Genomic DNA, 72089 nt, shown 5'->3' with positions numbered 1-72089 from the left:
TAATCCAAAATATCTGGAGGGCATCACATTGCCTGATTTAGGGCATAGGTATATATACGATTGGACCTAATCAGTTGGTTCTTTGCTAATAGAAACCATGTTTTGTCTTGGGCCTGTGATGGATGCTGCAGAGCTCCCCAATATGTGCTGAGTAGTAAAGTGCACAATGACTGGTACTGCAAATGGTGAATTAAGAGGTGAACAAGCAGGGTGATGATATACAACAGTCCTTGTGCTAAAACCGAGAGAATAGTTATACATAGCATAATATGCAGTTTAATGAACTATCCAGTTATTTTTATGACAATTGCTTTTTAACCTGTCTTCTTGTAAGATTGGCTTCCACCGAGAAAAAGTTCTTTTCACTTCCAGCTACCCCTCATCTCTCATACATGAAAAATAATTCTTGCATGTTCCTGACCAGGGAGATGCCAAGCTGTGCCTGCATCCGTAGTTTGCACATCTTTGGGGTGAAGAAGATAGTAACATGCTATTCCATAGGAACATAAGAAGAGCCCTGCTCAGTCGAAAGCCCTGTCTAGTGCAGCATCCTGTTTTACACAGTGGTCTACCAGATCCCTATAAGAAGCTTGATGGGGAGAAACAGGATGTATTTCTTTCTTCATTACATTTACATCCTTCACGGAACTCAGGGCTGTGTATATGATTCTCCTCCTTCCCCCATTTTATCTTCACAAGAGCCTTGTGAGGTAGATCAGGTTGCAATAGTGACTGGCCCAAGACCACTCAATGAGCTTCATGGCTGAGTGAGGGTTTGAATCTGGGATTTCCAGTCCAAGTCTGATTCTCTAACCCAGGCACAGCCAACATTGTGCTTTCCAAATGTTGTTGGCCTGCAGTGCCAAACAATCACTGTCACCATGGCCAGTGGTAAAGGATGAAGGGAGTTTTAGTCTATTAACATCTGGAGGGCACTACATTGGCTAACTCTGCTCTAGCCACTGTACCATACTGGCTACTATATTTGCTACAGCATGAAGTACTTCCTGCTTTCCCTGTGTCTGACACCACTTAAACAGGTGACTTAAAAGTTACTTTCCTTGAGGTAAAATGGTGTTTAACTTTCGAATGCAAGGCAAAGACAGCTCATAATGCTTGCAAATCCCTTTCCTATTAAATCTTATTTAGTATTTTCCCCTGTATTTAATATTTTCTACTACAACATATACTGAGCATTTATTTGAAGTGATTGTGTTACCTTGCACTGCAACCTCACAAAACCTTGATTTATTAAAACCAGACTCAGTTTAATTAAATTCCCACATACACATTCAAATAAAGGTCCTCTCTGGGATCTGGTAGTAAAGAAGAGGCGAAAAGAAAGGACTCAAGATACTGCCTTACAATGCAAATTGTGTTTCCTTCATTCAGCTACTGTTTCCTCTTTCTGGCAGCAGGTCATGCTGTGCCCCTTAGAGCGATCTCCTACTCCCACAAAGAGCAGCCTACTCATACAGAGAAAGCATCTGCTTAGGCTTGTGTGATGGTTGCCCTTCCCTGTTAGAGAACCCTCAAACATCTACAGAACCTGACTATTATTGGAAGTCAGCAGAGTTACACAGCAGTTGCAACAAATGGTCCCAGGCTAGGGTCTGAATAATAATAATAATAATATAATAATAATAAATTTTATTTTGCAGCCGCCTATCTATCCGGGTTAGGGACACTCTAGGCGATGAACAACAAGAATAAAAACAATACATATAGATCAACATAATCAAATTTTAAGCTAAAAAACCATTCATTAATTCAATTGTAATATAAGTTAATCTGTCCCAATCTTGTAGGCCTGCCTGAACAGCCAGGTCTTCAAGGCTCGGCGATAGCTGGACAGGGAGGGAGCATGTCTGAGATCAAAAGGGAGGGAGTTCCAGAGGGTGGGGGCCACAACAGAGAATGCCCTCTCTCTGGTCCGTACCAGCCTAGCTGTTCTCACCGGTGGGACCGAGAGAAGGTCTTGCGAGGCTGATCTCGTCAGGCGGCACAATCGGTGATTCTGGAGGCGTTCCTTCAGATATACTGGGCCGAAACCATATAGGGTTTTAAAGGTCAACACCAACACCTTGAATTGGGCCCGGTAGACAACTGGTAGCCAGTGAAGATCTAATAACACTGGGGTGATATGATCCCAGCGACGGCTATGCGTAATCAAGCGTGCCGCCGCGTTCTGTACTAGCTATAATTTCTGGACCGTTTTCAAGGGTAACCCCACATAGAGCGCATTGCAGTAGTCTAAGCGAGAGGAGACCAGGGCATGTATCACCTGAGGGAGCAGGTGAACAGGAAGATAGGGACGCAGTCTCCGTATCAGATGTAATTGATACCAAGCTGCCCGGCTCACTGCTGTAATCTGAGCCTCCATGGACAGCTGGGAGTCAAGTATGACCCCAAGACTGCGGACCTGGTCCTTCAGGGGTAAACTTACCCCATCAAGCATCAGGTCAGTAATTCCTAACTTCCTTTTATCTCCCACAAGTAATATCTCAGTCTTGTCGGGGTTCAGCTTCAGCCTATTCTCTCCCATCCATCCACTTACGGATTCTAGGCACTTGGACATGGTATTCACAGCCAACTCCGGTGAGGACTTAAAGGAGAGATAGAGCTGAGTGTCATCTGCGTACTGATGGCACTGCAACCCAAAACTCCTGATGATTGCTCCCAGCGGTTTCACATAGATGTTGAATAGCATGGGAGAGAGGATAGAACCCTGTGGCACTCCACAATGAAGAGGCCAAGGGTCTGAAACCTCATCTCCCAATGCCACCCGTTGCTGCCTATCCGAGAGATAGGAACGGAACCACTGCAAGACAGTGCCTCCTATTCCTAATCCCTCTAGGCGGTTTAAAAGGATACCGTGGTCAACGGTATCGAAAGCCGCTGAGAGGTCCAGGAGGACAAGGAAGGTGTATTCACCCCTATCCAATGGCCTCCGCATATCATCTACCAGAGCGACCGAGGCTGTTTCCGTACCATGACCAGTCCTAAAACCCGATTGGTATGGATCTAAATACCAAGGAACATGAAGGCACATGAGGCCATCACCTTGCTGAAGCTAAGCAGGTCTGGGTCTGGTCAGTGCCTGGATGGGAAACCGCCTGGGAACCACGTGTATGCTGCCTTGGGTTCCATGGTGAAAGAAAGGTGGGGTATAAATGTAACAAACAAATCAATATGTTAAGCCCACTGGTAAAGGTGAGAAAGAAAAGTTAAGGTTTATTTACTTTTAGCATACATAGCTATCTCTCTGGGTGATTGCTCAGGATGGCACATCCTCACAACCTGGAGACAGAACAAAGGAAGGAATGCAGTCCTAGAAGACAGAGGAAGAGACTCAAACAATCAATTTACAAGAGAGCCAGTCAGAGGAACACAAACATTACTCTTTCTGTCTAGCCCCCACTGGTTCAGTTAACTAACTAGGCGTAAAACACGGATGGGTCATTGCTCTTACCTTATTTGCTATCTTCATTGATATGATTCTACACCTTACTGAGGAGAAACTTCCTACTGGTGTGGAAATCATATATCGAACAGATGGAAAGCCTTTTAATCTCAGTAGGCTGAAAGCAAAAAGTAAGGTAATGCCAACCTCTGTGGTAGAACTTCAATATGCCGATGATAAAGTAATCTCTGCTCATTCAGAGAAAAAAAGCTTCAAACTATCCTAAATGACTTTGTAGAAGCATATGGAAAGCTTGGGCTCTCACTTAATATTAAAAAACCCAAAGTGCTTCATCAACAGATGTGAACTAGTCCCTCTGTAGCACCATCAATCCAGCTTAATGGTGTGATGCTGGAGAACGTTGATCACTTCCCCTATCTTAGCAGCCATCTCTCTGAAAAAGCTGACATTGATGCTGAAATTCAACATCATCTGAGCTCTGCAAGTGCCGCATTCTCCCGAATGAAGCTTAAAGTGTTCGAGGATCGGGATATTAGCAGGGAAACGAAAGCCATTGTACTACCGACCTTACTGTACGCCTGTGAAACATGGACCATCTATAAAAGCCATTCCCAACTTCTTGAAAGATTCCACAAACACTGCCTCCGGAAAATGCTGCAAATTACTTGGGAAGACAGACAGACTAATGTTAGCACTTTGGAAGAAGCAAAGACTACCAGTGTTGAAACAATGATCCTTCAACATCAGCTTCGCTGGACTGGCCATGTTGTTCGAATGCCTTATTACCATCTTCCAAAGCAGCTACTTTATTCCCAGCGTAAGGATGGAAAACGGAATATGGGTGGACAGCAAAAGAGCTTTAAAGATGTTCTTACAGTGAATCTTAAAAAATGTAACATGAGCATCTAGAACTGGGAAGTCTTAGCCCATGAACATCCCAAATGGAGGTCGGCTATTATCAAAGGTGCTATGGACCATCTTCCATCTGGAAACCTATGTCCTCACTGTGGAAGGCTGTGAGGATCCAGAATTGGCCTCCACAGTCACTTACGGACCCACTGTTAAAGACATTATCTTGGAAGACAATCTTACTTGGCCACAAGTGATCACCAATGAATGAATGAACCAGCATTGTTGTATCCCGTTATTTATCCTACATCACCATTGTGGCATGTGCATACTGGAAAAGATTTGCTTTGCCAAACTACACCTGGGGTCCCTTCATTATCTATGTGCAGTTGGATCGCAATATGATTTCTGCATGCAGTAAACAAAGCAGGGAATCAGTTCATGTCACACCACATTCAACTGGACCTCACAGGGAGTTGTGTGTGTTGAACTACTCTTCTGGGCATGCAAAATCCCTGGGTGCCTCCAGATGTTCAGTGTTTTGCAGGAGAGATTCAAGCGCATGCTGGAACTTTAGATTTGTACATTAAAGTGGATTAAAGAGCTCTGTTGTCCTAGCAAACAAATCCACTTTTTTAAAAAAAGACTTTTTGAGGTTAGGGAAGTGTTGGGGGAAATGCATAGAAAAGTATGGGATAAACAAATGGTTAATAGGAAGATGTATAAACATCCCACAAGCAAATCAAATGAATGGAGGATGAATGCTCATTGCCTGTAACTGCCCATAAACAAATCAGAACGAATGCTCAATAAAGACCAGACTAGCTACCGTGGAGGGATGTTGGAGGAATCTGTTGAAAATGGAAAATCAAGCAGATTTCCTTCTGCCCACCTGTTTGACCCCTGTTGCAGAACACACTCTTGCTATGAATGCTTTTTGCCTTAGTTCTTAACTAACAATTTTTTAAAAAGCGTACACATATTATTTGTAAACAAATATGTGAATTGCTTTGCAATTTATATTATTAACATATTCATTGACATATAATTGCTGCTGTCCCAATGGACCTCAATACTTATCTTTTTCTGGAGTGTTGTTTGTTGACATTGTGTACGTAAAAGCTATTTCTTGCGAGAAGCAGTCTGTAGGCTCCAAGGCTGTAATTTTTTTTAAAAAAAAAATTAAATTGTGTTTTATATTTTTTTTGTGCGTTTTAAAATTTGTATATTTGTTTTTATTGTTTTTAATTGCTGTGAACTGCCCAGGGAGCTTCAGCTATGGAGCGGTATATAAATGTAATAAATAAATAAATAATCCTAATCATGTTTACTCAGAAGTAAGTACTATTGAATTCTGTGGGGCTTAGTCCTTAGTAACTGGGGTTTGGATTGCAGCCTTAATCTACTTTCTACTGTTTACGACAAACATTTTAAAAAATAAATTAGCTCGAGTATTATGTTTCGATGACCATTTTCTGTATATAATATGCATTTATGAATAACTAGGGAATCCACCCCTCTTCCTTCGCTTGCCAACACTGCCTGCCGTTGACAAACGCCTCCTTCCCCACAGTTCGCCAAAGCTCTCCCCCCCTTCTTCCCATTTGTCACCAAAGTTCTCCCCTCTCCCCACTGGTAGCCAAACCTGCTGCCCAACCTCTGCGCTACTGCTGCCGCCACTGCCCTCCTGCCCAGGCTGCAGCTGCATTGGCCAGGGGGGCTCCTACCTGCCTAGGCCCAGGTCCAGTCCACAGTCCTCCCCCTGTGACATGCGCAGCTGCCTCCTCATCTGCCGCCTGCATGGTCTCCTCTGTCACCATAGCCTGTGTGGCCTCCTACCTGTCCTGTAGGTTAGGCTGAGGCTACAGCTGCGAAGGCCTAGCCCCAGGACACTGCATAGCTTGCCAGCTTGCCCTGCCATCATGCTGTGGCATCATGATGGTGTGATGGCTTACATTTATATTTATTTGTTTGTTTGTTCGTTTGTTTATTAATTATCTGATTTATATCCCACCCTTCCTCCCAGCAGGAGCTCAGGGCAGCAGGATATATAGAAATGTTGCATTACAAAAAACACTTATATAATTGGCATTACATTGAGTGAAGGAGTAAAATTTTAATATGCCCACAGGAATTCATACAATCCAGGACACAAAGAGCAAAATATCAACAGGGAGCTAAATTGTCATTCCCTGATAACTGAGTGAGGGAAGTTAGTCAGGATTAAGTTTATATTGAATTGTGAAATCAAAATAGTGAGGTTGCAATCTGTTACGACACGTGTTCTTGGAAACCTGAGTGTGTGAACTTGCCACCCACATGTCCCATGAAACACACCTCCTTGAGAGGAGGGGGGTCTTTTGCTAGGGATAAAACAAGCTCTGTGCCCTGAAATGCGCTTAAATGGTGCATGTATAACCCAAGAAATGCAGGTCCAAACCAGACAAAAGCAAAGCTTTCTTTTATTGAGAGGGGGGACAATGGGATCATTCTGCTAGACATGAGGGAAGTCTGCCAAGGAAGAAGATAACAATTATTTCAGTTTCTCTTAGTTATTTTTGTTACTTCCAAAATGGCTTTGTTGTCCTTCGCACAATACCTCAGGAACGCATAGCCAGCCATACAAGGGGTGTGTACAAGGGTGGGAGTTCTCGTTCAGCAGGTTCCAGGGCTTTGCACCTAACAAATCCTAACCCCATTTATCTGGGAGTAAGCACAATTGAATTCAATTGGACTTACTTCTGAGTAGACATGATGTAGGACTGCAGCCATAGCTGTATTGTGATAGGCCATTAGCCACTTCATTAAGTTTGTCTTTAAAGTATCACAATATTCTTTGTTGTTTTTGTTGCAAAAGACTAATATGGCTACTCCTCTGGGAATTCATTAACTTTGAAAGGGAACACCATGGGAAGGTAATCGATTTGCAAAGATCTGTTGATGGCTAAGATATGCATGTCTGATGTGTATAAAAATTATGCATATTTCTGCATCAGCATACGACAAAATGGAAAAAAATCTTGTGCAAAATCAATTAATTGCAGCAGAACAGAAAATATAAGATGAAAGTGAAAATGAATGTCAGAACAGATTGAGGCACATTTGTACATCTCTACCATCATGTCAACTTTGTGCAAACAAATCTGGATGAATGCTGAATAAACAAGTTGTCTGGAGAAGCCCCCTGTTTCACATGAAGAGGTAGGCAGATAGTTCATGTTTCTGAGAGAAAAACTAATGGACTGTCAGAGATTCTAGGCAACTATTGGAACGTGTGCCATCATGGAGCTAGCTCGCAAATCTCATTCCCCAAACAAATGAGTGGTAGACCAAATGCTTGGCTTCTGCTCGTGGTTTGTTTAGAGAGAAACAAGCATAAGCCCAGGTTCAGATAACATGACAAGCTGGACCATGGCTTGTTTCCATGGCAGCAGCAGGAACAGAGGAGATGCAAAGTGCCTGTGATTTGAACCTGCTGCTCATTTGCATTCAACTGCAGTTTATTTTAGTTATGGATTAATGTGATTTGAAAACCAGCCTGCTCTGTTAAGGAATATGTATTTGCTTCTATCTACTTAGCCAACTTAAATTTATCTGTGCCCACCATCAAAGAACATGGTTTGTTCTTCTCACTTTTAAAAAAGTATTCTTAACTGGCCATATTTTGGGGAGAGAAAAAATAGCCAAAAGGTCCTGATGCAGAAAGCGCTACTGGTCTGAGCTCTTGCTGAAAATCTTTCTCTCTTTCTTCAAAATAAGAGCGCCCAGTTAAGAATGTATTTTTAACAGACTTGAAAGGTGAGCTATCTCATTGATTTCAGTCACAACAAGTTGGTGGAACAGTGATAGACAGTATTTTAATCAAGAGTTCAAAGCCACAGCTACTCTTGTCATATTTTATATACATTCTGAATCAAAGTGCTACCTCTTTTCTCCCCCTCTTCAGAGAATTTTCACTCATGTTGCTAAGCTCAAGTGAGTTCCTGCATTTGTAAAACCTTACCTTGGATGATTAATCCCTAAATATTAACCTTAGGAGTGAAGCAGAAATTCATGTTGAAAAAATGCCAGCGTAAAGGGATTTCAATAATGCTTTGCAGTAAGAGGCAAGTGCATACCATATATGGAGTTGTATAAAGGCTGTATCTTTATTATTTCCCCCAAAGGGTGCATTTGGGTTAATTAAACAAATTCAAATGCCTATAACCAGGAGACCTAGAAAGTTTGCTTTCCAGAAGCCTCCTCTCCTCAGGCGCTGCTTGTTGCTACTCCTTTTAAAGGGGAAAGAGAAGGAAAAGAGAACTGTTGCCTCATTCATTGATCAGTAGAGTAGCCATGTTTCCTACTTTACAGAGACTGTTTGAGGGGCTGTCAGAGCGCAGTCTTATGTTTGAAGACGTCTTCTATTTGAAGGACTGACTGGTCCAATCCCCCTTTAAAAACCAAAAGGAAGGTGAGCAGCCCATCACCAGTAAGTACCTAAGCATGGACAGCAGACTGAGCAGTAATTATTTCTAAATATGCACCTATACATATTAATTAGCATCTGCAAATTTTATGTAAATCTGTATTTTCTTTTGTCCTCTTTTTTGATGATGCAGATCCTCCTCCCCCCCTTTTGGGGGGGCATTATGTAAGTAACCACTCTTGAACCACTGAATATGAAGTCCTCTCACACTTTCACCCAGACCCGCTTCAGTCATAGCTATGCTGCTCCAAGCCAGCATACTACACATTTTGGACAAAAAAATAGCAGGTTGCTCAGGTGTCCCAAAAGTCAGCTTAGACCATGTTCACATGAATGGAGGTTTCCACTTAAGGGTGGTTCCTTCCCATCTGGGGCATATTCAGACACTGCAGTTCTTGGCAGCAATATCATAGGGCCGGTGATATACAGGATCCAGATTTAGGATTGTGTGTATCCCATTACTGCAGTTGTGCAAAGTGTCCTTTCACCAAAGTTCCCACTTGAGCTCTCTTTTCTAAATCTTGGAGGAGACTAAGGTAACATTTTGATATATGTTCCTTGGGTGGGTCTTATTTACTGCTGTGGCTGCTGGCGTGCTATATTTGATTGCAGAGTTAATTGGCATCCTATCCTCCATTGTGGCTGGAAGTGGAGGAAAGCAGTAGTCTTGGCCTGTCCATTGATTTTTAATATTAACATATTAAAATATTAAAAATTAATATTAAATTGAATTAAAATGAAAAAAAATTAAAGCTGTTTTGCTCTTTTAACTACACACTGGCAGAGGTGGCACATTTCTGTCCTTGTAGAGGATAGGCTCACAAAATAGCGGGGTACTCATCTAATCTTCCCCAACCAAACCCCTAATACCTTCCATTTATTCCCCTATAACCCAGCAAAATAACAATAGCCTAGGGACATACACTAACTAAAAAGTATGTGGTCATAACATTATCATCATGACTTGATTTATTATACAGTCACAAGAGTGGCTGTATTCTATAGTCAGCATGGATTTTTTGCATTCCACAATGTTAAATTGAAAATACCCCCCATGCCATTCTGATGCTTCCCATAAGCTAATTTCAAAACAAAACCTTACAAATTGTATAGTCCTGAACTCAGAAATGCTTGGTTAACAACCATCTAAATTTTCATGGCAATACACAAAACAGTCAGAGAGAATCGAGAGTTCAAAGTGTAGAAAGAGAGAGAAAAACAGACCCCTTTTTAATTTTTTTCTGTTCTCACAATTTGTTGAAATTAATTAAAAATCATCCTATTACTGACCTTGTCCCATACTCTGACCTTCATCTTCTGCAGTTAAAAAGTTAAAAAAGCCTGTCTAGTTTTTAATTAATTTAAGAAAGTTTGCATTGAACTCAATGATAATGTCAGGCATGCTCAGTAAGAAGCACCTGTCACTGTTCTAAAAGCCAGACTCACAGCTGCTTCGCATGCCCAATCAGGGGGTCACACCCACACCAGACCTTTATTTCACTTTAGAAAGCATGGCTTCATTCAAAGAATCCTGGGAAGTGTAGTTTGTGAAGGGTGCTGAGAGGAGACTCTTATTCCATTGACAGAGGTTTAGAGGTCAGCTGCTCTGATTGGAGCTGTGAGGGGAACAGAGCATCTCCTCGCAACTCTCAGCACCCTTCACTAACTACACTTCCCAGGATTCTTTGGGAGAAGCCATGACTGTCTAAAGTGAAATAAAGGTCTGGTGTGGATGTGGCCAGGGACAGCTTTGGTTTAAATGTGGGTGGGAGGCTACACGTGCCTGCTGTAGAATAAAAAGGTGGGGGAAACCCTGAGAAAGAATGATACTGTTCACAATGTTTTCCTTTTGGAAAGGAAAGGGACTTTCCCTCTGCCCAATGCCCACCCATCCAATCTCCTCCCCTCCCCTCCCCTCTCATCCCTCTTCCTACCTCCCCCTCTCCTTCCTGCCCTCCTCCTCTCCTCCCCGCCCCTCTCTCAGGTCAGTTTCATCTATCCTAAGAATGATTGCACATGAGTAAATCCCACTGAACTCAAAAAGCATGCAAATGATCAGACCTCTCCTCCTCCCTCCTATCCCCTCCCTCTTGCCCCTTCCCTCCCTCTTCCTTCCCCTCCCTCTTCCTTCCCCTCCCCATCTCCTTCCAATACCATCCTTCCCCCTCCTCCTCCTTCCCCTCCCCTCTGCCCTCCCCCTCCCCCATTGTCAGTTTTACCTATCCCAAGCATGACTGCACAGGAGTAAATCCCATTGAACTCAATAAGCATGCAAATTATCAAACCTGCTCTCCCCTCTTCCTCCCTCCCATCACCTCCCTTTTGCCCCCTCCTTCCCCCTTCCTTCACCCCTCATCCCTCCCCTTCCAATCCCCTCCTTTCCCCTCCCCCTCCTTCTGCTCCCTCGTCTCCCTTCTCCCTTCTCTCTACTCTCCCCTCCCCCTCCCCCATGGTCAGTTTTATCTATCCCAGCCATGACTGCATGGGAGTAAATCCCACTGAACTCAATAAGCATGCAAATGATTAGACCTGCCTTTCCCCTCCTTCTCCTCTCCTCTCCCTTCCTCCTCCCTTCTTCCTCTCCTCCCCTCTTCCTTCTTCCTCCTCCCCTGCTAACTTCAGGCATCCCTCCCCATGGTCAGTTTTAACTTTCCTAAGCATGATTGCATGGGAGTAAATCCCACTGAACTCAATAAACTTGCAAATGATCAAACCTGCTCTCCCCCTCCCCCTCCTGCCTCCCCCCCATCCCCTGTGGTCAGTTTGACCTATCCTAAGCATCATTGCAGGGAATCCCACTGAATTCATAGGCATGCAAATGATCAATCCATTCTCAGCAAACTTGCACAGGATCTCATTTCTTACCTCTCAAATTAAAAAGCAGAGAAATTCACTAATAAGCGAAAAACCTTGTGGTTTAAGAATGTACCTATAACCAACAGATATTTCTATCAAACTTTAAAAAGCAGGGAAATTTGGCAGCTATAGTGAATGCACCAGGGGAGCAGGACACCTGACCTCCTCTCTGCCCTACAAATTTGTCAAACTGCAAACACAATTTGGGTTGGTCTTTTACAATCCACTTCCTGTGTAGCTTGTGTAGTCCAATCCACTTCCTGTGTAGCTTGGAAGAATTTGGTAACGTGCCTCTGAGTATATGGTGAGTGGTGGCAACACCTGCAATCAGCCCAAATAACAGAAACAAGACATATGCTGTGCTGATCTTGTTTAGCAGGAGAAAGCAACAATATTTAAACAGTTGATATAGTTCAGATAGTCACTTTAAATTTGTTTTATTTAGTTTAGTAAATTTTAGTGAATTTTCATATAGTAAATCATTCTCTTTTGCTTCTCTGTGAATATGTGAAATACGGCAGCACTTTGCAACACTGAAAAAAACCTCCAAAAACAATTGTGGAATAATGGCACTTGATTATTCTGCAGAATAGTTTCCAATGGACATGAGGAGTGTCCCAATTTGCAAAAGATCAAACAATGGGAGGTAAAATATATTCTAGAAAAATTCTAGGTGTGCTTTATGTTTTTAATTGACCATGCTCACCTTTCCTTAAGTGGAGTAGTTTAGCATAGCAGGCTGAAAATATGCATCTTGGGCAGGCCAAGTTTGTTTTTTCCAACAGCTAGAGTCATTGCTTAAGTAGCAACATATTGTAATCAGTCTGATTTTACATCAAATTGCAGTTTCAGATTCAACTGTTAATGCGCCCAAAATAGAAATAGAGCATAACCTCCAGTTTGAAAAACAAAAGGCTGTCTTCTTCACCATCATATGACCCTGACCAATAAAAAGGCTTTGAAATTCATAAAAATAAATTTGACACAGATTTCTAGGATGAATAATGAGAGAAATAAAATTTTCTAAGTTAGATTTTCTGTAGAAACAGTAGTAACACAGAGAAGAAGCAAAGCAAGAAGAATACCAACAAAAAAATGTAATTCTCCATCTTTGGAGATAGTATTTATTTATTTTATCTATTTTGTTAGATTTATATACCGCCCTTAGCAAGTAGCTCTCAGGGCGGTAAACAGCATAAGATAAAATACAATACATCATAATAATAAAATCACTAAACATATACAATACAAAAGGAAAAAAAGCAATTAAACAAAAGAAATAAGAAAATAAAAGGATTAGTGTTAGACAATTCAGAAGATAAAAAGATTAAAATAATTAAAATGCCTGGGAGCATAAAAAGGTCTTTACCTGGCACAGAAAAGATAATAATGTAGGCGCCAGGCGGACCTCTTCGGGGAGGCTATTCCATAACTCAGGGGCCACCACAGAAAAGGCCCTAGATCTAGTAACCACCCTCCGGGCTTCACAATGAGTTGGTACCCGGAGGAGGGCCTTAGATGTCGAACGAAGTGAACGGGTAGGTTCATAGCGGGAGAGGCGTTCCATCAAGTATTGCGGTCCCACGCCATGTAAGGCTTTATAGGTCATGACCAGCACCTTGAATCTCGCCCGGTAGCAAATAGGTAGCCAGTGCAGGCGAGCCAGAACAGGAGTTATATGGGAAGACCGACTGGTCCTCGTCAGTAGTCTAGCTGCCGCATTCTGCACTAGCTGCAGCTTCCGGACTGTCTTCAAGGGCAGCCCTATGTAGAGCGCATTACAGTAATCCAATCTCGAAGTTACCAGGGCATGGACAACTGAGGCGAAGTCGTCACCATCCATATAGGGGCGTAGTTGGGCTACCAAGCGAAGATGGTAAAACGCATTCCATGCCACCGAGGCCACTTGAGCCTCAAGAGACAAGGAAGGGTCAAAAAGGACCCCCAAACTATGAACCTGTTCCTTCAGGGGGAGTGTAACCCCATCCAGGACAGGATGCACATCCACCATCTGAGCGGGGAAGGCATTCACCAACAGTGTCTCAGGCTTGTCTGGATTAAGTCTCAGTTTATTAGCTCTCATCCAGTCCATTATCGCGGTCAGGCAATGGTTCAGCACATCAACAGACTCATCTGAAGAAGATGAAAAGGAGAAGTAGAGTTGCGTGTCATCAGCATACTGATGACAACACACTCCAAAACTCCTGATGACCGCACCCAGAGGCTTCATGTAGATGTTGAAAAGCATGGGGGACAAAACTGACCCCCGAGGGACTCCACAATGGAGAGTCCAGGGTGTCGAGTAATGTTCCCCAAGCACTACCTTCTGGTGACAATCCGCGAAGTAGGAGCGGAACCACTGCCAAGCAGTACCCCCAACTCCCATCTCCGTAAGTCTCCCCAGAAGGATACCATGGTCGATGGTATCAAATGCCGCTGAGAGATCAAGGAGAACCAACAGAGTCACACTCCCCCTGTCCCTCTCCCGACAAAGGTCATCATACAGGGTGACCAAGGCTGTTTCAGTCCCAAAACCGGGCCTAAAACCGGATTGAAACGGATCCAGATAATCGGTTTCATCCAAGAGCACCTGGAGCTGGCCAGCAACCACCCGCTCCAAAACCTTGCCCAAAAAGGGGACGTTCGCCACCGGTCTATAGTTGTTCATATTGTCTGGGTCCAGGGAAGGTTACTTTAAACGAGGTCTCACTATTGCCTCCTTGAGGCTACTAGGGACTACTCCCTCTCTCAAGGAGGCATTAACCACTTCCCTGGCCCAGCCGGTGGTTCCAGCCCTGCTAGTTTTCACTAGCCAAGATGGGCAAGGATCCAGGACAGACGTGGTAGCCCGAACCATTCCAAGCACCTTGTCCACTTCCTCGAGCTGCACCAACTGAAATTCATCCAATAATAAAGGACAAGGCCGTGCTCCGGACAATTCACTGGATTCATCTGTCACAACATCGGAGTCTAAGTCCCGACGGATGCAAGCAACCTTACTCTGAAAGTGTCCAGCAATTTTGTTGCAGCGTGCTTCAGATGTTTCTATAGTATCATGATGGCCAGAGTGTAAAAGCCCCCGCACAACTTTAAAAAGCTCCGCAGGGCGGCATAAAGATGACCTAATAGAGAAAGCGAAATAAAAAATTTTCGCTGTCCTTACCGCTTTCATATACAACTTATTGGTGGCACTTACCAAAGCATGGTTGCATTCGTTGGGAGTTCGCCTCCATCTGCGCTCCAGCCTCCTCCTCTCTTGCTTCATCACTCTCAGCTCCGGGGTATACCACGGAGCTGTATGAGCTCTACATCGGAGAGGGTGCGCAGGGGCGATCGTGTCAATGGCCCGAGTCATCTCCGAATTCCACAGAGCGACCAGGGTCTCGACAGGAGCACCTGTCTTATCAGCCGGAAAATCTCCCAGGGCCCTCTGAAAACCAAAAGGATCCATCAGACTCCGGGAGCGGACCATCCTAATAGGTCCTCCACCTTTGCAGAGGGGAAAAGCTACTGTAAGCCTAAATCTCAATAAGCGATGATCTGTCCATGACTCACCATATGCTCAGAGGCACATTACCAAATTCTTCCAAGCTACACAGGAAGTGGTTTGGACTGTGAAAGACCAACCCAAATTGTGTTTGCATTTTTACAAATTTGTAAATTTGTACAATATCTCAGAGAGGTCAGGTCTCCTGCTCCCCTGGTGCATTCACTATAGCTGCCCAATTTCCTTGCTTTTTAAAGTTTAATAGAAATATCTGTTGGCTATAGGTACGAAGGTTTTTTGCTTATTGATGAATACTAGTATAAGGGATTTAGTAGGAATCCTACCTTGTCCAGCCAGCATAGCTAAAGGATTGCACTACTAAGTTAGCAAGGTATATTGTAAACTAGAAACTTCTGCATTACTCTGATAAGTCAAGTAAAAAACTGGGAGATCAAATCATGAATCTAACAAGCTGCTGCCTCTCTCCTCCTTCCCCTTCTAAAAAACATTAAATTGTGGATCTTATTCTGCATTCTGTTTTTCACCTGTTTACTGTATTGAGATTCATAATTCTTCATGATGAAATCACAGAGCAATAAACAGGGTGAAGGAAGCAAGTAATCTGAGGACTTTGTTCCCATTAGCTTAGCAGCAGATGGTCTGGTTTTCCAACAGACAATGAAACAGCAAGTGGCTTTCATTTGTCTCTCTTTAGCACACCCGCCTTTCAATATCGGCAGTCTCAATCACAATTCCTGAAGAGCACCCACATGTAATGTTCCATGGTAGCCACTAGAGGGTGTGAAAACATTGCAACACATGTTTTTCTACCAGCATGTTCATCTGTTGTAGATGGTGAGCTCTAGATTGAAATTCCCACCTTCTTCCCAGACCTGTAACTCCCATGTACCAGATCTAGATGATTTTCTTGGCCAAACGTAGCTAGACGTTTTGTGCAACACTGTATACCTCTTCTAGGAAGATTTAGCATCCTGAAATGGAGTCAAGAGACCTCAGCTTCTACTTACATATTACCAGCATACAAGACCAGTTCTTTCTTAAAGTTCAGTGCATGTTTCACATATGGAATCAAACTGTGCAGAAAACTTGACCATGATGTTTGTATTGGTTAGATCAGACTAGATTTCCATCCCACCTGATAAAAAAAAAAAGTTCAAGGTGGCCATGGGACCATCTGGCTGTAGCATACTTGAAAGATCTGGCTGGTGAACTCTGCAGAATCTCACTTGATTTGTACAAAAGCAGAAATTGATATTTATATGCATGTAGTTAACCAAATATTAATTAACCAAAAACAAACAAAAAATAAACTCACCAAAGTTTTATAAAAATTAATTGTTCAAGACAATAAAATTTTACAGATTATGAATTTTACAGATTATAAAGAAATGCAAGAAGACAATAAGGGATGCTAAAAAAGAATTTGAGGAGCACATTGCTAAGAACATAAAAACCAACAACAAAAAATTCTATAAATACATTCAAAGCAGGAGACCATCTAGGGAGACGATTGGACCCTTGGATGATAAGGGAGTCAAAGGTGTACTAAAGAACGATAAGGGGATTGCAGAGAAGCTAAATGAATTCTTTGCATCTGTCTTCACAGTGGAAGATATAGGGCACATCCCTGAACCTGAACTAACATTTGCAGGAAGGGATTCTGAGGAACTGAGACAAATAGTGGTAACGAGAGAGGAAGTTCTAAGCTTAATGGACAATATAAAAACTGACAAATCACCGGGCCCGGATGGCATCCACCCGAGAGTTCTCAAAGAACTCAAATGTGAAATTGCTGATCTGCTAACTAAAATATGTAACTTGTCCCTTGGGTCCTCCTCCGTGCCTGAGGACTGGAAAGTGGCAAATGTAACGCCAATCTTCAAAAAGGGATCCAGAGGGGATCCCGGAAATTACAGGCCAGTTAGCTTAACTTCTGTCCCTGGGAAACTGGTAGAAAGTATTATTAAAGCTAGATTAACTAAGCACATAGAAGAACAAGCCTCGCTGAAGCAGAGCCAGCATGGCTTCTGCAAGGGAAAGTCCTGTCTCAGTAACCTATTAGAATTCTTTGAGAGTGTCAACAAGCATATAGATAGAGGTGATCCAGTGGACATAGTGTACTTAGACTTTCAAAAAGCGTTTGACAAGGTACCTCACCAAAGGCTTCTGAGGAAGCTTAGCAGTCATGGAATAAGAGGAGAGGTCCTCTTGTGGATAAGGAATTGGTTAAGAAGCAGAAAGCAGAGAGTAGGAATAAACGGACAGTTCTCCCAATGGAGGGCTGTAGAAAGTGGAGTCCCTCAAGGATCGGTATTGGGACCTGTACTTTTCAACTTGTTCATTAATGACCTAGAATTAGGAGTGAGCAGTGAAGTGGCCAAGTTTGCTGACGACACTAAATTGTTCAGGGTTGTTAAAACAAAAAAGGATTGCGAAGAGCTCCAAAAAGACCTCTCCAAACTGAGTGAATGGGCGGAAAAATGACAAATGCAATTCAATATAAACAAGTGTAAAATTATGCATATTGGAGCAAAAAATCTTAATTTCACATATACGCTCATGGGGTCTGAACTGGCGGTGACTGACCAGGAGAGAGACCTCGGGGTTGTAGTGGACAGCACGATGAAAATGTCGACCCAGTGTGCGGCAGCTGTGAAAAAGGCAAATTCCATGCTAGCGATAATTAGGAAAGGTATTGAAAATAAAACAGCCGATATCATAATGCCGTTGTATAAATCTATGGTGCGGCCGCATTTGGAATACTGTGTACAGTTCTGGTCGCCTCATCTCAAAAAGGATATTATAGAGTTGGAAAAGGTTCAGAAGAGGGCAACCAGAATGATCAAGGGGATGGAGCGACTTCCTTACGAGGAAAGGTTGCAGCATTTGGGGCTTTTTAGTTTAGAGAAAAGGCGGGTCAGAGGAGACATGATAGAAGTGTATAAAATTATGCATGGCATTGAGAAAGTGGATAGAGAAAAGTTCTTCTCCCTCTCTCATAATACTAGAACTCGTGGACATTCAAAGAAGCTGAATGTTGGAAGATTCAGGACAGACAAAAGGAAGTACTTCTTTACTCAGCGCATAGTTAAACTATGGAATTTGCTCCCACAAGATGCAGTAATGGCCACCAGCTTGGATGGCTTTAAAGAAGATTAGACAAATTCATGGAGGACAGGGCTATCAATGGCTACTAGCTGTGATGGCTGTGCTCTGCCACCCTAGTCAGAGGCAGCATGCTTCTGAAAACCAGTTGCTGGAAGCCTCAGGAGGGGAGAGTGTTCTTGCACTCGGGTCCTGCTTGCGGGCTTCCCCCAGGCACCTGGTTGGCCACTGTGAGAACAGGATGCTGGACTAGATGGGCCACTGGCCTGATCCAGCAGGCTCTTCTTATGTTCTTATGTTCTTAAGTCATTCTCATGTTTACATTCATCTGTGCATGATGAACTGGAAACACATGAGGCTGACCTATGGACATCCTCTGGATTTTTCAATTCTGGGTGTCCTAGGCATGTCAGACCAGTGTAGCACCAATTCACATGCAATGTTTTATCCATGTATTCAGTCACAAAAATGGCTTCCAGGTCTGAAAAATCTATAATGGCCAACTTTGCTGTTAGACAAGACTGTCTTGTGCAATATTCTTATCACACGCTGCTTCCTTTTTTTTTTTTTTATATAATTTTTATTCAAATTTTTCCAAAAACAAACAAAACAAAGTCAAAAAAACATAACAATACAACAACAAAAAATGAAAATAAAATAGTTGACTTCCGATTTGTCACAGATCAGCTATAAGTATATAATATACATCAAACCTGTCCCTTAATATATACATACAGAATCCCTTTTCTCCATAGGCTGTCTTAATTAATCGTCAAATCCCAGTATCATCATTTTATTTTGATCTTTCAACAAAAAGTCCAAGAGAGGCTTCCATTCCTTAAGAAATGTATCCGTCGATTTTTCTCTAAGTAAACATGTCAATTTATCCATTTCTACTAAGTCCATTAATTTCAATAGCCATTCTTCCATTGTTGGTGTTGATTCCATTTTCCACTTTTGTGCATATAATAATCTTGCTGCCGTAATCATATATAATATTATTCTTCCATATTTCTTTTCTATTTGTTTATCCATAAAACCCAATAAAAAAAATTCTGGTTTTGACTGAATATTTATCTTTAGAATTTTTTGCATCATCCTACCTATCTGTGCCCAAAATGATTTTGCCTTTTTACATAACCACCACATATGATAAAATGATCCTTCTTGTTGTTTACATTTCCAACAAACATTAGAAACATTACTATACATTTTTGACAACTTTTCTGGAGTCATGTACCAACGGTACATCATTTTATAAAAATTTTCTTTAAGATTATAGCATAGTGTAAATTTCAAACCTTTTTTCCACATATTTTCCCATTGATCCATTTGTATATTATAACCAAAATTTTTTGCCCACTTTACCATACACTCTTTTACTTGTTCTTCCTCCATATCCATTTTCAATAAGAGTTTATACATTTTCGCAATTATATTTTCATCATTTGTACACAGTCCTATTTCAAAATCAGATTTACTTATTTCAAACCCATACATTTTCTTGTCCATTTTATATCTTTCTAACAATTGTAAATAGGCAAACCATTGAAAACTATATCCTTCCTTTGTCAGTTGTTCTCTCTCTTTCATTGTATATTCTCCATGTACATTTTCTAATAGTTCTTGATAAGTTAACCATTTCTCTTTTCCAGCCATTTCTCTTCTATAAAACGCTTCTTGACTTGAGACACATAATGGTATTTTCGAATAAAACCTTGCTTTATATCTATTCCATATTTTCAACAGAGGACGTCTTATAAAATGATTGTTAAAGTCTACATTTACTTTTACTTTGTCATACCATAGATATCCATGCCATCCCCACTTCAAATTATGGCCCTCCAAATCCAATAGTCTTTTATTCCTCAATAAGATCCATTCCTTTATCCAGACTAGACAGCAGGCAGCAAAATAAAGTCTCAGATTTGGTAATCCCAGTCCTCCTCTTTCTTTGGCATCTTGTAGTAATTTAAATTTGACTCTTGGTTTTTTTCCTTGCCATACAAATTTAGAGATATCTTTTTGCCATTGTTTAAAAGGTAAATCAGAGGATATTACAGGTATTGTTTGAAACAAAAACATCATTCTCGGTAATACATTCATTTTTATCACAGATATTCTACCCATTAATGACAGTTGTAGTTTATCCCATCTTAGCAAGTCTTTCTTTATCTCTGTCCATAATTTTTCATAATTATTATGAAACAACTTTGAATTTTTATTTGTCATAATGATACCTAAATATTTCAACTTTTTCTCTATTGTAAAATCTGTCTTGTCCATTAACTCTTTCTGTTCCCTTAAAGTTAAATTTTTCACCAACATCTTTGTTTTTTGATTGTTGATCTTAAATCCTGCTAACGGTCCAAATTCTTTTAATTTGTCCATCAATACATTAATTCCTTCCAAAGGATTTTCTAGTACAATTATCAAATCATCAGCAAATGCTCTCAATTTATATTCTTCTTTTTTTATCTTTAATCCCGAAATTCTATTATCTTGCCTTATATCTCTAAGCAGCACTTCTAAGACCAGAATAAATAAAAGAGGAGATAAAGGACATCCCTGTCTTGTACCCTTTTGTATTTCACATGAATCCGTTAAATCTCCGTTAACAATTATCTGAGCCTTCTGAGATGTATAAATCGATCTAATCCATTTTATAAAATTGTCTCCAAAATCCATTTGCTCCAAAACCTGAAACATAAATTTCCAATTCAAATTATCAAATGCTTTTTCAGCATCTAAAAAAATCAAAGCTGCTTGTTTATCATTTCGTTGTTCTAAATATTCCAAGACATTCAAGACATTTCTGACGTTGTCACGTAATTGTCTTTTAGGTAAAAACCCTGATTGATCTTCCTGAATAAATTGTTGCAATATTATTTTCAATCTTTCTGCCAAGATCATTGTAAAAATTTTATAGTCATTATTCAATAGAGATATTGGTCGATAATTTTTTGTTTTAGTTAAATCTTGCTCCTCTTTAGGTATTAATGTTATATTAGCATTTTTCCAACTATCCGGTATCTTTCCCTCTTGCAGAATAAGATTCATTGTAGACTGTAAAGGTAGTAAGAGTTCTTCCTCCAAACATTTATAATACATTGCAGATAACCCATCTGGTCCTGGTGCCTTTCCTAATTTAATTTTGTTTATAGCTTCAGATATCTCTCTTAACGTAATAGGGCCATTAATAGCTTGTCTCTGAAAGTCTGTAATTTTAGGCAAATTCTGTTTAGATATATACTCTTCTATTTTTTCAGATGGAATTTCCTGACATTTGTACAATGTTGAATAATATTGATGAAAAATCTTTTTAATTTTTACATTATCTGTCAACGTCTCATCTCCTTCTTGTATCTTTAAAATGATATTTTTTGACATTCTTTTCTTAATTTATATGCTAACCATTTCCCAGGTTTATTTGCAAATTCAAAAGTCCTTTGTTTAGCAAAATTTAGTTTTCTTTCAATTTCTCTAACTGTCAGCATTGATACTTGCTTCTGTAACATTTTGATTTGATTTACAATAGAAACTTTAGTTGGATTCTTTTTCAATTCTTCCTCTTTTTGTTTTATTTCTTCCAAAATTAATTGCATTTTCTGTTGTTTCTTTTTTTTAATTCAGAGTTACATTTAATAAGATATCCCCTCATAAATGCCTTACTTGTATCCCAAACGATATTTTCACTTGTTCCTTTATGTAAATTATGTTCAAAAAACTCTTTTAATTTCTTCTTACATTCTTGTACTACTTTGTCATTCTGTAATAAAGATTCATTTAGTCTCCATCTAAATCCAAGATTTTTCTTTTTTAAAGTTAATATCACAGGGTTATGATCCGAAAAAGTTTTTGGTAATATATCCATTTTAAAAGTGTCCTTCGCTAAAATTTTAGACATCCAGATCATATCAATCCTCGAGAATGTTTTGTGTCTTTCTGAAAAATAAGTAAATTCCTTTGCATTATCATTTATATATCTCCAGGTATCCACCAATTCTAAATGTTCCATCAGTTCAAAGCAAATCTTCGGTAATTTACCCTGTGTCTCTTTGATATTTTTTTCAGAAAGCCTATCAATTTTTGGTGAGATTACCCCATTCCAATCACCCATAACGCACCAATGGTCATATGAAAACTCTGACAATTTTTCCATAAGTCCTGTGTAAAACCTTGTTTTATCTTCATTGGGGGCATAGATACCCACTATCAAAATGTTTGTACCCTGTAGAGTAATTTCAACCCCCACAAATCTACCACTATCATCCAGTAATACCAATTTAGGAAGCAATTGTGGGTTAATGTAGAGAACAACTCCATTTTATCACACACTGCTTCCAATGCTTCAGGGAGGACAAGGAATCTATCCACCCATACTGTTAAAGCACTCTTATGCCATGTTAATGGTCATGGCTTTCCCCAAAGAATCCTGGGAATTGTAGTTTGTTAGAGGGAGTGGGGAATTGTAGCTCTGTGATGCCACAGCTGAGTCAGATTAAAATTACATGCAATTATCACTCAGGTCACATCCAGATGACCTGTTTACTGAGCATGCATCCTGATTTGTTTGCACAAGATTTGTGGGGAGGTCAGACGACGACTGTTCTTTACTGAGCATTCATTCAGATTTATTTGTGGGGAGAGTATACACCAAGGCATCAAACAATTGTTATCCCACATTTTTCAGTGTATTTTCCCACCACTTTCTTATCACAAGAAATCCAATTTGGGAATAAATGGCTTTGTCACGTGGGAGCTCCAAATCAACTTTAATTGCACAACTAGAATGTGCAGGTATCTGATTGAATCCCACCCCAAAACAGCAACAGTCTGGAAGCACCCTCAGACAAAAATACAAACAGGAATTTCCTCCCACTCCCCTTGAAGAAAATTAGTCCCTGATGGCTTTTCCATCCGTCTTCTCTTGACGCATCATTACCATTACCATTGCCCATTTTCCGCATTTATCTGTGGAAAAGAGTGATGGGAATGCTGCACTCCATGCACCATGGAACAATAAAGCAATACAATCTGCTGTGAAATCCAAACACACACACACAGAGTCCCTTGCACTACCATTGCTCAGCATCTGCTTTTTTTCTATTTATTGCTGCTGTCCCTTAATCAGTAGAGCAACGTCTAAATGAATATGAAATGAAGATAACATACAACTCGTGGGATTAATCCTCCTCTCACGCAGTTAAATCAGGGGAACTTTACTAAAGTCAAGAATGAAAATACAGAAGGACAATCATTCTAGATTTTTCTTAAAATCTATGCATTAGGCATCAGAGAAGTATATTGATTAACAGTAGAACATGACAGATGTTACATGAAACATCTAAGATCCTTCCTGTGAGCAATTCTGGCCTTTTATTTCTCTTGTCATCTTAATCTCTTCCAGTATAATGGTGTTTATACACAAGAAAATGTATTTTGTTTCTTATAGTCATATTTTTCCCTCAACAAATTTACAAGAAATCTATGTATGCCTAGTATAGCAAGTTGCATGCCTTATTTATTTATTTATTTAATTAATTTCATTTATAAACCACCCATAGCCAATGGCTCCCTGGGCGGTGTACAACATACAATAATACAATAAATCAACAAAAATCACTAGATATAAAATACAGATACATAATAGCACTAAACAGTATTGAGATAACTAAAACATTAAAACATTAAAATATATAAAATGCATTAAAATGCCTGGGAGAATAGGAAGGTTTTAGCCTGGCGCCAAAAGGATAACAACGTAGGCGCCAGGCGTACCTCCTCGAGGAGACTGTTCCACAATGAGAGGCAAGATCCTCTCATTCATTTTTACTGGCGTAAAATCACCACATGAAAATTTCTACCTGTCTTCTCAGCACTTGTGTTTGAATGATTCCAGATGGTGAGATCTGATATGCCTTCCAGGATAATTCTTGTGAACATGATAACATTTCACATTGTACTTTATGTACAATTCTGTACATAATTAAAGAAGAAATGTCCATTCTGAGAGGAGAGATAAAAGTCACCTCATCATGGCTTGGCCCCTGATTTTGTTCTTACCAGCAGAGGCATTTCCTGTGTGGAGTTAATAAGAACTTAAGGCGAGCCTGCTGGATCAGGCCAGTGGCCCATCTAGTCCAGCATCATGTTCTCACAGTGGCCAACTAGATGCCTATAGGAAGTGTGCAAGCAGGACTCAAGTGAAACAACACTCTGCCCACATGTGATCCTACTCAGGGGACACTCCTGCTGGTGAAACACAGAGATCTGACATTTGCTGATTAGCCCTTTCCCCTGCCGCTCTTGCACCCTCTGAAAATCTGTTCCAAAGGATTGGGTGATGCCCCGGAACAATGGGGGGGGGGCTGCAAAATAATCCCCTCCTCTTATCCTCCAGCAAGATCCCTCTATTGAATCAAACACTTTCAATGGGCAGAAGGAGCTTCAACAAAACATATTTAGCTTGCTCAGTGAATGGTGGTGAAGAACCCAGCAGATGTACACATGCTCAAGAATGTGCATGCATTTCCACTTGTTATATACTATTATTATTACTAAAGCGCAAGTGGCGAAAGCATGAGTAAAACATCATAACCGTGCCTACTGTGTGGCGGTGGGGGTGGCAAAGAAGGCCCACTTCTCTGCAACCATCGCATCCTCAAGTAGCCGTCCAGTGGAGCTTTTCTGTTTCATCAGGGGTCTGTTGACATCAACTCCAGGAAATGGAGTTTTAGACCCTTTGGAGGTCCACTGTGAATTGTTTGTAAGGCACTTTGAGGGCAAAGTTGCTCACCTCCGTAGCAATCTTGATGCCCCATCCACATCTACTGTAGTCCCCAATGAGGTGTCCAGTGCAACGTCTGCTGCAACTTCTTGGGAACGGTTTCAGTTGATGCGGCCTGATGACGTAGACAACGTGCTTGTGATGATGTGGCCAGCAGCATGTCCTCTCGACCCTTGCCCTTCTTGGCTTATTAAAGCTTGCTGTGGGGGTTTGACTGAGTGGATCCAGGGTGTAGTCAACGCATCATTGTGGGAGGGTGTGGTTCTAGCCACACTGAAAGAGGAAGTGATTCAACTGCTCCTGAAAAAGCCCACCCTGGACCCATTGGTCTGCAGCAATTACTGACTGGTTGCAAATACCCCCTTCTTATGGACGTTAACTGAGAGGGTTGTGGCGCAGCAATTGCAAGTACTCTTGGATGAAACAGATTATCTTGACCCATTCCAGTCTGGGTTCAGGCCTGGTTATGGAACTGAATCAGCCTTCGTCGACCTTTATTGGGAGAAGAACAGGGGGAGTGCAACCCTGATACTCTTCCTTGATCTCTCAGCAGCTTTTGATACCATTGACCATGGTATCCTTCTGGTCCAACTTGGTGAGATGGGTATTGGAGGCACTGTTTTACAGTGGTTCCGATCCTATCTCCAAGGTCATTTTCAGAGAATAGCATTGGGTGATTATCTTTCAGCCCCCTGGCAGTTGTGCTATGGGGTGCCACAGGGTACCATCTTGTCCCCCATGCTGTTTAACATCTATATGAAGCCTTTGGGAGTGGTCAACAGGAGATTTGGGGTGAGGTGTCAGCAGTATGCTGATGATACCCAGCTCTCTTTCTCTGTAACATCTGAATTGGGAGACGCCATGCAAGCCCTGGACCGCTGCCTGGACTCAATGTTGAGCTGAATGAGGGCCAATAAACTGAGTCTGAATCCTAACAAGATGGAGGCGCCATGGGTTGGTGGCTCCCAAGTTCAGTTAATTGGTCAGTTGCCTGCTTTGGATGGAGACATACTCCCTCTGAAACAGCAGATCTATAGGCTGGAGGTGCTCCTGGATCTATCTTTGTCATTAGAGGCCCAGCTGACCTCAGTGGCTAGGAGTGCCTTTTACCAGCTTCAGCTGGTAAGACTGCTGCACCTGTTTCAAGATTGTGATAGCCTGACCACTGTTGTCCACACACTGGTAACCTCCAGGCTGGATTACTGTAATGCACTCTCTGTGGGGCTGCCCTTGAGGTTGGTCCAGAAGCTGCAACAGGTGCAAAATATGGTGGCAAGACTGCTCACTGGGGCAGGGTATTGTCAACATGTCACCCTGCTGCTGAAAGAATTACACTGGCTGCCCATTTGCTACCAGGCCAAGTTCAAGGTTCTAGTCTTTGTGTACAAAGAGCTATACAGCTTGGGATGAGGATACCTGAAAGACACTCTTATCCCTTATACCCAGTCAATCACTGCGCTCTGCAGGTGAGGGCCTCCTGCAGATACCATCTTATCAGGAGGTCCGTTCTGCGCAATATAGGAAAAGGACCTTTAGCGTGACGGCACCTACTCTGTGGAATTCCCTACCCTTAAATATTAGACAGGTGCCATCTCTATTATCTTTTTGGCGCCTGTTGAAGACCATTCTCTTTCAACAAGCCTTGTAAGTTGAGACCTTATCCCAGTCTGCATCTGTGTTGGAATTGGTTTTTAATGTTTTTAAACCTTTTTTTTTTAAACCAATATGTTCTTAACCTTTTTTTAAAAAGATGTCTTGAAAGCTTTTTTTTTTTTAATGTTTTTGAAGATGTTTTGTTTTAGTGTATTTTAAGGTCTGTTTTTATGATGTTTTAAACTGTTTTTAGTGCTTTTGTTTGCCGCCCTGGGCTCCTGCTGGGGGAAGGACGGGATATAAATAAAATAATAAATAAAATAAATAAATAAAATTAGTGACTGGTGATGAGACTCAGTAGACATCTTCTGCAGATCTCTAGAAATGATTCTATTTATTTGCATACAACATATGACTGCATATGCGAAAGTAACTTACAAAGTCAACATGTCTATTTGGGCAATTCAGACTACTTTTTTTTGGAAGATTCTTTTTAGTGTTTTTAATGGTACAATGTATTTGTAATAATTTATTATAATATGATTTTCTCTTAACTCTTTGGTATTTGCATTTTTATTGAGTTAACTATTCTTCTTTGTTGTTGTGCTAATACATGTAAGTCATGAGTGGATAATAATAATAATAATAATTTTAATTTATAAGTCGCCTATCTGGCCAATGGCCACTCTAGGCGACGTACAACTCCATTAAAATACATCATAATAAATACAGTACAACAATAAAACAGTAAAACAGTGACAGTTCAGAGTAGCAGGCAATTAGTCAAAAAGATTAACCCTCCCCGGAAGTCCCGAAGGCCTGTCTGAAAAGCCAGGTCTTCAAGGCCTGGCGGAATACATTCAGGGAAGGGGCATGTCGAAGATCATATGGGAGGGAGTTCCAGAGAGTGGGGGCCGCCACTGAGAAGGCCCTCTCTCTAGTCCCCACCACCCTAGCTGTTTTAGTTGGTGGGACTGAGAGAAGGCCCTGTGTGGCTGATCTTGTCGGGCGGCATAATTGGTGGCGTTGGAGGCGCTCCATCAGATAAACTGGGCCGAGACCGTGTAGGGCTTTAAAGGTTAATACCAACACCTTGAATTGCGCCCGGAAAACAACTGGGAGCCAGTGCAGATCGAGCAGCACTGAGGTGATGTGCTCCCGGCGACGACAGTTTGTAAGTAGTCGAGCTGCCGCATTTTGTATAAGTTGTAGTTTCCGGACCGTTTTCAAGGGTAGCCCCACGTAGAGCGCATTACAGTAGTCCAAATGAGAGGTGACCAGGGCATGTACCACCAATGGGAGCTGATGAACAGGGAGGTAGGGTTGCAGTCTACGTATGAGGTGTAATTGATACCAAGCTGCCCGGCTCACTGCCGAAATCTGAGCCTCCATGGACAGCTTGGAATCAAGGACAACCCCTAGGCTGCGGACTTGGTCCTTTCGGGGCAGTTTCACCCCATCGAACATCAAGTCAATATCTCCCAACCTTCCCTTGTCCCCCACGAGTAGCACCTCGGTCTTATCAGGATTCAGCTTCAACCTGTTCCTTCCCATCCATCCACTCACGGATTCCAGGCACTTGGACATGGTCTCCACAGCCAACTCTGGTGAGGATTTAAACGAGAGATAGAGCTGAGTGTCATCTGCATACTGGTGACACTGCAGCCCAAATCTCCTAATGATAGTCCCCAGCGGCTTCATATAGATATTAAATAGCATGGGAGAGAGGATAGAGCCCTGTGGCACACCACAATTGAGAGGCCAAGGGTCTGAAACCTCCTCCCCCAATGCTACTTGTTGATGCCTATCGGAGAGAAAGGAGCGGAACCACTGCAGTACAGTGCCTCCTATTCCCAGTCCCTCCAGGCGATGTAAAAGGATACTGTGGTCGACAGTATCAAAAGCCGCTGAGAGATCGAGGAGGACAAGAAAGGTGAATTCTCCCCTATCTAATGCCCTCCTCATATCACCCACCAGAGCGACCAAGGCTGTTTCAGTTCCATGTCCAGTCCTGAAACCCGATTGGTATGGATCCAAATAATCCGTTTCATCCAAGTGTGCTGACAGCTGATTAGCCACCACTCGCTCAATGACCTTGCCTAGAAATGGTAAATTTGAAATAGGGCGAAAGTTATTCAAAACTTGGGGATCCAAGGAGGGCTTCTTTAAGATGGGCTTCACGACTGCCTCCTTGAGGGCTAATGGCATTACACCCTCCTCTAGGGATGCATTAACCACCGCCTTAATCCCCTCGCCCAATTTCTCTTTGCAGCTCACAAGGAGCCACAACGGGCAAGGATCATTTAGACATGTGGTAGGCTTTACAGTTGAGAGCACCTTGTCCACATCCTCAGAAGGGAGAGGCCAAAACAGATCCCATTTAACCGGCTTGCAACTGGCCAACTCTGGTTCATCCACTGTATCCACGGCGTACGGGATCAAGTTCCGTAAGTGTTCGATTTTATCAGCAAAGTGCTTTGCTAATTTGTCACAGGAGGCCTTTGACTGTTCCAAGGGTTCCTGAGCAACTGGACCGACCAGGCTTCGGACCACTTGGAACAACCTCCTGGGACAGCACTCTGCGGACGCAATGGAGGCAGCAAAGAACTTTTTCTTTTCTGCCTTCACTGCCACTTGATAGGTAGCTACTGCTACTCTAACCTGTGTCCGGACATCTTCGGAACGTGATTTCCGCCACCGGCATTCTAGTCGTCTCACCTCCCGTCTCAGATTACGCAACCGTGGTGTATACCATGGTGCTAACTGAGTTCTATTCAGGGGGAGAGGACGTTTCGGAGCCACCCGGTCCAATGCCCTGGTGATTCCCTCGTTCCACTCTATCACCAGGGCATCAACTGGGCGGCCTTCAGCAGGTTCCAATTCCCCAAGCGCAGTCAGGAATCCTTCTGGATCCATCAGGCGTCTGGGGCGGACCATTCTAATAGGTCCTTTTCCCCTGCAGAGGGTGTGTGGCATCGAGAAGTCTATATTTACCAAGTAGTGATCTGACCATGACACAGGGGTGGAAGAAACCACCCCCAACTTCAGAGCACTTCCCTCCCCTCCCAGGACAAACATAAGGTCGAGAGCATGACCGGCTACATGGGTAGGCCCAATATTACTAAGGTGCAGTTCCCAGGAAGCCATGGTTTCCAAGAAATCCCGAGGGGCTCCAATGAGAGTGGTCTCGGCATGCACGCTGAAGTCACCCAGCACCAATAATTCTGGGGACAACGCCCGTACAGCCGAGACCACCTCCAGCACCTCGGCCAGGGAGTCTGCTGTGCAGCGGGGTGCGCGGTACAAAAGCAGAATCCCCAAACTGCCCTTCGGGCCCAACCTCCAGTACATGCAGTCAACAAACTTGGTCCTATGAAGAGGAGGTCTGGTAAAAACTAAAGACTCCTGATAGATGACTGCCACTCCCCCTCCCCACCTTCCTACCCTCGGCTGCTGTGCGTAACGGAAACTTGGCGGGCACATGGCCTCAAGAATGTGTAATCTGGCTTGGAGTGGTGCTAATAACTTAGCTCTAGTCTTTATAAGCAGGCATTCTGGGACACACATAGGCTGCTCAGTTTAATATGCTGTCCCTTCTTTCCTCTAGAGATGATCTTTCATTACAGCAGAGGTGGCCAACAATAGGATAGATAAGGCCCAATGAGCTGTTTTTTCTAGTGCACCACCAGCCTCCATCTTCTTCCTCACTGCAGTGTTAGGTTGGGAAAAGAGAACACAACGCTGGAATTGGGAGGGAAATTACTATCTCTGTTCTGCTGAGATCACCCTTGAAGAGCAGAGACCATGATTGTCCTCCCCATGACAGGACTGGACTTGGTGGAGAGACTTCCTTGCCCAGCCCAGCGATAGAGAAATCTCCCCAATGCTGGACTGGGCTGAGACAGGAGTTACTACACACACACACACACACACACACACAAGCGCACACACACACAAGCGCACACACACACACACACAGCAATCAAGACCCCTGTGAGTTTTGTTCATTTTAACAATGTATTAGTCTTTCAAAGCAGCAATGTATAGTATAAAAGGAATGCAAAGAATACCAACCATTTAAAAACATCATAAAAATAGAACGCATACATTGCCACTACCCACCCATCTCCAAAGTTTGCCTCACAAGGTGCAACCTCCCTTCTAATCTATGTTAAAGTCATATGAGCAGCAAATGCCCCTATACCACAAGCCTTAAGCAAGCAAATCTTGTAAGTAAGTCTCAAAATAGGAAATGAATCACCACACACTGTGGAATAACTTCACGGTATAGTGGGTGACACCCATTTATTTATTTATTTATTTATTTATTTATTTATTTATTTTAATTTATATACCGCCCTAAGCCCGAACGCTCTCTGGGCGGTGTACAAAAAGATAAAAAAAACAAGCAATGTATAAATACAATAAATACAATAAATCAAGAAAACAAAACAAACAAACAATAAAAGAACCAAACAACATCCAAAATACAAATAATGATGAAAATGCTATTAAAACACACTTTAAAATGCCTGGGAGTATAAAAAGGTTTTCACCTGGCGCCGAAAAGATAGTAGCGTCGGCGCCAGGCGCACCTCATCGGAGAGTCTGTTCCACAGTTCGGGGGCCACCACAGAAAAGGCCCTGGTTCTAGTCACCACCCTCCGAGCTTCTCTTTTTTTTTTTTTTTTACAATAATTTTTATTCAGATTTTCATAAAACATACATAACAAAACCATAAAACATTCAAAGACAAAAAACAAAATCAAAAATAGTTAGACAAAAAAAAATAAAAAGTAAAATATTGACTTCCCATTTGTCACAGATCAAATCAGTTATAGGTCTACAATGTATAACAATCCTGTCTCTTAAATCATATTATAAAATCACTTTCCTCCAGTAGTTATCTTACTTAATCATCAAATCTCATAAACATTACTTTATTCTTTCCACAAAAAGTCAAAGAGAGGTTTCAATTCTTTAAGAAATATATCTATCAATTTTTCTCCAGAAAAGCATGTCGATTAATCCATCTCATTAATAATTATAATAATCTTATTGTCATAACCATAGTCAAAATAAACATTTCGATTAATCCATCTCATCAGAATCTGTTAGGTTCAATAATTTCAATAGCCATTATTCTATTATCCCTATTAGTTCCATCTTCCATCTTCCATCTTCAATAGTCTTGTTAAGTCCAGTAATTTCAGTGTCCAATCTTCCATTATCAGTATTCCGTAATAATCTTGCTGTCATAACCATAGAAATATTAACTTCCCATTTGTCACAGATCAAATCAGTTATAGGTCTACAATGTATAACAATCCTGTCTCTTAAATCATATTATAAAATCACTTTCCTCCAGTAGTTATCTTACTTAATCATCAAATCTCATAAACATTACTTTATTCTTTCCACAAAAAGTCAAAGAGAGGTTTCAATTCTTTAAGAAATATATCTATCAATTTTTCTCCAGATAAGCATGTCGATTAATCCATCTCATTAATAATTATAATAATCTTATTGTCATAACCATAGTCAAAATAAACATTTCGATTAATCCATCTCATCAGAATCTGTTAGGTTCAATAATTTCAATAGCCATTATTCTATTATCCCTATTAGTTCCATCTTCCATCTTCCATCTTCAATAGTCTTGTTAACTCCAGTAATTTCAGTGTCCAATCTTCCATTATCAGTATTCCGTAATAATCTTGCTGTCATAACCATAGTCATATAGTAAGAGTCTAATGGGAATTTCCTCTATCCCAAATATTTTCTTGCCATCCATTCTGAATAGGTTGCTGGAATACTGCAGTAAAATCATATCTCTGTTCTTTTTTACAAAATGTACTGGCTCATCTCTTGAAAGTTTTTCCCTTGTCACATGGCTGCAGTTAATTCCATAGGTTTTCTCTATATTAGGCTCCATCACATCATTCCAGTCCAGAAGATTGTCCATGCCATTGATAACTTTATCTCTAATATCTTCATTAATTTCTTCAGAGATAACATTGAATTCCAAACAGTAGATTTTATTTCTAAAATCCATAAATTCCAAATCTTTTTCCTGTTCCACGTTTGTTCCAGGCTCCAGGGTCTCCTCTCTCACAGGGACCCCTATTTCTTTAAACTCCTGGATCATTTTGCACAATTCAATTTTCAGCTCCTTACAACCCTGTCGCAGGGTTCGTTTCGTTATCTCAATCTCATCCATTATTTTCTGAAACCTAGTTACTTCCAGATTCTCAGCCACTTTCTTGATTGCCATTTTAAAAGAAAAATATAAGAGAACCACTTCTTATTTCAGCAACAATTGGGTTAATACTCCAAACTTGATGACATCACAGTATAAACAGAGCAGCCAGCCTTATCTCACTATGCTTAGGAAAACAAAATGTAGTTCCCAGGATCGAAACAATTAATGGCGTCGTCAGGAAACAGATTCGTCAAAATAAAATAAACCAAAAAGAGAGTAGTCTCAGACAATATAATATTCTTCAGAATAGAAATCAGGAATAGAAATCTCTCTTCTGTGTATATCTTTAGAATGCAAATCCAGGACAGCTTTTTGCAACAAAAACAGAGATAAGCTGTTAATTAGTGCATAGCAGAGAAGAGTTATAGCTCACCGGAAAGATGTCCAAAGCCGATCAATCTGGCAAATCTCCTTTTACTGCAACAGTTTAAGTCAAGTAAAAAAATATAGAAAGAAGGGTGCTTGCCTGTTAGTCCGTTCTCTCTCTAAAGAAAAGATGAACGTGTCGCTTTATCAGATAGAGCTTGTTGAAAATCCGTCCTCCTTTGTCGGCTGGACCACGTCTCATAAATCAATGAAATCTAGTCCTCCCAACAAAAATAGGCTTTGAGGTTAATCTCTTCGTTTCTCCCTGCCCGGGAGAAGTTTCATCAGTCAAAAAAAAAAGTTTTGACTGATTTATATCTGAATAAGCTTCTTTTGCGGCGGGAGCCCGTCCCAAAAGCAGGCACAGGCTAAGTCACCCTTCCCGGAAGTCCACCACCCTCCGAGCTTCTCGATGGGATGGCACTCGGAGGAGGGCCTTAGATGTTGAGCGCAGTGTCCGGGTAGGTTCATATTGGGAGAGGCGGTCCACCAGGTATTGCGGTCCCATGCCGTGTAGGGCTTTATAGGTCAAAACCAGCACTTTGAATCTAGCCCGGAAACAAACAGGAAGCCAGTGCAGACGGGCCAGAACAGGTGTTATATGAGCGGACCTTCTGGTCCACGTCAGCAATCTGGCCGCTGCATTCTGGACTAGTTGTAGTTTCCGAACAGTCTTCAAGGGCAGCCCAACGTAGAGCGCATTGCAGTAGTCCAGTCTAGAAGTTACCAGAGCATGAACAACTGAGGCGAGGTCGTCACTGTCCAGATAGGGACGTAGCTGGGCTACCAGGCGAAGATGGTAGAAAGCATTCCGTGCCACCGAGGCCACCTAGGCCTCAAGTGACAAGGAAGGATCAAAAAGAACCCCCAAGCTACGCACCTGTTCCTTCAAGGGGAGTGTAACCCCATCAAGAACAGGATGAACATCCTCCATCTGGGCAGAGAAGGCACTCACCAACAGCGTCTTGGTCTTGTCTGGATTGAGCTTCAGTCTGTTAGCTCCCATCCAGTCCATTATCGCGGCCAGACAGCGGTTTAGCACGTTAACAGCCTCATCTGAAGAGGATGAAAAGGAGAAATAGAGCTGCGTGTCATCAGCGTACTGATGACAACGCACCCCAAAACTCCTGATGACCGCACCCAGCGGCTTCATGTAGATGTTGAAAAGCATGGGGGACAGTACCGATCCCTGCGGGACTCCACAATGGAGAGTCCAGGGCATCGAGCAATGTTCCCCAAGCACTACCTTCTGGTGGCGACCCACCAAGTAGGAGCGGAGCCACTGCCAAGCAGTACCCCCAACTCCCAACTCCGTGAGTCTTCCCAGAAGGATACCATGGTCGATGGTATCAAAAGCAGCTGAGAGATCAAGGAGAATCAACAGAGTCACACTCCCCCTGTCCCTCTCACAACAACGGTCATCATACAGGGCAACCAAGGCTGTTTCAGTCCCAAAACCGGGCCTGAAACCGGATTGAAATGGATCAAGATAATCAGTGTCATCCAAGAGCCCCTGGAGCTGGCCGGCAACCACCCGTTCTAGCACCTTGCCCAGGAACGGAACATTCGCCACAGGTCTATAGTTGTTCAGGTTATCTGGGTCCAAAGAGGGTTTCTTCAGGAGCGGTCTCACAACCGCCTCTTTCAGGCAGTCAGGGACCACTCCCTCTCTCAGAGAGGCGTTTATTATCTCCTTGGCCCAGCCAGCGGTTCCGGTCCTGCCAGCTTTCACCAGCCAAGAGGGGCAAGGGTCCAGCACAGATGTGGTTGCCCGCACCAGTCCAAGGATCTTGTCAACATCCTCAAGCTGTACAGACTGAAACTCATCCAATAAACAAGGACAAGACCGTGTTCTGGATGCTTCATTAGATCCCACTGCCATAATATTGGAGTCTAAGTCCCGGCGAATGCATGCGATCTTATCCTGGAAGTGCCTCGCGAACTCATGACAGCGGGCTACAGATGAATCTATAATGTCCCGAGGACCAGAATGTAAAAGCCCTCGAATGATTTTAAAGAGCTCCGCCGGGCGGGAGAGAGATGCCTTAATTGTGGCAGCAAAATATCTCTTTTTTGCTGCCCTCACCGCTACTACATACCGCTTAGAAGAGGCACTCACCAAGGCATAATTGCATTCGTCAGGAGTTCGCCTCCATCTGCACTCAAGCCTCCTCCTCTCTTGCTTCATCACTCTCAGCTCCACGGTATACCATGGAGCTGTATGAGCTCTACATAGGAGGGGGCGCATGGGAGCGATTGTGTCAACCACCCGGGTCATCTCCGTATTCCACAATCCAACCAGGGCTTCGACAGGAGCGCCAGTCTTCTCAGTCGGGAAATCGCCCAGAGCCCTTTGGAAACCCTCAGGATCCATTAGTCTCCAGGGGCGGACCAATTTAATAGGTCCCCCACCCTTGCAGAGGGAAAGGGTCGCCGTGAGCCTAAACTTCAGCAAGCGGTGCTCTGTCCATGACAATGGGGTAGATGAAAAACCCCCAACCACCAGATCACCATCTCCATGTCCAGTAGCGAAGATCAAATCAAGAGTACGTCCCGACACATGCGTTGGGCCAGTAACAACCTGAGACAGCCCCATGGTTGTCATAGAGGCCATGAAGTCCTGAGCCGCCCCAGATAAAGCAGTCTCGGCATGGATGTTGAAGTCCCCCAGTACCAATAGTCTAGGGGACCGCAGCAATACCTCCGAGACTACCTCTGTCAGCTCAGTTAGGGAATTTGTTGGGCAGCAGGGTGGGCGGTACACCAACAAAATTCCCAGTCTGTCTCTCTGGCCCAGCACAAGGTGGAGACACTCCAAACCAGTCGACACCTGGACAGGGTGCTTGGTGAGTGAGAAAGAACTCCTATAGACCACAGCAACCCCACCTCCCCGTCCTTCGGTTCTACCATGATGCTAAACCATATACCCAGGTGGGCAAAGCTGGGAAAGAGCAACTCCTCCCTGATCGCCCACCCAGGTCTCAGTTATGCACGCCAGGTCGGCCGCCTCCTCCACAATTAAATCATGAACAAGGGAGATCTTATGGCGAACCGACCTGGCGTTTAACAACAGCACATGGAGATCCGAAGGCTGACTGATAGGACAACCAGCAGTCCTGGGGATGTGAGGAGAACCGGAACAAGTCACAGACACTACTTGTCTGGGACGAGTTCCCCTTATCTGGCACATTCTCCTCACAACGCCGTACCTCCCATTACCCGTCACTATGCTAATTGGGCCCCCCGAAAGTCTCCCCGGTCGATGTATAATACACTCTCCCAGGCACATATTAAAACTAATAAAACACACAATACACACTCACCAAATAACAGTCACCCACACAATGCACATTCACACCAATACACACTAAAATCCACACACAGACACACACACACTGAATCAATCACGCACTACAATAAACATACATATAAAACAATCAAACAATATTAAGATAACTACAAAACTTCCAAATAAAAACTCACATACATCACAACTCAATCATTCACACATAATACACATGCAACCATATTATTTGCCTCCAGGTGGCAGCAATGAGGCAAGATGTTACAATCTCAGAAGCTAAGCTATAGTAGCAACAGAGCCGCACTTAAAGGAGCCGCAGCAACAGCAGCAATGATGGCCAGATGACGATAAAACAAAAGGGACAGAGTCACACAGCACCCCAGAACAGCAAATGCAGCATTCACGCCCCCAAAAACAGATGACGACCCGCTCCACCTCCGATGACAATGATGGCGAAAATGGCGGAGACAGCGATGGCAAAAGCAACGTCCACACAACCAGCGAGAACAGCGACGGCCGACAACGCAGCAAGCAGGGAGCAGAACGAGCAGGGCAGCGACAGGGCAAAAACCCAAGCGGCAACAGCACCCACGACGACAGCGGCCCAAGAACAGCCGCGCCACAGCGGCCAGAAGCCAGAGGACCAGAGAAGGAGCAGCGACGACGGTGGCAAAGACGCCCCGCAAAGACGCCCCGCAGCAGCCACAAGCGGCAAAAAGCGGCAAGCGGCAACGACGGCAGCACCCAGACCGCTCGAACGCAGCACAACAGCCCGGTCCACGACCCAACGGCAGCAAAGGCAAGGCAACCCAAAGCCGCGGCGCCCCAACGGTGAAGGCCGGAAAAATGGTAAGCCACGCCGCACCGCTCTCGACCACACTCAGCCGCCCCGTAACCTTCTGCCACAGTGACTGTTCAGGCTGTTCAGGAATCATGAGGAAGGTTTGTAGGAGCATGTTAAGGTAATAAATAGACCATCCTGGGGAAAGCCTTTACTCACCCCTTGATATTCTTGGAGGGTTGGGGCTCAAGGTATTCTCTTTCTTTGTCCAGTTTGTGTCACTAGAACACTTTGATCAAGTCTACACAGCAGGTTTCTCTAGGCTTAAATTATGATGGCCTTTCTAGCTATCTTCTATCTATCTAATGACTGGGCAGTTATATTCTGCCTTCCTGTGATATAATAAAACTCCAAACTTGTCAGTTTACAAGCCATCAGAGAGTAATGTCTGCTTCTCAGGGCAAGTTTAGTTGCCCAACAATCTACACAGTTCTGATTTGCCACATCATGATCCCACTGTTGCCTGCTCTTCCTTTAGCGCCCCTGACAACAGTTGTTCAGCCTTGTCTGTGCCAGTATTTGGAATGCCCACATGCCTTTATTGCTTATGAAGCATACTTTTGCCTGAACAATTCCGGATAAATTTGTAACTTGTCAACAACAGTGGATGACTCTCTAAGTTAAAAGAGCTTCCCTTACGTATTTTCTTTCTATTACACTCAGGAGTCAATTACAATTGCATAATTGCACACTATTGTACAGATATTGCTTGGGCTTGTATTCTCTGTAGCTTCTGCTCTTTTACAGATTATCATAGCACTGATCCCAGTCCATTGCCCCCCTAGCAGTGATCCATCAGAACTTGCCTGACAATTGGAATACTGCCATCAGCAACAGCTAATCAATGGAAGATTATCTTCTGCATCTGGAACTTGTTTTTCCCCTGTTGATCATTTGTTTTTGTTTATTGCTGCATTTCAGAATCAGTTTACTTCAGTAATTAATAGATAGTGGAACTGAAGGGAATTTTGCTTGCAAAGAATTTATTTATTTATTATTTGATTTATTTCCCACCCTTCCTCCCAGCAGGAGCCCAAACTTATTCAAAATAAGAATTCAAACTTATTTTTTCCTAAGTTGAATGTTGTACAGCATAATCAAATATGGTGTGCTGCAAACTTATCAAGCACTAGATTGTAACTTTATCCTGTGAGAAATAAGTAGCTCAGGCTAGAAGATGCTAAGACTGTGATCCGATGCACACTTACCTGCTTCCAGGTAAACATGCATACAATTGTGTCACAAGTGATTGGTTTGACCTCAGATGTAATACTGCTTGGAAACTCATTGGCTTGGATCCAAGATTCATGCAAGCCCTGGATGAAGACCAATAAACTGAGTCTGAACCCTAGCAAGATGGAGGTGCTGTGGGCTGGTGGTTCCTGAGTTCGGATAATTGGCCAGTTGCCTGCTTTAGATGGGGTCGTACTCCCTCTGGTCCAGAAGCTGCAACTGGTGCAAAATATGGTGGCGAGACTGCTCTCTGGGGCAGGTTATCGCCAACATGTCACCCCACTGCTGAAAGAATTGCACTGGCTGCCCATTAGCTATCAGGCCAAGTTCAAGGTTCTAGTTTTAGGTCCGTTCTGTGCAACATAGGAAACAGACCTTTAGTGTGGCGGCACCTGCCCTGTGGAATTCCCTCCCCTTAAATATTAAACAGGCGCCATCTCTGTTGTCTTGTCCACGTCTGCTGAAGACCTTCCTCTTTCAACAAGCCTTTTAAAGTTGAGACCTTATCCCAATCTGCATCTGTGTTTGAATTGCTTTTTAATATTTTAAACTTTTTTTTTAAAAAAACGCGTTTTAAACCTTTTTTTAAAAGATGTTTTTAAAGCTTTTAAAAATGTTTTAAAAGATGTTTTAATATTTTATATATGTTTTTATAATATTTTAACATCTGTTTTTATGATATTTTAAAGTGTTTTTAGTGCTTTTGTTTGCTGCCCTGGGTTCCTACTGGGAGGAAGGGCATGATATAAATCAATATAATAAATAAATAATAAATAATAAGACCTTCCACTTGCCCACTGAATTCTTAATCTGTTCCACTGCAGCCCTCTGTGCTCCATCACATGCCATTCCAGAGGATCCTTCAACCCACAGGAGCAGCTTTTGGTTGCAGGTGGGCAGGGGACTATAGTATGGGGGGGAGCTAGGAAAGCCCTGTTGTATGACAAAGTTCCCCTCATTAAACAGACCAGTTGGGCCTGCAACAAAATGTCAGTGTATCCTCATCTCCTAACAGGAGTGTTTCTGTTCATGGTTCCAGCCAGCCAGTGACACACTCCTCCAGGATACTATAAGCTATAAGGAGCTGAAGCAGGTTAATTCCCCTACCTCAGCCCTGTTCTCTGTGGGGCTCCCCAAACTAACACTCAACAATCCATGAGTATGGCATGGGGGTTCCCTGAAGCATGCTCATACATACCTTCTTACTTTTCTGAGTGGCTTTGTTTTGGCTCCAATCCTGTTGCCATTCAACCACTTGAATTCACTACTGGAAGGAGTGCTGTGATGTTGGCAAAGGTCTCACTTATGTTTGTCAACAGGTAGGAAAAACTGCACCAACCACTTTGAAATAGGGAGGTAGAGAAGGGTGGGACTCTCAATACTCTTTCATTTCCACTAAATGGAAGATTATTTATGCAGACCCCAATATCAGAAAACAGCAAAGAGATCCAGTTTTATTGTACACCATATCTTGCTGAACACACACACAGCTGATACATTTTTCTTATGCTGTCATAATGCTGTAATCATGTGACAACAGCTTTCTAAATGCTCTAGGGTTATAGCAGTGGCAGCAGCCCAGCAAGCAGGCGAGAGAGGGAAGGAGGTGAGGCAGGTGGACAAGACAACAGAAGATGGGGGGGCATAGCAGCAGCAGGCAAGACAGACTGGCAAGCAGGTGAGGGGAGGCAGGTAGGCAAGGCTAGGCTAGGTAGCAAGCGTAAGGTAGTGGCAGGGGTTGGCAGGCAGGCAGGGCAGGGGGTGGCAAGCTACGGAAGAACAGGTGGCAGGGTTCCTGTTCCTGGGATCAGGAGGTGGGGTTGGTACACAGAGGAGGAGGCCCCTAGTATTAAATATGATTCTATGCATTATTAACCTTTGATGTGTACTAGAGATGTGTATTTATTTATTTACATACATTTATTTAAAATATTTCTATCCCACCCTTCTACCCTACAATAGGGCACTCAGGGCGGCTACAATAAAATTGCACACATATATAATAAAATACACAATAAAAACACAAACATTACAGTAAATTAAAATGCATAGAATACAATTAAAATACATAAAATGTATTATGCATTATGCATACACATACACACACATACAAACATACATACATGTATATATGTGCATACACATATGAGGGAGTGAGAATAAAAGAACTTAAAAGATAAAAATAAAAGATAAATTTTTTTAAACAGTGTCAGGCTGACCCAACCAAAGGCTCTCCGGAACAAAATAGTTTTTACAAGTTTCCAGAAAACCATCAGGGAGGGAGCAAAATGGGCTTTTGGGGGCAGGGAATTGCAAAGTCTGGGAGCCACAATTGAAAAAGCTCTCTCCCGCGTGCCTATCAATCTAGCTTCTTTCATTCCAGGCACACAGAGGAGACTAGAGGCAGATGATATTAAATCCAGTGTAGGAACATATGGACGTAAGCGGTCCCTTAGGTACACTGGTCCAAGGCCATTTAGGGCTTTAAAGGTCAAAATGTGTATGTCGGTGCAATCATATAACTACAAAAGTTCATTCTTTCTATGATTCACATTTCAGTGCACTACATCCAATTTAAATGACTTATGAATAGTTCTTAGTGTCCAAAGTCTGTCTGATAAGCAGTCTTAGCTATACTGCGCAACAATTTCTTACTACTCTCTGCCTATTCAGAGTAAAATATCATGTCTATGTACATTTCAGTACTTTGCTTTTAGTCTAGCTAGAAGATTTAGTACTTTGCATTGCAGTACTTCCTTTGAGCAGATTCCATCCCACCAATAGTCCTCAAGTGTTCCTGCTCAGGTACCAGGATGCTGTAAATTAAAAGTTGGCAACCCCACATGCATCTTCACTTAGTAAACATAGAATCACCATTGTGATTGGAATTTGCATGAGCAAATTTGCATTTTTTTGTGATCTAGTTACTATGAAAAAGGGGTGGCTCATGTAGTCCCTGGTGTATGTAGTGGTGCTGAGCACATGAATGCAACTCTTGCTCCATGTAGGACCTATACGTGCTGCTGAAGTATAAATCAAACATTGACATTTTATGATGTGTGAAACAGACCTCAATTCTAGTTAGTATATGGCTTTTAGTTATGAATATCTCTAAATATGTATGAGAAACGGCTAAGCATTCCTTCCATGAGGCCAATAGCAGTATAGAGGCTGCTCATCTTGCACAGCCAAGGCCTAATAAATATTTAAAAAAGGTGTAGGGAACCTTTGACCCTCCAGATGTTACTGAATGACAACTTCCATCAACCCTAGCCATTGGCCATGCTTGCTGGGGCTGATGGGAGCTGCATTTCAGCAACATCTGGAGGGCCAAAGATTCCCCATACCTGATTTAAGAAATCAGTTTGTGTGAGATGAAATGAGGCAAATGAAATCAAAACTGGAAACAGTAATGATGCAGGCACTTCAAATTCAATTGCAAATAAGCTATTTTAGCATGCACCATTGTGTACCTAAGGGAACATGCAATTGCATAGTCCTTTTTATTTTGTGTAAGTAACAGCTTGATTTCACACACAAAGCAGAAGACAAGCTAGCATTGGTAAAATAAATTCTGTATCAATTATTGCTGCTGAAATACCGCTTACAATGAATGTGAAACTATAAGAAGCTCAAGCTAATTAGAAACTGGCCTAACATATTATTTGCCTAAAATCATATTAACAATCAAACCAAGACACCACTTTTAACAAGGTTGTTCACGTACATGAAAGGAAGCATTGCATAGTGTGTTTGATTTTTCTTTCTTCAAAGGTTATATCTGAAACTGGTTTTTGCAAGAGTTGCAGATAACCCTTTGCTTTCTATTTATTCCAAATTAAAAATACCTTCTCATTTCTTTCTGCCATGCTAAGAATGATAGCTCAGTAATTATATGGCGATTTCAAATTCTAATCGAATTCTGGGTAATTTGGAGAAAATCATAGTTAAATATTTATCTTTAGATAACTGATAATGACTGCAAACATATGGTGTCACATTAGAGTAGTCATTTGTTTTGAACGCACTTATTTTTCTGGAGAAATGGTAGTGGAACAACTAAATGACTTCAGGCTGTATGCACTGAAAGTAAATCAAATTATTGAAAACTAATACATTTCTGTCAAATGTATTGAAGGTAAGTCTTTTGGTACATGCACATGCATGCGTACATGCGTGCACACACATATCAGTTTTTCACACTACAGCCCTGTGCAGGTTTTCTCAGAAGAAAAACTCACCACGTTTGGGTTTACTCCCAGGGAAGTGTGCATAGGATTGCAGTCTAGTTCTCTTACTTTATATATAAATATATGTACAATTACAGACACAAAGAAAGTGTAGCAAAAGTGTAAACAATGGAGAAAAGAAAAAGGAGAAATATTTTATTAGCCAATTTGGGAGAATATACTGACCAAAGAACTTATTAAACTTCCTTTAATTACGTTAGCCAGAGGGATCCTGGTGCTTCCATTGAAGCAACTGCACAGTCCTGATGTCACCTCTACCCCGTCCAGGTGACGGCGGTGTCAGGACGGTGGCTCCACAGCCCTGCCCCACCACATGCACTGCTACTGTGTGTCTGTGTATGTATGCATGCATATGCAGCCACCTTGGCTACAGCATTTTTTGATCCACATCAAAGCAGCTGAAGTAGGTGGAAGACAAAACATTTCACTATAAAAAATTAATCCCCATTTTGATAGTCACTGACACACTATAATATATATTTATAATGTCTAAACTCAACAGTCTTTGTTTATTTAACAAATAGCTGACGCCAGATCTCTGAATGGACAGCTAAAATTCCTAAAAACTCTGTCACTTGCTGGAAAATATTGCAACTTACAAAATGCTATTGGAAACCTAACAGCCGTTTATAAGATGGTTAGGCTATTCTCTCTAGAATGAATATCACTTGTGGGCACTTTTTCAGTCATATTCTCAATCAAGGACTGATTTTGGAGCCCACACAACCATATTAAAATTTATTTCATTTCAATATACATGTCTGAGAATCAATGCCATTTTCCAACATACATAATAAACTGTGTGGGACATTCCTTTGTTACAGCACCCGAAGTCGTAGGCATTCCTATGTTACATCTATACAATGTGCATCTACACAAGGATTGTACTTAATAGTGCTTAAATTACAGCCTATTACATTCACCACAGATAATATATATACCCACACAATTTCTCTTTCAAACTTTGTGTGTGTGTGTCAGTTAAGGGTTGAAAAGTCAAGAATTCAGTTGGGCAGAGTAATTTTCTCCACCAAAATGCAAAGCCATTTTTCAAAAACTATTTGAAGGCTTGAAGGAGAGGGGACAAATCCAGACTGAAATAGTGCTTAGCACTTAATCTTAATGATTTTCTACTGAATTGGCTGTCTGGGTGTTCTGGCCAATCAGCATGCTAGTCAAGGGATAAATTATACTGCAGGACAAAAACTAAGAAGAAAGGTTTCTTATTTTTATGATTATTAAGATGCAGTGATTCCCTAAAACAAAATTCACATAAAATATCTACCTCAGTTTTCATAGTAACCTTAGGAAATATCAAATAAGTGCAGATAAGTTGCAGTAGGTGCGTAGGTCACCTTGGTCGTGCTGAGCAGCACCCCTCCTCCTCCTCCTTTTCAAAAATGCTGAGGCAAAGTTTTGAGATATGAACATTAGAGCTAGTTGCCCCTCCTATAATCAGATCAGGATTCAGTCTGCAGCCATTACATTCTGAGAGACATTGCTGCCTGGAGTGGAAGGGAATATCACTGGAGTCTCTTGACAGCATCCTAAATCAATGTGAGCCAATGTGGACCACACAAGGGACTTGGTAATCTGCCCTTCAAAACGCCTTTCAAAATTTAATCGAGCTCTCTGCTTCTTTTTTGAGAAAGCCCCTTTTATTATCTTATTTTTCACTTTCTCTCATAATGTAATACAGCATAAATGGGGAGGGTAGCTTTCAGATTATTTATACTGCTGTAGTTCCATGAAAGTAGGGCCTGTGTCAGAGGGGACAAAATGAAGGGGCCTTGACAAAAGGGGCAAGTTATGGGGGGCATTACAACAGTAACCAATAATCACCAAATAAATGTGAATATTGGGGGAGGGGGCAAACCACAGCTCACCCATGCACCAAAGTATTTTACGAGCAATAATCAAATCAATGAGAACTATTACACTGTGACACCAGTTAATATTAGTAATGGCTGAATAACTTTTGAATCACTGCATAAACTGTGATTCAGATCCTCCCTCCTTCCCTAAAACTAGGGCAGGGGGTTCCACATGCCGGAAGATGCTCATAGAGAGATTTCCCAAGTCAATTTAAATCATATTAAATAATGGATGCTAGAAGGAAAACTCCTGGACCTGCCTCTCATACAGTGCATTGACAATGCCATTAATAAAATGAAGGCTGGGTTCGTTGAGAAATGGAGCTAACGCAAAAGGCATTCAGCATAATATTTGGATAATGCTAATATATGACATTTTTCTTCATGCTTCTAAACTATACAAGCATTTGACCAGCAAAAGAGAAAAAAAAGGGTGTGTGTGTGTGGGGAAGAATTTCTAATTATAAACGTTTAATACTTTTTTGACCCACATGATGCCTCCAGGGTTCAAGCTTGGGGAACCTTCAAGAATAGCTATCTTCTGTCTCCAGGTTGCAAAAGATAGTACAGGCCAGTGTACCAGCACCCTTCAGCTAGTGGCAAATGTATTGTAATGTGCTCCCCACTTCCCCAGGGTCAGTGCTGTTCTGATTTTCTTTGGAGGAGAGTGCACTGGAGATTTAATGGCTTTTTGGTAATACTTAATTTATTATTTATTATTTTATTACATTTATATCCTGTCTTTTTTTCTGTCATGGAAACGAAGTGATGTACATCTGGTTCCTAGGTACCCCCCCATCCAGGCACTGACCAGACTTACTTAGCAGTGGTAAAGCAGTGGCCTCATGTGCTTTTAGAGTGTACCTATGTTTAAGAACATAAGAACATAAGAAGAGCCTGCTGGATCAGGCCAGTGGCCCATCTAGTCCAGCATCCTGTTCTCACAGTGGCCAACCAGGTGCCTGGGGGAAGCCCGCAAGCAGGACCCGAGTGCAAGAACACTCTCCCCTCCTGAGGCTTCTGGCAACTGGTTTTCAGAAGCATGCTGCCTCTGACTAGGGTGGCAGAGCACAGCCATCATGGCTAGTAGCCATTGATAGCCCTGTCCTCCATGAATTTGTCTAATCTTCTTTTAAAGCCGTCCAAGCTGGTGGCCATTACTGCATCTTGTGGGAGCAAATTCCATAGTTTAACTATGCGCTGAGTAAAGAAGTACTTCCTTTTGTCTGTCCTGAATCTTCCAACATTCAGCTTCTTTGAATGTCCACGAGTTCTAGTATTATGAGAGAGGAAGAACTTTTCTCTATCCACTTTCTCAATGCCATGCATAATTTTATACACTTCTATCATGTCTCCTCTGACCCGCCTTTTCTCTAAACTAAAAAGCCCCAAATGCTGCAACCTTTCCTCGTAAGGGAGTCGCTCCATCTCCTTGATCATTCTGGTTGCCCTCTTCTGAACCTTTTCCAACTCTATAATATCCTTTTTGAGATGAGGTGACCAGAACTGTACACAGTATTCCAAATGCGGCCGCACCATAGATTTATACAACGGCATTATGATATCGGCTGTTTTATTTTCAATACCTTTCCTAATTATTGCTAGCATGGAATTTGCCTTTTTCACAGCTGCCGCACACTGGGTCGACATTTTCATCGTGCTGTCCACCACAACCCCGAGGTCTCTCTCCTGGTCGGTCACCGCTAGTTCAGACCCCATGAGCGTATATGTGAAATTAAGATTTTTTGCTCCAATATGCATAATTTTACACTTGTTTATATTGAATTGCATTTGCCATTTTTCCGCCCATTCACTCAGTTTGGAGAGATCTTTTTGGAGCTCTTCGCAATCCCTTTTTGTTTTAACAACCCTGAACAATTTAGTGTCGTCAGCAAACTTGGCCACTTCACTGCTCACTCCTAATTCTAGGTCATTAATGAACAAGTTGAAAAGTACAGGTCCCAATACCGATCCTTGAGGGACTCCACTTTCTACAGCCCTCCATTGGGAGAACTGTCCGTTTATTCCTACTCTCTGCTTTCTGCTTCTTAACCAATTCCTTATCCACAAGAGGACCTCTCCTCTTATTCCATGACTGCTAAGCTTCCTCAGAAGCCTTTGGTGAGGTACCTTGTCAAACGCTTTTTGAAAGTCTAAGTACACTATGTCCACTGGATCACCTCTATCTATATGCTTGTTGACACTCTCAAAGAATTCTAATAGGTTACTGAGACAGGACTTTCCCTTGCAGAAGCCATGCTGGCTCTGCTTCAGCGAGGCTTGTTCTTCTATGTGCTTAGTTAATCTAGCTTTAATAATACTTTCTACCAGTTTCCCAGGGACAGAAGTTAAGCTAACTGGCCTGTAATTTCCGGGATCCCCTCTGGATCCCTTTTTGAAGATTGGCGTTACATTTGCCACTTTCCAGTCCTCAGGCACAGAGGAGGACCCGAGGGACAAGTTACATATTTTAGTTAGCAGATCAGCAATTTCACCTTTGAGTTCTTTGAGAACTCTCGGGTGGATGCCATCCGGGCCCGGTGATTTGTCAGTTTTTATATTGTCCATTAAGCTTAGAACTTCCTCTCTCGTTACCATTATTTGTCTCAGTTCCTCAGAATCCCTTCCTGCAAATGTTAGTTCAGGTTCAGGGATCTGCCCTATATCTTCCACTGTGAAGACAGATGCAAAGAATTCATTTAGCTTCTCTGCAATCTCCTTATCGTTCTTTAGTACACCTTTGACTCCCTTATCATCCAAGGGTCCAATTGTCTCCCTAGATGGTCTCCTGCTTTGAATGTATTTATAGAATTTTTTGTTGTTGGTTTTTATGTTCTTAGCAATGTGCTCCTCAAATTCTTTTTTAGCATCCCTTATTGTCTTCTTGCATTTCTTTTGCCAGAGTTTGTGTTCTTTTTTATTTTCTTCATTCGGACAAGACTTCCATTTTCTGAAGGAAGACTTTTTGCCTCTAAGAGCTTTCTTAGCCCATAAATGGAGGCACACAGCACACAACTAGCAGACCTGCTACCTGACATCAGAGAGAGGTTGTGCAGTTCCCAGGTGGTTGCAGCCTTCAACTTGCCCCCCCTCTCTCCTTTTGTCTTTTCCGCCCTTCTTCTGTTCCAAAAAGACCCTCCATGGCACAGAGTGATAAGCAGCAGTAACGCAGTCAAAGCTCTGCTCACGGCCGGAGTTCGATTCCAACGGAAGGAGGAAGTCGAATCTCCGGTAAAAGGGGTCGAGGTCCACTCAGCCTTCCATCCATCCATGGTCGGTAAAATGAGTACCCGGCATATGCTGGGGGGTAAAGAAAAGCCGGGGAAGGAACTGGCAATCCCACCCCATATATACGGTCTGCCTAGTAAATGTCACAAGACGTCACCCTAAGAGTGGGAAACGAGTTGCACTACAAGTGCAGGGACACCTTTACCTTTACCTTCTGTTCCAAAAAGGGCTGACCCTATCATTAGGCAGAAAGAAGCAGCCACCCCAGGCAGCAGATGGCAGCAATGGAAGCATTCCTTGCCCCTAAAAGTCATTGCAGACAGGTGTGTAGTCGTGCTGGGATGTGTCAGGATGCTGTCCCATTACTTTTTTTGCAGGCAGCCCCTCCTGGCTCCCTCCAATCCACCACAGAGGGATTGGAATTAAGTGGATATTTGCCACCCCAGCCTGCAGTCTGTCTCTTGCCCCATGGTATGGTGCCTCCTCTTCCTGTTCCTCTTCTTCCTCCACGGTCTGGCCCTGCTTGGGGGGCTGTTGCTGAGGCCTCCGCTCTATTGTTTGATGGGGGTTCCTCTTCTGCCTCCTCCTTCTCCACAGTGGCAGGGGTGGCAGTGGATCAGTGGCAAATCTGTGGTGGCTGCAGATCACATCACTAGCAGGTGTGCTTACTTAATGAAGGGGGTATTGCTCAAGTAGTATGTGAGTGTGTGTGTGAGAGAGAGAGAGATGCTGCAAAGGGGCGCAGCTGCAAGGGAGTGTGACATAACTCATGAAGTACCATGCACTTTTAAATTTGCCACTACACCACTGACTGCAGCACCCGGGGGATAAGGTCATTTTTATACCCCAGAGAGTAGCACTGTTTGGGCATTCTCCCTAATGTATTACAATCAGATGAGTGAAGCTGTGCTCCTTGGCCTTCCCCCCTCTGTTGTAATCCCATTGCTCTGCCCCATCACCTTCCATAAGTTGGAAGGGAAAAGTCTGTAGTGGCAAGTTCTAATCATGTAGGGTTCCCTATTTTAGATCTTTTCCTGCTAATACGTGCAAAGCATCTTTATGGACACAGCGGAGGAGGTTGCGTCCTGCTCTCTCCACTCCCAATATTGTAACTGCATGAGAGATTGCAATACCAAAATAGGACTCTGTTGCTTCAAGATTGCATTCTCAGTCTAATACTAAATACCCTTGTGTACTGCGGAAGGATTCACCATTTCCTAAACTGTCACCAGTCAGCAAATATCCTCTAGATATACACTACCAACTGAGTATAGGAAGGACCAAGGTGCACATTTTAAGAAGTAAAATGTAGGATAGGTATATGCTCAGTAATATTTTATATGCAAAAGATTCTTAAATGGATTCAGGCTGTGATCCCATGTACACTTGAACATATTAGGGCTTTTCTGAGTAAATGTGCATAGGATTGGACTGCCAAGCTGCTAACCAAGCACTTTATTGACTATTTTTATGTGATATTGAGGCAAACATTATTAAGTTAGTTCACCTTTCTTTATCTGGATCTACATTATATTCAGAACTTTCTACCTAGTCAGCTTTTCCAACTATGTTAAAACAGGCTTTGTGATTCCCTTACAATGAACAGCTCTTTAAAGATAAGTTTCTTTTCTTATAAAGTGGCTTGATGTTAAACTACATATTGTCCTGTTGACTTTTAATATCACAAAAATATACACAGAATCAGAGTCTATTTAACCAACAAAATTCTGTATCAGGAGGATGGGGAAATATCATGTTGATCATTTCTTTTTAAAAACAGTCACAATCCAGAGTTAAGCATCCTTCAAACTATTGGTTTCAATAGTCTAAACAGGCCAACCTAGGATCCTTTGAAGAATGACATTTGAAATAAAATTAAATGGCAAAAGCTAGTCATTAAGGCAAGCTTCAAGACCAATATTTAATGAACTTCTTATTATTTTAAACATCTGTGAATTTTCTATTCCTACCATATCCCATACTTGCCCTCCAATCATGGGATAAAGATGTAGATTCCCTCCTCCTCCCCATCCCCATTTCAAATAGTTTCCAGCTAAAAAGATGTTGCCATTTTGTTCCAGTCCTTAGTACCAACCATTGTTTTCTACATTTCTATCCTGGGTGTTCTCCAAGGCAATGGACAAAGATGGAGATTATCCCATTTTGTCCTCATCACAGCAGTGCAAAATAGGTTAGGCTGAGAGATAAAGCAAGTAAAAATTGCTCAGTGGAGCTTCATGGCTGGGTAGGGATTGGAAGGGACTCAGATCTCCCTGTTATAGCTTACATATAGTAAGGCCTGTACAACCACTGTTCTTCAACTGTGAGCCCCCAGATGTTTTTTGACTCCAACTCCCATCATCCCAAGCCACGTTAGCCAATGGTGAGGGAAGATGGGAGCTGTAGTCAGTGGCATCACTAACGGGAGTGCGGGGGGGTGCGGACCTCCCAGGTGCATGGATGGGGGTGCATGGATGGGGGTGCATGGATGGGGGTGGCTGGTCTTGCGTGTGCATGCGTGCGTGCATGCACTCACCACACGCTCCAGGCTGATGGTGGAAGGTCTGTCCTGGCTTCACCGCCAGCGAGCGGGCGCCTGCTGTTGGTCTCGCCTGCCCGCCTCCGAGGAGGAGTTGGCTGCACCAACCCGGAGTGCTTCTCGGCTCCTTTGCTGGCCAACGGTGCGGGGTGGGGTGGCTCTGGGTGTCACCCCCCTCAGGGTGTCACCCGGGTGTGGTCCGCACCCTCTGCACCCCGGTAGTGACACCCCTGGCTGTAGTCCAGCAACATCTGAGGACCCAAGGTTGAAGAACATTGCGAGCATATACCACACTGGGTCTCTTCTGGACTGTATAATCTTCATGGCATTAACTTCTGTGTCTGTTATATTTTAACTATTTTATTTTTATTTCTATGAAAATTTTAATTTTAGGACACTGCCAAACGATATGCTTTAAAGGGCCTTCCTTCTCACACTCCCTGCAATCTTCGTTATTTTTCAGCTTCAGTGAACACAGCCTGGCTGGTGAATTATAGGTTCTGTAAAGGAAGTTATATAAGGCACCTTAATTAAGTAACCAGCCAAAGCGGAACTTCTCAGACAAGCAAATATATCTCCCGGTCTTTCCAGTTGAGGCCATCTTGCTGTTACTTTTTCAGTTTTAACCTTATTAGCACCTCATAAGTTTTTAATACATTGTTCCTGCCATTTCCTTTCCCCTTCCTGAAATGACTTCTGCGTCTGTATCAAATAAAGTTGACTCCAGGCAGGGCTAGTTCCAAAGGGCAGACAGGTGGGGACCTGGCTGAGGGCCCCTGAGGGCCCCCCTGCTCCTCTTCTGTCACTCGTGACAGGATCGCTGCCGCAGATCACACAGCGAGAGCTCTGGAGCCCCCACCATTCCCTTGCTCAACCTACCTTTCTTGGCTGTGTTGTGTGGTTGCGCGCACAGTGCTGCCCTTGCTCAAGATGGCAGCTGAGGTTACACATGTGCATCCCTTCCATGGGCCAAGATGGCGGCAGAGGCTTCAGCCCCTTAGGGAAACCTTGGCCAACATCTTGGTTAAGGGCAGCACTGTGCGTGCAACTGCATAATACAACTGGGAAAGGTAGTTTGAGCAAGGGAATGGCAGGGGCTCGGAAGCTCTCGCTGTGCAATCCGCAGCAGCGATCCTGCCACGAATCGCAGAAGGGGAGCACTGGAACCCAGGGCAGGCTTGTGCTCAAGGGCCCTGGCATGTCTGGGACCAGCCCTGACTCCAGGACTATTTTCTCTCTGAAGAGCTAGTGCAAGACTTCAGTGTGGGCAATACAGGAATGCTGAGAGTTGTGAACATACTCTAACCTGTAGCCACAAATTGTGTATCATGTACCAATTGGCAGCAGTATACTTTGTTGTTGTTTAATGCAGATTTCCAATTCAGTAGCCCTGAGGACAAAATACTTTGGGTGTAATAACTGAACCTTAATGCAGGGATGCCCTCCAAATGTTACTAGATTCCCACTTCCATCCTCCCCAAACATTGTCCCGGCTGGTCCAGTATTATAAGTTGTAGTCCAATATTATCTGGAAGGCCACAGGGGAATCATCCTTGCCTTGCACTATTGTCCCAATTAAAATCACTGCCCACTCCAAGCTACTATTAGCCCAAGGAGGGAAGCTTCCATTGACACCACTGTTTGCCTCCTAGGCTAATTGCAACTTGGGGGGGGTGGTAGGATATTTTTTTGAACCATTAAGCCTCATTGTCTATGTGCCATGGTCCCAAACTTGAACTTCTGCTTGCTTTCCCCCATAGCCATGTTTAATGCTTTCATGCATTTATCCTCACATCTAGTTTGGCCCTTACTGAGAAGCTACAGGAGCAGCATGTTTTGATTGAAATGAGGGGTAGTCAAGGGTTGGGATTCCATTGGGTGAATCCTCCCTCTAATTTGGTTCTATATTGTTTTTGAATACACACAGCATCAGTTTTCACTTTTAAGGGAGAACACCACATTTCCAGCATGAAGCCGGCACACAGGAGACTGGGGCCTTTAAAGGCCCGGGTCTAGCTCCACCCTTGGCTGCTCTCGCGAGACTGCCTAGGATTGTGGTTGATCTCGCGAGAGCCAGGTCATAGATGGGAGAATTCTAACTCCTCCCTCCCATCACTGCCTGGGGTCACTCCACCCCACAATTAGCGCCCAGTGCGGAGGCTCAAGGCTTGTCATACCAAAAAAGACTTGCTTAGGCCCATGCCCTGATGTCAGATATGGGGCAGGTAAAGGCAGGACTCGGTTGAGAGGGGCTTTCACAGATGTCAATCACTTGATATCATTGTTAAATGAAAAAAAATAGGCAAGCCAATCCAGGCACATAGTTGTTGATGTGTTTTAACCTTTTTAGTCTATTGCTGTTTTAATTGTTTAATATGTTTTAATTTTTTAAACTGTTTTTATTTAAAATTTTAATGTTTTTTGTAAACCAGTTAGAGGTTTTCTACATTCAATATAATATAATATAATATAATATAATATAATATAATATAATATAATATAATATAATATAATATAATATAATATAATATAATATAATATAATATAATAGATTGACAGATGGGTTGTCCAATTCACATGTAAAAGTCTACCTGCAGGGGTGGGCCTGCCAGGCCAAAATGGTTTTCCAGTCCTGGTCTACATCAGGGTCTCAGGCAGGGTTTTTTTAAAACATCACCTGCTTCTTGATCCTTTGATGAAGATGTCATGGACTGACCCAGGGACCTTCTGCCTGCAAAGTTATTTTGGCACAAATGCCTCTCTTCTGTGGCAGTAAAAATATAACAATGATACATTAAATAACTAATAATTTGTGTCTTTTCATGACACCCCAAATCAGTTGCCTGAGGCATCTCACTTGCTCTGCGCCTAATGGAAAGATCAGCTCTGCCATAGTTATATTTTTAAAAAACCTTTAATATTACATTTTTAAAAAAGAAAGAAAATCAGATAGCTATTCATTCTTAGCTACATATTACTGAGGGTTTATTAGTTACAGATTGTGTGTCCTTAGAGAAATTTAGCATATGTTGAACAGCTTCAACAGCTTCAAAGAGATTTAAAAGTAAATGTTATTTTAGAATATTTAGGTTAATCTTCTGTGCTTTTCCCTGCAGAATCTGTGTTCTTCCCTTCTAATTAGAAGATAACATGCTATGCTTCTCTCATAAAATATCTTAAAGACTCCATATTTTCAACAAGCATTTCAACAATAATTTACAGTGAAATATAAATTAGCTTTCTATGCAGCTTTTGGGTTTAAATGTTTTTCTGGTTAGGGGCTGACCCTGGGGCCTGGGTGGAAGAAAACATTTAGCAGAGTTACCCTGATGATATACAGAAGAAAACTGGAACATACAATTCCTAGATCAAGATAAACCACAGGCAAGGGCCTCCTTGGGCACTGCATATACACCACTTGGACCACCTAACGCTTGATGATTCATAGCTGAATAGGTGTATTGCCTTCATTAAAAAAAACCCACTGTATTTGAGAGTTCTTTCTGATGTTTGATCTGTGATTGATGAGTCATTCACAATGTAAACCATCACCACCCAATTTACCTTCCTGACTCCAGGAGTATGCTACTTATTCCTACTGTCTTGACTTTGCTCCAGCTCTGTTCTTGAATCCCTCTAATCTGGATCCTGCTCTCAGCACTCTGCTAAAACTGAATGAGCCAAAGTCATCACCAACACGCTCCTCACTGCCAAATATAAAAGTCTCCCTTACTTGCCTTTGGTCTCTCATGATTCTGTCCTGTTGTTTTCTTCCTACCTGCTAAATCACTCATTCAATCATTCCATATGGGAAGCTCTTGCTTAGCTTCTTCTGTCATTGTCGGGCTCCCTCAGGGCTCTGTTCTTGGCTGTCTGCTGTGTTTTCTCTCAGTCCCTGGGTGACTGACTTCATTACACACGTGACTTTCAGTACTACCTAAATGCTGGCATGCAGCTGTACGTCTCTACCCCAGAATTTTTTCTCTCCTTCCAATCCAGCATCTCCAAGTCCCTTTCTCATTTTGGTCTGGAAGCTGCAGCTGGTGTAAAATGTGGCAGCGCAACTGATCACTGGGTCAGAGTATCGCCAACATGTCACCCCTCTGCTGAAAGAATTGCACTGGTTGCACATTAGCTACCGAGCCAAGTTCAACGTTCTGGTTTTGGTGTACAAAGCCCTATGCAGCTTGGGATCAGGATACCTGAAAGATCATCTTACCCCTTATATACCCAGTCGATCACTGTGCTCTGCAGGTGAAGGCCTGCAGATGCCATCTTACCAGGAGGTCCTTTCTGCACAACATAGGAAACTGAGCTTTAGTGTTGTGGCACCTACCCTTCGGAATTCCCTTCCCTGAAATATTAGACAGGCACCATTTCTGTTATCTTTTTTGCGTCTAGTGAAACCTTCTTCCTTCAACAAGTCTTTGAAGTGGTGACCTTATCCCAGTCTGTGCTGGAACTGCTATTGAAGATGTTTTTAAAGTTTTTTTAGAAGACGTTTTTAAGAATGTTTTCTTTTAGTATGCTTTTAAAGATGTTTTGTTAAAATACCTTACTTAAAAAGGCTATGTCCTTGTGGATACGACGAGATAGAAACTAGCGAGCATGTGCTTCTTCGTTGCTCCTTGTATCAAGACTTAAGACAACAACTAATCGTGCCCATTTTAAAGTCATTACCCGGTAGATCAGAAAGATTTTATGTGGATTATTTACTTGGGGATTGTTCTCCCCAAGTTACTCTTGTAGTTGCCAAATACACAATTGCTGCAATCCGTTGGAGAAAAATATGTATCCCTGATTGTTAAATGTGTGCCTTTTAATTTTTAAATTTTTAAAAAACATTTATACCTCTTCGCGAATTAATCTTTTGAAATTGTTGTTAATATTTTATTGTATCTGGTTTTTGACTGTAATAAAGTGATTGATTGATTGATTGATTTTGTTGTTGTTATGTGCCTTCAAGTCAACTACGACTTATGGTGACCCTATGAATTAGCAATCTCCAACAGCATCTGTCTTGAACCACCCTGTTCAGATCTTGTAAGTTCAGGTCTGTGGCTTCCTTTATGGAATCAATCCATCGCTTGTTTGGCCTTCCTCTTTTTCTATTCCCTTCTGTTTTTCCCAGCATTATTGTCTTCTCTAGTGAATCATGTCTTCTCATGATGTGTCCAAGGTATGATAACCTCAGTTTCATCATTTTAGCTTCTAATTATAGTTGTGGATTAATTTGTTCTAACACCCAATTATTTGTCTTTTTCGCAGTCCATGGTATCTGCAAAGCTGTCCTCCAACACCACATTTCAAGTGAGTTGATTTTTCTCTTATCCACTTTTTTCATTGTCCAACTTTCACATCCATACATAGAGATCGGCAATACCATAGTCTGAGTGATCCTGACTTTAGTGTTCAGTGATACATCTTTGCATTTGAGGACCTTTTCTAGTTCTCTCATAGCTGCCCTCCCCAGTTCTAGCTTTCTGATTTCTTGACTATTGTCTCCATTTTGGTTAATGACTGTGCCAAGACATAGATAATCCTTGACGAGTTCAATGTCCTCATTGTCAACTTTGAAGTTACATAAATCTTCTGTTGTCATTACTTTAGTCTTTTTGATGTTCAGCTGTAGTCCTGCTTTTCTGCTTTCCTCTTTAACTTTCATCAGCATTCGTTTCAAGTCATTACTGGTTTCTGCTAGTAGTATGGTATCGTCCGCATATCTTAAATTACTGATATTTCTCCCTCCAATTTTCACACCTTCATCTTGGTCCAATCCTGCTTTCCGTATGATTTGTTCTGTGTATAGATTAAATAAATAGGGTGATAAAATACATCCCTGTCTCACACCCTTTCTGATGGGAGCCAATCGGTTTCTCCATATTCTGTCCTTACAGTAGCCTCGTGTCCAGAGTATATGTTGTGCATCAGGACAATCAGATGCTGTGGCACCCCCATTTTTTTTAAAGCATTCCATAGTTTTTCATGATCTACACAGTCAAAGGCTTTGCTGTAATCTATGAAGCATAGGGTGATTTCCTTCTGAAATTCCTTGGTCCATTCCATTATCCAACGTATGTTTGCAATATGATCTCTGGTGCCTCTTCCCTTTCTAAATCCCTCTTGGACGTCTGGCATTTCTTGCTCCATATATGGTAAGAGCCTTTGTTGTAGAATCTTGAGCATTACTTTACTTGCATGGGATATTAAGGCAATAGTTCGATAATTACTGCATTCCCTGGGATCCCCTTTCTTTGGAATTGGGATGTATATTGAACGCTTCCATTCTGTGGGCCATTATTTAGTTTTCCATATTTTTTGACAGATTTTTGTCAGAATTTGGACAGATTCAGTCTCAATAGCTTGTAGCAACTCTATTGGTATGCCATCTGTTCCTGTTTTGTTTTAATATCATTTAAAGTCTATTTTTAAGATGTTTTAGAGTGTTTTTGTTTTCTGCCCTGGGCTCCTTCTAGGAGGAAGGGTGGGATATATATATAATAAATAAATTTCTGCTTGGATACTTCATCTTCATTTTATGCTCACTGTGTTCTCTGAACTTCTCATCTTTCCTCCCTAGCCTTCCTCTCTTCATTCACTGTCCTTATCCATTGACAACATCCCCAGTCACCCTGATTGGGAGACATACCCTGTGTCATCATGGCCCTAGTCTTGAGCATCAGTTGAAGTTCAGAGATGGAGGAGGATGAGCTGGGCTACTCTCTGTCCACCATATCACTCTCTGAAGAACTCGGCCAGCTGCCATTTACTAAATGTGTGATTGACAGCTGTGAATTTGCAGAGCCTAAACTCAGAAACTCTCCAGATCTTCTGAGGGATCAAGCACCCACACACCAACCCACTCCACAACACCTGCCCAAGATGATAGGGAGCATACCAGGCAAGAAGCCATGGAGAGGCATAAAAGCACTCACCTTCAGGGTAGGGGTGAGTAAGAAATAAGCCACACTTCTTAGAGACAGCAGTAATTTAGACCAGAAGGAGCTATAAGGCTTTAGTTACCCTCAGCTTTCACTGGAGCAAACTGCTCATTTGCTGCTCTCTGAGGTGCCACCTTGCTTGGTGTTCCACTGTGCCCTACAGGCTTCTGCTTGAGGTCAAAACACAGTGTCTTAATTTTCTCTTTGCCTCCTCCATCTCCTCCCCACCCCCCAAATTCAGACTGTTGTCAGATCATATCATTTCTCCCTTTACCACCAAATCATTTACTTGTCTCATCACCCTGAAGATGGGTGCTTCTAAATGACCTGTTTGTTGAGTATTCATCCTGAGTTGTTGGCAGGAAAATGAGACGATGTTATGACAAGCGTTATCTCACATTTCCCAGTACATTTTCCCATCACCTTCCTTACCTGTTTACTCATCTCTGCATTTCCCTCTCCTTTCATGGTTTCCTTCCCAATGTTGATGTACAAATCTATGAGACATATCTAACGATGATGAGGTCTGTCAACCAGCCCAGATCCAGACTTCATTACTGCAATGCATTTTATGGAGGACTGTCCTTGAAAACTATTCTGAAACTTAATTTGGTCCAGAACTTCACTGAGTGGAAAATCCCTCTCACACTTTTACACATTAAGACATTGAGCAGACCATTTCATCTAACTTGGTTTTTTTTTTGCTGAATTTGCAGGTTGGGAAGAAAGCAGTGCTAACCGATGGCATCTCATAGCGTTGTTCTTATGGGGCTGGGGGTGGTGGAGGGAGGTGCCAAGTAAGATTTGTTCTGGGTGGCAGGGATGCGTTTTACTGCCTCATCACAACATTTAAACGTACTGTCCACCTCCAAACTGATGGGGGCTGTCTCCCATTTGGGTTCTCATCTCCCAAATTTAAACCCAAAGTACTCATCTGATAACTTTTGGCTCAAGTAATGACTCAGTACATGAGCCGTATTTGAGCATTATTATTATGAGGATGTGGAGCCATGCCTACAGACCTCAGCTCTGTTAGTTTACTCCCTACCATCTGCAAGTTGGGAGGGAAAGTTCTGGAGATGAGAAAAATTAGAAATAAAGGAAAGCATCAGATCTCTACCAATACACAAGTTGGTTTGTTATACATTCTGGGATAAAATACATTATTTTCCACTATCAGTAGCTATTTTCCATTATGCCCATAATCAGCAGCCTTGGATCTGTTTTCCCATATTTCTGCATACTCATATAATTCATAGAACTATGAAATATCAATAAAATGCTGTGGAGTTACTGCTGACTTAACTCCCACTTGAACAGAAAACAAACACCACTGAAACAGCTGGTTCCATTCATGTAATGAATTTTATAGAAACAAGGCCCTGTTGGAGATAATCAAACAAAAAAAACCTATTATTTTGCTTGGAAACTGTAAGGCTACTTAGTCATCAAGGCAGTCAATTAATTAGCACATTAGTTGAAGGGCCATTGCAAAGACAGCAATGCTTCAAAAATCAGAACAAGGATTCATTTAGAATGGCCATACTTACAGTGCAATTCTAAATATGTCTACTCTAAAGTCTCTTTAAATTAGGAAGTGTTTGGAGAAGCTAAAAGAGGTGAATATTTTATCACTGAGGAAAGAGAATGCTTAAAAGAAAAAGGCGATATACAACCAGTGCTCATCCTACTCAGAGTTGACCCATTGAAGTTAATAGACTTACTATTAGTCTGACTAACTTAGGTTCATTCTTTTTAATGGGTCTGCTCTGAATAGGACTTATATAACCCATAGTTATGAAACTTTTTGCATCAGGCTGCTGAGAGGCAAAGAGGAATTGGCAATTAATATACCAAAGAATATCTACATTTGCTTTTAAGTCCAGACCTGGACTTACAGCAGAAAGAACTAATCATGCTGCACAATGTGTCATTGCCAGACATTGGGAAGACTGTGCTGACCTCCTCACTTCTTCGTGGTATCAAAAAATGTGGCAACTGGACCTTCTAGAAAAACTTTCCCAGAAGGTCAAAGTCGCTAGAAGACAAAAGAAAAGAGATATTTTTGCAGCAGTTTGGTATGATTTTATTAACTTTACGAACATAGCTGAGAATGGGTGTAGCCCTCCATTGGCATATACCCGTCTTTGGTCTTCATAATTGTTGCTGTTCTTGTAGGTTCTGCTGCATATGGATCAGTGACAATCATTTTTCACCTTCCTTTAAATAACAAAATATGGAACATTGTGCAAGTTAGTTTTGGCATGCCATCTGTAATACTCTGCGCCAAAGGCACAACATAAAATTTCATTTTATTTTACATCATTTAAACTTATTTTTCAGGGATTGTTTGTTTGTTCATTTGTTTCTCTTTTCTTTCTTCTTTTTAGGGTGGTGTTCTACAGGAAGTGTGGGGTGGGATTTAAGGAACAATATTTATTTATTTATTTATTTACCGCCCCATACCTGAAGCTCTCTGCTCGTTCTACAGTAACTAAAAACATTAAAAACAAATATACAAATTTAAAACACATCTTTTAAAAACAATTTAAAACACTATTAAAAAAAAATTAAACAATTTAAAAACACATGCTAAAATGCCTGGGAGAAGAGGAAAGTCTTGACCTGGTGCTGAAAAGATAACAGTGATGGTGCCAGGCGCACCTAGTCACACACGTCATTTCATAATTTGGGGGCCACCACTGAGAAGGCCCTCTCCCTTGTTGCCACCCTCCAAGCTTACCTCAGAGTAGGCACCCGGAGGAGGGCCATAGATGTTGAGCGTAGTGTACGGGTGGGTTCGTATCGGGAGAGGCATTTCATCAGGTATTGTGGTCCTAAGCCGTGTAAGGCTTTATAGGTTAAAACCAGCACCTTGAATTGAGCTTGGAAACATACAGGCAGCCAATGCAAGCGGGCCAGAATTGGTTTTATATGTTCCGACTGTCTGGTCCCTGTTACCAATCTGGCCACTGCATTTTGCACAAACTGCAGTTTCCGAACCGTCTTCAAAGGTAGCCCCACGTAGAGTGCATTGCAGTAATCTAACTTGGAGGTTACCAGAGCATGGACAACTGAAGCCAGGTTATCCCTGTCCAGATAGGGGCACAGCTGGGCCACCAACCGAAGTTGGTAGAAGGCACTCTATGCCACCGAGGCTACCTGAGCCTCAAGTGACAGAGATGGTTCTAGGAGAACCCCCAAGCTATGAACCTGCTCCTTCAGGGGGAGTGCAACCCCATCCAGGACAGGTTGGACATCCACCATCTGATCAGAAGAACCACCCACTAGTAGCATCTCAGTCTCATCTGGACTGAGCCTCAGTTTATTAACCCTCATCCAGTCCATTGTCGTAGCCGGCACCGGTTCAGCACATTGACAGCCTCACCTGAAGAAGATGAAAAGGAGAACTAGAGCTGCATGTCATCAGTGTACTGATGGCAACGCACTCCAAAGCTCCGGATGACCGAACCCAATGGTTTCATGTAGATGTTGAACAGCATGGGGGACAGAACTGACCCCTGTGGAACCCCATACTGGAGAGTCCAGGGTGCTGAGCAATGTTTCCCAAGCACCACCTTCTGGAGCCGACCCACCAAGTAGGAGTGGAACCACCGCCATGCAGTCCCTCCCACTCCCAACTCAGCCAGTCTCCCCAGAAGGATACCATGGTCAATGGTATCAAAAGCCGCTGAGAGATCAAGGAGAATCAACAGAATCACACTCCCCCTGTCTCGCTCCCGACAGAGATCATCATACAGGGTGACCAAGGTGTTGACCCATAGGCATGACTGTCTCTTGTGTTTCCATCAAGACTGAAAGCAAGGAAAAGCAGAGCAGGGGTTAAGCTGCTTGCAAAGCCTTGCAGAGCCTTGGCACAGCTGTCAAGGCCAGCACCTGGCGCTGCCAAGGGAACCGAGAGAGATATAGGCTGGACAGTTCTGCCAGCCAAGTGTGGGGGAAGGAGATTCTGTTGGGGGAAGGAGTTTCTGTGAGGAAAACTGTTTCAGTGTGAGAAGTGTGTTATCGTGGCCATGAGGGAAAGAGAAAGGCTTTTGAGCTGTGTGTTTGCTGTCTTTAATGTCCACAGTAAATGACTCTTAAACCTAGCCATCTGTCTGGACTTGTATTCTTGAACGTCTTGCTCTACACCTGTAAAAGCGCTGATCACGCAACATCCGCACACATCAACAGGGTTATGGGCCCAGATCCAGCGCAATTTACCACGGAGTAAAGACTGTTCGGATCCAAGTAAGAGCTCAAGAAGGCAGCTTGATCGTGCCTGGAAGAGGTGAGCAGAGATGGCAGTGAATATGTCTGCAGGCATGCCGATGGAACGGCTTACAGAGACTAACTATGCCAGCTGGAAGCAACGGATGAGAGCGTTTCTGATCAAAGAAGACTTGTTTGAAGTTATTGACACCACCCCACCGGCGGTTCCTCAGGCGGCCTGGATGCGTAAGGATGAGAAGACGCAGGCTTTTATTACTTTGGCACTCTCTGACTCTCAATTGTTCTATGTCAGAGATGAACCCACAGCAAAGAGAATGTGGGATGTGCTGCTAACTGTCCATGTTCAACAGACAGCGGGGAGCAAACTTTGTTTAGCAAGAAGGCTGTACCAGATGCGTCTAACTGAGGAGAGCACCATGACCGAGCATCTAACAGAGTTCAGACGTTTATTTGCTGAATTGGAGGACAGAGGAGTGGCGCATAGCATTCTTCAGAAGGTGTATATAGTTTTGGCTTCACTTGATGAAAGTTGGAATAATCTTGTGATGTCCATGGAGGCTATGCCAGACGGAGGCCTAAATTTGGACTTTGTGGAGGAAAAACTGAACCAAGAGTGGCAGAGGAGACAGGAGTTGAAAAGAGCTGAGCCGAAGGAAGAAGCAAGCAGTCTAACTACCAGTCTAAATCGTGTTATTTTTGTGGAGCACGCGGGCATATACAGAGACATTGTGCAGTCAGGCGAAAAAGCAGAGACGGAGGCTGGAAGCAGTCGAGTGTGAACTTTATCAGCGCAGCAAAGCCTCAAACCATCAACACGCAATGGGTGTGTGACAGTGGTGCATCCCATTGTCTTCTAAAGGACCTAAGTTTGTTTCACACGTCGAAAGCTGTACAGGACTCTGTTTTGTTAGTGGACGGATCCAGGAGAGCCGTTCTGGCCCGGGGCACAGTCAAGATACATAAGCTGGGGATTCTAACTGATGTTCTGTATGTACCTGAGTTAGCTAGCAATATTCTGTCTGTAAAGAAGCTAGTGGATATTGGCTATACTGTATGTTTTGACAAGGAGAAATGTATTATTAAGAAAGGGGGTGAGGTCTGCATGCAAGGGCGCCTAACAGATTCACAGTTCATCATTCAGAGCGATCATGCAGGGTGTGCTGTGTTGAGTGCTGAGAGACAAACACATCACGGCTGTGTGCATGATTGGCACCGAAGATTGGGGCATGCAAACTATGGAACAATTAAGAAAACCCCTACACATAGCGAAAACATGAAACTGACAGAGTATGGGCAACTGATGGATTGCAATGCCTGTTGTAAAGCGAAGGCAACAGTTGCACCCATTAAGAAAAAAGCAGAATGCACTACAACCGCTCCCTACCAATTGATTCATGTTGATCTGTCAGGGCCAATACAGAGTTCACGAGGGGGTGCTAAATACTTTATGGTAGTGGTCGATGACTTTTCGAGATATTGTCATGTTTATTTGCTGAAGAGAAAAGATGAGGCAGAACAGAAGCTTCGTCTGTTCATCAAAAGGATTGAGACACAGCATGAAGTTACAGTGAAGGCTATCCGCTCAGACCGGGGGGGGGGGAATTCACGGGCAAAGCATTGCATGAATTCCTGGAAAGCAAGGGGATAGAACAGAACTTCACAGTCCCATTTTCTCCGTTTTCTAACGGGGTGGCAGAGAGGAAAAACAGGGCACTTCAGGAATCGATGAGAGCCATGTTGGGGGATTCCAGCCTAGCAGGCTCTTTTTGGGGAGAATGCATTTTGTATGCGACGTACATTCAGAACAGAGTGTTACATAGTGCCATTGGAATGTCTCCCTATGAGATACTCACAGGGAGAAAGCCGAGGGTGCAGCACATTGAGCGGTCCGGGGCTAGGTGCTGGGTCCACATTCCAAAGGGTAAAAGGCATGGGAAACTGGCTCCCAGAGCACAGGAAGCATTTGTGCTGGGTTTCCAACATGCGTTTTACAGGGTTTGGGTTCCTAAGACACAGCAAGTTGTGCTGAACAGGAGTATTAAGGTATCAGACAAGCCTTGGGACCAAAACCAGACAGTAGTACTCAATGGGTCAGACAATGCACCAACACAAGGGGTGAAAACAGAAGAGACACAAATACCATTGAGGGATGCTCTAAATGAATTGATATGGGGCAAACGTAAAACAAAGAAAAGAAAGGCTGACGATCTGATTTCACCTGAGCAAGCCATGCCAGGTACAAGCGCATATAGTGGTGGTTCAGTGGGAGCCAAAGCTCCAGTTCCCTTGAGGCGCTCCAAGAGAGCTAACATTGGGAAGCCGCCAGACAGATTTACAGTGGGTTTAGTCAGCGGCCCGGGTGTGTACGAGGTACGTGAAGTGGATGCTGAAACATTATATCTGACCTGTGTACAACCAAAGTTCAGTGAATAAAGTCAAAGGAATCAATGGTCTTTGTAAACTGAAGCAATTGTAATGTATGTGTGCATGTACTGTAGAAATGTAACTGGAATGTAAATGTTACTGAGAACTGAAATGTAACTGTTGAAATGTATTGCTGGAAAATATGTAGTCTCGATGGAAAGGTGGAGGCTGTTGACCCATAGGCATGACTGTCTCTTGTGTTTCCATCAAGACTGAAAGCAAGGAAAAGCAGAGCAGGGGTTAAACTGCTTGCAAAGCCTTGCAGAGCCTTGGCACCCGAGGCAACCGAGAGAGATATAGGCTGGACAGTTCTGCCAGCCAAGTGTGGGGGAAGGAGATTCTGTTGGGGGAAGAAGTTTCTGTGAGGAAAGCTGTTTCAGTGTGAGAAGTGTGTTATCGTGGCCGTGAGGGAAAGAGAAAGGCTTTTGAGCTGTGTGTTTGCTGTCTTTAATGTCCACAGTAAAGGACTCTTAAACCTAGCCATCTGTCTGGACTTGTATTCTTGAACGTCTTGCTCTGCACCTGTAAAAGCACTGATCACGCAACATCCGCACACATCAGCTGAGAGATCAAGGAGAATCAACAGAATCACACTCCCCCTGTCTCTCTCCCGACAGAGATCATCATACAGGGTGACCAAGGCTGTTTCCGTGCCAAAACCAGGCCCGAAACCCGACTGAAATGGATCCAGATAATCTGTCTCATCCAAGAGTGTCTGGAGCTGGCCTGCAACCACTCGTTCCAGGACCTTGCCCAGGAATGGAACATTTGCTACCGACCTACAGTTATTAAGATTCTCTGGGTCCAAGGAGGGTCTCTTCAGGAGTGGTCTCACTACTGCAGCCAGGGACCACCCCCTCTCACAGAGAAGCATTAATCACTTCCCTGGCCCAGCCGGCTGTTCCATCCCTGCTAGCTTTTATTAGCCAAGAAGGGCAAGGATCCAGCACAGAAGTGGTTGCACGAACCTGTCCAAGCACCTTGTCAACATCCTCAAGCTGCACCAACTGAAACTCATCCAAGAAATCGGGACAAGGCTGTGCTCTGGATACCTCGCTTGATTCACCTGCTATAACACTGAAGTCTAAGTCCTGGCGGATGTTAAAGATTTTATCCTGGAAGTACCTAGCAAATTCATTACAGCGGGCCTCAGATGGTTCTACCATGTCCCTGGGCCCAGAGTGTAATAGCCCCGGACAATTCTGAAGAGCTCCGCTGGGTGGCAGATTGATGATTTGATAGTGGCAGCAAAATATTGTTTTTTTGCTGCCCTCACTGCCCCTAAATGCAGCTTACCATAGGCACTTACCAGTGTATAATTGCATCCACTAGGAGTTTGTCTCCATCTGCACTCAAGCCGTCTCCAATATTGTTTCATCGCTCTCAGCTCTGGGGTATACCATGGAGCTGCTGTCTGTGAAGGTAGATCAAACCATGGGTGTTTTCTCTCTCTCAATTATTACTCACTGGAAATGGATTGGCTGTCAAAGTGAGCTTATAGCAATCCACAAGGTAGACAGAAAAGGGTATTTTCTTACTCTTGCTCATGTCTCAGACCTCTTTCTGAAGTGAAGGGTCAAATCTGTAAAGAAATTTGGAGCAGCTATGTTAAAAGGTAGGGGCAGGGCATTCCAGGCAGGGGGTTGCCAACCCTGCTTGGATATGTATATCTTTGCAGAGGATCCCTAGTCAAGCTTTACCAACAGCACAATCCAATCCATATCTACTCAGAAGAAAGTCCTATTGAGTTCTATGGGGCTTAGTCCCTTAATAAGTGTGTTTAGAGTTGGAGCCTTCAGGAGCATCCATCTTTACTAACATATCCATAACACTAGGCTCCTTTCTTCCTACAATGGACTTCTGGTGACTGGCCTGGTCTGAGGGCACTTAAACCCTTTTTGCTAGAAGCAAGTTGGCTAGATTAAATATTCCTTACCCAGGCTCTCTAAGCAGGTGAGAAGGAATGATCCGGTCACTTCAGCTGGACCTGGAAACACCCTCATTTAGCTAATATTTCTATCTTAATTTCCAATCAGAGAAATGTTTTGTTTGAATTGTATGCACTAATCAACTGTGGTTGATGCTTAATGTATCATGCTTAATGACATCACTCAGCCCTGCCCCTGTGACATCACTCATCCCACTCCTATGATATCACTAGGGCCTGCCCTCATGACATCACTAGGGCCTGCCCCTGAAATCTCAGGGTTTGGGATGCTTCTGACCTGGCAACCCTAGCTAACATAATAATATAAGAGGAGCCCTAGTATATCAGACCAAAGAGCCATCTTGTCCAGCAGTCTGTTCTTATAATGCCCAACCAGATGCCTACGGGAACCCCAGAAGCAGGACTGTAACACAACAACACTCTCTCCCACTTGTGATTCCCAGCAACTGGCATTCAGAGACATACTGTCTCCAACAATGGAGATAAAATTCAGTACATCAGTACATCGATACTTAATTTGAGCAGAAAAACATCATTTAGAAAATGATATTTTTAGAATCTTGCCATAGAAGTAGAGGTCATGTTAGCAGAAAGATTATGGCTAGGTGGGTATATTAAGAAAAGCACATGATATATGGGGGAAAAGTATAAATGGAAGCTTTTTCAGAATTAAAAAGTAATGATGAGAAGAAGGAAACTCACAGGAAGTATATTTGGAATTCAAGCAGTCACTTGGAGAAAGGGTATTAATAAGGCTTTTAAAAGGGTTCTTATCAACATTTTATTCAAAAATTAAAGTACTGTATAATTTTAGTCAACTGTAATTTTTCAGTTTGAAATCATATGGCAGAGAAATGACTAATATGTGCACTAGCAAGTAATTTCTCAGCTGAATCAAATCAAAGAACAAATGCTTCAGGGAGCTGAAATTATTAAGCAATGGAAAGCTTCTTCCTAGAGCTGAGCTGAAAATGTCAAACTTTTATTTTTTGACAATTTGTTGGTTGGATGGGGGCAAAACAAAACCTAGCCCTTTAGGTCACAGAGGCAGAAATAAATTTATCTGAAATTTTTGGGCCATTTAACTTTCTTAACCTTATGAGGTAGCTGAGGGTTTTACTCCCCCCCCCCTTTTTTAATAAAAGCTATGCATCTCTCAAACGGCTTGGGGCTCTCTTCACAGCTTCCCACTGGTCATGCTTCCTGGATGCGGTGCTATGTCATGCCACATTCTGTCACTCCCAAGGTACTCTTGGAAATGTGGCTGGCAGGAAACACTGCAACGCTCTTTCCACAGCTTCCCTCTGACAGCACTTCCTGGATGGAATGACTTGGGAGTGACATGATGTGAAAGCACTCCAGGAAGTGTGGGCTAGTGGGAAACTGTGGAATAGTAAAAAAGCAACCAAAAAATGGACACACACACCCGGCTGCCCCTTTTTCTCCCACACCTTCGCCATAAGAAAACACCAGAAATTGGTCATTGTTTGTAGGGGATGGGGGATATTTTTGGGAAACAAGGAAGGATTTCAGCTGAGCCTTACTTTCTGCAATCTACTCCATAGGTGTCAGCCACACCAGTCCAACTGTGTGGCTAAAATGTATGGGTCAATGTCATGCCAGATAAGCCAAGTCAGTTAATACTGAATTATAGAAAAGAGAAGGTAAATCGAAGAGGGGATCTAGAGGGTTGGTGTCTCTCCCTCCCTCCCTCCCTCCCTCCCTCCCTCTCTCTCACTCACACACACACACACACTGTTGGCTGCAGTTCTGGAAGGAAGTTTAGAAATGATTCTGCATCTGGCAGCTACGATGTGGTTGTTCTTAAGCTCCTATATATGGGTACACACATGAGAGTATAACAGCATATTGTGCATTCTGCATAGTAAAAGTGACATGTACAACCCTTCTGTTTAATCATAATGAACCACTAGGGGGCACAGTAAGATGTTGCAGCTACATGTTATTGCAGTGCCATTGAGAAGAGAACTACACACATTTGTCATCTGAACAAGGAGGACCTGGTTAAATAAATGACACCAAGCAAAGGTTATTCAGCAAAGCAATTTCTACTTAAATTGTTGTCACAAAGGCATATGATGATGGAGTTGCTCATTAATTTGTACTAAAAAGAACCAGACTGGATCAGCAGTTGAACCTTGGCAGCACTGCTTACAAGTCCACGAGGTGGGAGTGTTTCCCACAAGCCCGTTTTCCCCAATAATCTCTTCTAGGTTCTCCCAAGTCTTCTCACTGCCAGCCCAGTAGAGAACCACAGGCCCAAGACTCCTTGTGCTTGCATCTCAAGCAACCTGTGAGGTTTTAATAACCAAATGCCTGGAGAAGGGAACAGAACTAGTAACTTAAAAAAAAAAAGTAACCTGCTCTCCATTTTTGTTCTGAACATTAACGATTAGGTGCAGCTTTGCCCTTTTGTGAACAGAAGGCCTGAGATCCAGCTGAGGCTTCTGCTAGAGAGAGAGGGGAGGAGGTGATTTTTGCCAATTCCCCCTGCAGCCACCCCGTGCCACCTCTCACTTTGTTTTGGAGGCCCCACTAGGGAAGGAGGAATTAGTGAAAATTGCCTTCTCCCTCTTTCATCCAGAGGAAACATCCTGCCAGTCAAATTTCACTCACAAGAGTTCTTTTTTTTTTTTCAATTAATTTTTATTCAAATTTTCAAAACCAAAACAATACAAAAAAACCCACAAATCAATAACTAATACAATAAAAAAAGAAAAAATATATAAAAATATTGACTTCCGATTTGTCACAGTTCAGCTATAAATCTATAATATATAACAAGCCTGTCTCTAAGTAGATTATAAAATCACCTTCCTCCAGCGGTTATCTTAATTGGTTTTAAATCTCATTAACATCATATCATTTTATTCTTCCACAAAAAGTCAAAGAGAAGTTTCCAGTCCTTGAAATATATGTCCATCAATTTTTTTTTCTAGATAAACATGCCAATTAATCCAACTCATCAAGTCTACTAAGTCCAGTAATTTCAAATCGTTCTTCTTCCATTATCCGTATTGGTTCCATCTTCCTTCTTCCATCTTTACGCACCCAATAATCTTGCTGTCATAGTCATATAATAAGAGTCTGATAGGAATTTCCTTTGTCACAGATATTTTCTTGCCATCAATTCCGAACGTATCACTGAAGTATTGTTGCAAAGCCGCATCTCTGTTCCTCTTTTTTACATGATACACTAGCACATCTCTTGAAGATTTTTCCATTGACACAAAACAGGGATTAATTCTGTTAACTTTCTCCATTTCAAGTTCCATCAAATCCTTCCAGTCCAGGAATTTTTTTGAACCGATAATATCTTTATCTCCAATCTCTTCAATTCCTTCAGGGACAGCGCTGAGTTCCAAACCATAATATTTGTCTCCAGGATCCATCACAGCCAGGAAATCCAAATCTTTTTCCATGTCCATATTTAATCCAATCTCCATAGTTTGAACCTTGCCTTTAATTTCTCTTTCATCCTTTTTTGGTTTTCCAGATCTATCTTTATTCTCCTTTCTCATAGAATCCTGAATTTCTTTCAGCTCCTGTCTCATTTCGTCAAATTCAATTCTCAACGCTTGACTATTATTTCTCAGTTCTTGTTTTATTGACTTAATCCCATTCATTATTTTCTGAAACATGTCTAAAGATAAAGTCCCTTCTTGTACATCCATAATCTTCTTAATTGTCATTCTTAAAGCCAAAGGAACAAAACTCCTTCAATTTTCAATGTCCCAAGCAAAGAGCAGTTTATTTCTTTTCCAGTTACCAAGGAGTTAATCTTTCAAACCAACTGGTGTCATACTCTAGACAGCCCTTATCTCTTATATGCCCAGAAGTGCAAAAACAGCTTTAGTTCACAGCGTCCAAATAACTAGTAGCAGAGAGAATGAGCAGATTCATCAAAAAAAAAAAAAGTAGATCAGAAAAAATAGTCCCAGACATATATTACACAAAAGTCTTATAAATCAAAAAGATTTTTCTTTTCTCTTCCAATCAGAAACCCCTCATCCGTTGTAATCTTTATAATGCTATTTTCCATGTCAGCTTTTTGCAATAAAAAAAAGATAGGCTATTTTTATTTTCTTCCCCCTTAATTTCGTGAGTAAAAGAGAAGGAAAGTTTTGGCTCACCCAGGTTTTCTTAATTGCTGACTCTTTGACAAATCTCTTTAGCTGTATAGATAAGAAAGTAATAAGCGTAGACAGGAGGATGCTTGCCTGTTAGTCCGTTTTTCTTTAAAGACAAAAAAAACGGGTCACTTATTCAGCTGAGCTAGCTAAAAATCCTCGCTCCGTCCGAGCTGCTGGAAGACCTTCTTTCGCAGACAATTCTGACGAATTCCAGTCTCCAACAATCACAACAAAGCTGTGTGGGAAATCTCACGTTTCTTCCTTATCCGGAAGAAATTATCCCCAGTCAAAAAAGACCCTTCTGACTGGATTTAGAGCTGAAAAAGTTTCATCCAAGACGGGAGCCCGTCTCAGAGGCTGCACAGGCGGAGGGATCCTCCTGGGAAGTCCACTCACAGGAGTTCTTGAGTCAACCCTGAATGTTTAGGTCTTGTACAGAGCAACTCTATGCAAGTTTACTCAGTTTTCCCATTTACTGGGCTCCTACTAAGAGGAAGGGCAGGATGTAAATCTATTAAATAAATAAACTTGTGTTCAATAGGATTTATTTCTTACTAAGTATATTTCACATAGAATTACACCTTTAGAGTTTTGCACTGAAAAAGGTGCAGTACCTCCTATATTTTTTATTCAAATAAGCACGTTGTAAGAACAAATAAGGTGATTCCACAATAGGTACTGCTTGTATAAACCATACATCTTATAATCATCAAAGCAAGAGCATTTTTGAAATGTTTAAATTCTATTATCCACCTTGTTAAGGATTTTTCTCATAACTTTCACAATAATATAAAAATGTTATAAAACATGGTGTGTAGTGGGTTAATGTCAGATTTTGGTGTGGGTCTGGTTGGCAACACTGTCTCAGTGCAATAGCACTCTCTGGGCTCATCTACACAGGGTTTCACTGTGTGTCTGGTGTTACTTGCATCCCCTTTTAATTCGCATGGTTCACATGACGTTACTGGCAAACAGAAGCTATCACACAGTTTCCCCTCTGTAAATCCATACTAACCCAATCTTCTGATAATCTGAAAAGGTCTTCACTCCATATCTCTAGGGTTTACAGATGCTTTGCTCCGATGCTTTCAGGTGGGCGTGTCAATCAGTTCCCTCTCCATGCCCACTCCTTCCTCCTCTCTTCTTTCATTTCATTTCCTGTGGGCTGAAGAGAAACTTTCGCTTCTCTTTCCCATTCTGCAAGCTTTTTTTTATGTTGCTGCAAATGATGCCTTTATTTTCTTTTATCCCCTAACTTGTGCAAAACACAATACACTGCTCAAACAAAGATTTGTATTTCATCTGTTTTGTACCAGTGAAAATACAAATAATCGCACTTCCGGGTTGTTGTTTTTAAGTTAAACTTACTGGTAGAACAAACTGAGCATGCTCAGTTGCCAGGTAAACAGAGGGAGTGGAAATGTTAAATTAGAGGGCGTGGTCTTTAGGAAACTGTGTTATTGATGCTTCCCCTCAAGAGTAACTAGAAAACACCGTGTTTGCAGCTGTCATTGATCCCTTACTGTAGATGGTGCAAACAGAAAATGGAGGTAAAAGCAGCGTCTTCAGCATAAAGTTATGCTCCCATGTGGATGAGCCCTCCCTATTCACGATTCCCAGTAACTGGTATACAGAGGCATACTGTCTCCAACAGTGTAAAGCTCAGAGAAGGGGCTCTGATCTCCTGTAATTCAGCATTCATACAGGGCACAGATATTTTGAAGGATGATCCAGGGCAGGGCTATGTTTAAAACCTCTATTTTTGCTTCTCTTGCTTTTATTTCTTCTCTGTTACATAATAAAATTACAACAGTGAAAACTCCAGACTGATTTCAGATACCACTAATTTTTTATTGTTGGTAAAAATGCTATTACCAGAGATAAAGCCAGACAAAGGCA

The 72089-nt window shown here is 42.4% G+C and overlaps 1 protein-coding gene across 1 annotated transcript; it reads left to right on the top strand.

Annotated features, from left to right (window-relative positions):
• The first annotated feature begins 36801 nt into the window (after positions 1 to 36801).
• On the top strand, positions 36802 to 59857 carry LOC133384176 (nucleolar and coiled-body phosphoprotein 1-like). Its single transcript, XM_061626100.1, has 5 exons — positions 36802 to 37374; positions 55759 to 55800; positions 58148 to 58228; positions 59610 to 59683; positions 59822 to 59857. Exons 1-5 carry the CDS (start codon positions 36966 to 36968, stop codon positions 59855 to 59857), a joined length of 642 nt encoding a protein of 213 aa, XP_061482084.1. The 5' UTR covers positions 36802 to 36965.
• The last annotated feature ends 12232 nt before the right edge of the window (positions 59858 to 72089 follow it).

Source organism: Rhineura floridana, chromosome 4, assembly GCF_030035675.1.
Source record: "Rhineura floridana isolate rRhiFlo1 chromosome 4, rRhiFlo1.hap2, whole genome shotgun sequence".
NCBI classification, from domain to species: domain Eukaryota; kingdom Metazoa; phylum Chordata; class Lepidosauria; order Squamata; family Rhineuridae; genus Rhineura; species Rhineura floridana.
The sequence above is the reverse complement of the archived record's forward strand: the minus strand, read 5'-3'. Positions and strand labels throughout refer to the sequence as shown.

Excerpts from the sequence above, each read along its gene's own strand:
- LOC133384176 (XM_061626100.1), top strand. The coding sequence starts at position 36,966 with ATGACAATGATGGCGAAAATGGCGGAGACAGCGATGGCAAAAGCAACG. Across the intron at positions 55,801-58,147 it reads CCTCCAACACCACATTTCAA|GTTGGGAAGAAAGCAGTGCT; the intron begins GTGAGTTGATTT and ends CTGAATTTGCAG. Across the intron at positions 58,229-59,609 it reads GTGGTGGAGGGAGGTGCCAA|GTTCTGCTGCATATGGATCA; the intron begins GTAAGATTTGTT and ends CTGTTCTTGTAG.